Below are 72,089 nucleotides of genomic sequence, written 5' to 3' on the forward strand. Positions count from 1 at the left end.
ATGGCTGAGGAATTCAGGGACTTCTATCAGTCTCTGTACAATATCCCTCTGTCTCGACAAGGGGACCCCCCTTCTATCGACTTGGCAGACAAACTATCCTATGTCTCGGAAACTGCGCTCCCTCAATTGGACGGAGACACCGTTGCTGACCTAGAAACCCCTATTACTGAGGACGAGGTTGCCAAAGCCATAGCGGGAACGCCAAGTGGAAAGAGCCCAGGCCCCGACGGCTTCACTCCTAGATTTTACAAACTTTTCGCCACCCTTCTTACACCCTTTCTCACTAGGGTGTTCAACTCCTTGACGGAGGGCTCTAAGTTCCCTCCACAAACACTTGAGGCCCACATCTGCCTCATACCAAAACCAGACAAAGACACCACTCTCTGTGCAAACTATAGGCCAATATCCTTGATTGGTGTCGATCTGAAAGTCTTTGCCAAAATCCTGGCCAATAGATTGCAACCATTGTTGCCCAAGATAATACACTTAGACCAGGTTGGCTTCGTGAGCGGCCGGGAGGCTAGGGACAATACTCTTAAGACTCTCCTTCTGACTAATTATGCCCGGTCCCATGATATTCCACTATGCCTCTTAACGGTCGATGCGGAGAAGGCATTCGACCGGGTAGACTGGCAGTTCCTCCGTTTATCCCTGCAACAAATAGGCTTGGGAACTAATATGATGGCAAGGGTGATGTCCCTATACTCCTCTCCGTATGCTAGGATTAGACTGAATGGTTCCTTATCTCCAGCTTTTTCAATCTCCAACGGGACACGTCAGGGGTGCCCATTGTCCCCCCTCCTCTATGTTCTAACTATGGAACACTTGGCCGTTGCTATACGCAACAATCCCTCTATCCAGGGCGTGACAGTCGGGCCCACTCACACTAAACTTGCCCTATTCGCAGATGATCTGCTCTTGTACGTGACTCACCCACACACATCCCTACCCTCAGTATTGAGGGAATTCCAAAAATTCGGAGCGGTTAGCAATTTCAAAGTTAATTATAGTAAATCAGAAATCCTTAATGTATCCCTGCCTAAGTCGGACATACGAAGACTCTCGACTACTTTCTCCTTCAAAACTGGTTCCTCTTCCATTAAGTATCTCGGAATCCAAATACCGGCGGACGCGTCCCAGCTCTTTGCTCTGAATTTTGCCCCTCTACTTCTTAAGGCCCAGGCAGATCTAGCTACATATACGTCGAAACGGCTCTCATGGCTGGGTAGAGTGCATGCCTTGAAAATGGACGTTCTTCCGCGTTTCCTGTATCTGTTTCAAACCGTTCCTATCCACATACCCAATTCGTACTTCAAGAAATTACGCCGCCTGTTCTCCAAATTTATTTGGAATGCTGCCCGCCCCAGAATACGGTATGAAACGCTGTCTCGTCCAAGGGATCGGGGGGGGGCCGGAGCCCCGGACGCCTCCCTGTATCATAAAGCAGCAGTGCTCACACGTATACTGGATTGGTTCCATCATTCTTCCACCAAGCTTTGGATTCAATTAGAAAGTTACATGAACCCAATAGATCTATCTGCCCTCCCATGGACCTTGCCCATGGTCCGGGGGGGGTCGGGTCCTCTCAACGACCTTACTCGTCACACAATCCGGATTTGGGACCGTATGCTGACCAAAAGGGGCTTATCGAAATATATGGGGCCTATGACTCCCTTTTTTGGGACCCCGGCCTTTCCTCCAGCTATGGGTGTATCAAAATTTGGACCATGGCAAAGAGAAGACCATGGGAGACTTGCCCAAGTTCTTCGAGCAGATCCCACTCTAAGGACAGATACCCCTACCAGCACAACCTCCTGATATCCCATGCAGTGGATGCAGAGACAACAAACCACCTCCTACATCCGGACTTTCCCCTCCATTCCAGATATCCTTGCTGAACCGACGGGGTTTGAGAAACTGCTCTTGCAGGCAGAACCCCCAACGCATGTGGTGTCTCAACTCTACTCCCTCTTGCTCAATATCTCCTCCCCTGACCTCCTTCCGTTTACGGAGGCCTGGGAGACAGAACTACAACACCCTATCTCTCCTATTGACTGGCAGAAATGCTTTATCCTGACGCACAAAATATCCCTCGCCACTAAGACCCAGGAAAAGGGATTTAAACTGGTGACGAGATGGTACAGATGCCCATCGACGATAAACCATTTCAACCCGGGAGTACCAGATACCTGCTGGCGGTGTCTTAGCTCCCGGGGAACCATGCTACACATATGGTGGGAATGCCCTCCGGTACAAAAGTATTGGCAACAGATATTCAAACTTTACTGTAAGCTGATGGCGACCTCTATACACCCCACACCTGAAGTGGCTCTCTTATCTATACTCCCTGGTACATTCAAATCCATCAAAAAAGATATTTTACGACACTTCCTGGCGGCGGCCAGGGTAGTGATCCCCCGTCACTGGAGATCGATGATCATGCCTTCCCTTGGGGACTGGGCTATGGAGGTGGACCGCATAAGGGACCTGGAACGTCTGTTGGCAGAGGAATGTGGTAAAAATGAACAGTTTACTCTCACCTGGACATCTTGGTCCATGTTCCGATATTCCTCTGAGTTTATCTCCTGGGCTGAGCGTGGCCTGGACGACGTCGCACTGGGTCCATGATGGAGCGATTCTCGTCCCCTATCTCTGTGCCCCCTCTTCTATGTCCCTGATTCTCTTTCTTTTTTATATATTTCCATACACCCCTAGGAATACATCTAGCTAATGTACCATGGCTCCGACTTATCTAATGTTCCTGAACTGGTGTAAGAACCCTACGTAATATCTTCCCTGCAGATTTTTATATAACTTCGTCCGGAGTTCTGCGCGGGGGCCAGTTTTGAACCCCCCTGGCAGTACTGAAGACGAAAGGTTCTTTAGATTATACGATGTATTTATTTTACTCTTTCTGTATGTATTTGATTATGTGTATATATATGTATGTATATGTATATGTATATATATATATATATTTTTTTTTTTTTCTTCTCTATTTTCCTTTTCCCCTTCCCCCGCGAACATGGATTGGTCTCATTGACTGTTTCCTGGAAGGCCTTATTTACGTGCTGTCAATCCATTTATATGTAACATAGACATGTTTTTGTTCAGGCATATACGAAGCATACTGTTGGTGTATCTTGTTACTGCTTGTGTTCTTTACCTTCTCTTTCTCACCCTTTTTTTTCTGAATAAAATAAGATTGAATTAAAAAGTGAATAATTAATGTGGGCTACTGGCGCTACCTCAAACTTATTTCTATTCAAAATATTAAAATTAAACTTATTTAAATCACCATTTGCTGGCCCTAAGGCCTAAGATATATTCAGATAGTGTTTAGTGCTTTATACCAACTAAAGTGATTAGACTGGAAGATTCCTCACTATTTTAACCGAGGAAAATGTGGTTTCTCAATACTTTATACCAACTGACTTGAATGAGCTAAAATATTCCTCACTTTTTTAACCAAAAAAATTGAGTGATATCTAAACAATTATGTGATATTCTGAAACAAGAGAAGGAAAAAATTCCCATACATAGGGAGTATGGCAGCTTAAACCCCCAATTGATACAAATTAGACAAAAACAACTAAATAAACATCCCATGTGCTAAATACAAAAAATCCCGAAACCAATCCTACACCTTCCTTGAACACACACTACGTCACTTCCGGTGCGCCTGACCCATTGGAGCGCAGCTGGAACGCACGCCGCTCGCTCGAGGGGATCTGCTTTGTGCTGGCAAACCGGCGTGGTTTTTTCACGTTGTTTTTTTTGGCGCGAGGACGCCAAGGATCTATTAACTTACGGTTTTTAATTTAATATTTAAATTCAGACTATAATAGCCTAAATAGACTGGAAAGCGGTTCCCCTGGGGATGCAATATACATAGAGAGTGGCCCTCTGGATGATATGCTAGCCTAGCTCCCCATTTCATAAGGAGGGATACGACTTTGGGAAATAGGCTTTATATGACTGATTTAAAATACAGCTTTTTCATTTTTCATTTTTTATATTTATAATTTTTATTTTCATATTTTGTACAATTTTTATATATTTGTATTTTTGTGAAAAAAATCCATTTTTAAAAAAAAAAAAATTTCTGTATAATTGCTGTGAAAAAGTCTTTCTTTGCTTGGAAGATTTTTTTATTATAAAAAATTTTTTGGCAATAAAGCATACATTTTAAATAGTGGTCATAGGTCTCCCACTACATATATAAAAAAATATTTTACAGCTCTGTAAAGAGTGTAATAGAAGCATAGCACTAGCCTGTTCCCCTTCCCCCAACAACAAGTGTTCTGGACATCAGAAATACTATACCATGAGTGGGTTTTTTTTCCTTTGAGGAACTACCACCAGATACAAGAGTCTTTTTCCTCTCCAATAACGAATAAAATCTGTGGAGAACCTTTTGAAGATACAGCTGAGCGGTGGAATCCTCAACAAAGTGGAATACAGCTTATATGCCTATAACCCCTTAGGGGGTGCGTGGATTCGGTGAGTGGGGACCCTTGAGGGGGAATGAGCACGGAAGTCACCAATAAACAGTCATAACCACGAAAGTCACCTTCTTGTCTCCTGAAGCAGAAAATTTGCATATTTGATAGAAGAGTTACTGTGGACTATTTTTTCTATTTTTTATTTTTTCTATTTTCACTCTCTTCCTTTTTATATTTTAATTATTTAATAAAAAAAAATTATTTTTTGTTTTTTCACTTTTTTATATATATTTTTATATATATATTTTTTTTTCATTTCCTCACATCTATAATTTCACATTGTAATATTCCTTGCCTATGAGTGATTCAAGGAAGGTGTAGGATTGGTTTCAGGATTTTTTGTATTTAGCACATGGGATGTTTATTTAGTTGTTTTTGTCTAATTTGTATCAATTGGGGGTTTAAGCTGCCATACTCCCTATGTATGGGAATTTTTTCCTTCTCTTGTTTCAGAATATCACATAATTGTTTAGATATCACTCAATTTTTTTGGTTAAAAAAGTGAGGAATATTTTAGCTCATTCAAGTCAGTTGGTATAAAGTATTGAGAAACCACATTTTCCTCGGTTAAAATAGTGAGGAATCTTCCAGTCTAATCACTTTAGTTGGTATAAAGCACTAAACACTATCTGAATATATCTTAGGCCTTAGGACCAGCAAATGGTGATTTAAATAAGTTTAATTTTAATATTTTGAATAGAAATAAGTTTGAGGTAGCGCCAGTAGCCCACATTAATTATTCAATGATGGAGAACTATTCTTTCCACTGACACCAATTATGGAGCACTATTCCTTCCACTGACTCCAATGATGGGGCACTATTCCTTCCACTGACACCAATGATGGAGCACTTTTCCTTCCACTGACATCAATGATGGAGCGCTATTCCTCCCACTGGCACCAATGATGGGGCACTATTCCTCCCACTGACACCAGTGATGGGGCACCATTTCTCCCACTGACACCAATGATGGGGCACTATTCCACCCGCTGACACCAGTTATGGGGTACTATTCCTCCCACTGACACCAATGATGGGGCACTATTCTTCCCACTGACACCAATTATGGGGCACTATTTCTCCCACTTACACCTTCCCTTAAAACTGAAGAGAGTAAACTGTTTACTTCCAGTGACACCAGGATATTTTCTACTCCCACTGGCCCTTTGTTTAGAAAGTTTGGAGACCCTGGTCTAGGGGATTGGCAAGTGGAGATATACTTACCTATTCCTCCGATCCTCCCAGCACAAGAGCAGTCCCTGTGGCTTCTGACCACCCCCAGTTTTCCAGTCTTGTATGATGGACTGTTTATGACATTATCACACCCATTGACATGCTCTACATGTGAAGACATCAGGAACCGTTCCACCACTGGATTATGGGGAAGCACCGTTTGCCACTGGAGTAGAGGATCGGATGAGTATACAACTTTCTGGTTGCCCCTTGACAAAATGTGCAGTTAACTCATGCAGTGTTGGCACAGCCCCACTGCAGTAGAAGAAAAATTGCCTGGAGGTCAACTTTAACGTTTTCAATTTTATTTTTTAAAGTGTTTATAATATTAATGTGATTTTTTATTATTAAAGTTTTATTTTATTTTTTTATTTTATTATAAAACCTCATTCCCACAGGATTACCAACCTATACGCTTGTGAAAGGGCCTTCTTCATCATGTGGGATGCTCTGGTGTTGATTGCAGCCACACATAGAGTGTACATCTGTGTGGGTCAGATGCATGGATTAGAACACAGTCTGTCTACAGCAGCCATTCTCAACCAGGGTTCCATGGAAATCTAGGGTTCCTCCAGAGGTTGCTAGGGGTTCCATGAGCTGTGGCTGATTGACCTCCCATCTGATGGTGCCTGCAGAGTTCCTGGGTCAACACCACTTGACAAAGCCAATAGCATGACAACAATTTATCTTTTTAGCTGTCTGTAATGGTGGCATTCTGACCAGAACTGTAAGGGTTGCATTCTTCCTACTGACCACCAATGTTAGGGGCATTTTGCCCATAGACCCCCCCCCCCCCAAATAATTGGAGTTAGTAGCGGTTCCACTAGACCTGAAAATTATTTTAGGGGTTCCTCTTGGGAAATAAGGTTGAGAAAGGCTGGTCTACAGGGATACTCAGAGTTGATTTGGTTCCAGTAAAGCATGATACATTTGTAGATTTGCTATGTGATGTTGGTGGGTGAAAAGATGTCGCAAAGTCATTTTTATTCTTGAAAATGTGGTGGGTAAGCTGTGTAAGTTCTTTCATCTTGCAAAGCTGGGTGGCATAAAACCCGTAAGCATATCAGAAATGGCAAGGAGAAAGGGAAAACTCTGCCCAAAACTGAGACATCGCCCACCAGCGTCTGTTGTTTTGAATGAACCATGGTATTGAGTTCCCAGGTCTACCCACTTGACAGCCATTTTTAAATGTGGTCTGGTTTTCCTTTGAGTATTTTTTAATAAATAGGTTTTTTAATATTATTGTGAATGCAGCGGCAAAAACTAAGCCTTATGGCAAGGAAGGATGCATGGTCAAGAAGTGGAGTATGAAGATCTCTCCACCAAATGGGAAGATTGAATCAGCTCATCATCATCTACCCATAACTGAAGCACCACTTTTGTTTGGACTGATCCTTTCAAGTCACCCATGCCAAAGATGGATGTGCTTTTTATTTATCTACAGAAATGACAGGTAAAAGCTGATTGGTTGCTAAAGTGGGACACAATTTCCCTGCAGGCGCGTCTCAGTGGACAGTCGCTTCCTTTCCTGAACCGACCATTGCTAAGCTGGGGTTATTAAAGTGATAATCGTTGGGGTACCCATATGCTGACCATAGGCAGAATGATTTATTGTCTATGCCAAGAATGATTCAGCTAAATAAATGAAGTGTGAATTTTTGTAAAAACCGTGATTCTTGAAATGTAAACAGTCACTAGAAAAATATCAATTTCCCTGGAAATGATTCATTGTTTCAGTTTTATGTGCTCTGTGATATGGAAGATTTAGGCAGATGTCAAATCGATTCAACAGTCCACATTCTATGCAATTGTTCACACTAATAATATTTCTCCTCCATCTAGCAGATGGTTCTCTTCCAAGAGATTTATTGAAAAGAATTATCCGTGACGTTGAATAATCAGTTTGATGTCGGCCACTTAAAGCGTTCCTTCACCCATTACATGAACCTGTTCTCATTGCGTTCCTTACCTCTCTCTATTACAGAACTGAGACACCTTTTAATATTTTTGTTAAAGTATAGAGCAATTTTGTGCTGCAAAACAGCACTTCCTTTCTCACCTAGATGAGAATAACATATGTATCTCCTTCTGCCTCCTGGGATTGCCACATCCCACATTCTCAGGCGGTAGTTTTATTTAGGGCATGTGAATGCCATAAGAATGTGTGCATGCCCAGAGATCTGTCCAGGACCTGGCAGAGCTCAGTGGCACATCTTTCCATGCTCCAGGGGTTCCCAAGCATGCGCACAGATGTTTTACGGCTCCACCATGTCCCACATACTAGAAATTAGTGGTTTCTGTGCAAGATCTCCCTGGCATGTGTGCAGATGTGCCACTGGGCTCTGCCAGGTCCCAGATCCAGAGATCTGTGCGTGCTACAGATTTTTTTTTAAATGGCGAGGCCGGCTACATTCATAGTTGCCACTTCTAACCCAACCTAGAGGTGGCGGGTCCACAACTATTTTATTAATCCTGTATTTTTTTGGCTTGTTTATGTTCCTGAAAAATATAATGATATGCAGCGCTTTAAATGTAGTATTACAAATAAAAAGTCCATAGTGTTTGAAATGAAGTCCTTGTTTAGGAGAAAACGCTGGAATCACCCACAGTGTAGACAGAAATACAAATTAGGTGAATACGGACATATCCTCCACCGAACATCAACACACCAGGCCTCTTACCAAAAAGAATGGACCACTTAAAAAGGAAGTAAAGGCTATTTTTTTTTTTTTTAATGCAACCTGCAAGGCAAAGGCATAATGAGCTAGTATGCAAGTAAGCGGTCCTCCTTCTTCATCTTCGCCTCTGCCATGTATCCCGGAGTGACTTCTGGGTCTTGGTCCCCCCGGCACTATGATTCTGAGCCGCGATGAAGTCACTCCCGCGCAGGCGCACGGGAGCCGACACGAGCGGCATATCGCCGTGTTCTGCGGCCTGCTTAGTGCGCCTGCGTGCAGCTGTCTACGGTGCATGCATCGTAGACAGCGGTGCCTGTCTTTTTGTAAATATCTCCTAAACCGTATAGGTTTAGGAGATATTTCTTGGACCTACAGGTAAGCCTTAATCTAGGCTTACCTGTAGGTCAAAGTGGTTTGTAAGGGTTTACAACCACTTTAATCACAGGTGGTCAAACAGGCATGATAAATCCACAGAGCCACAAAACCATTAATAGAGATCACAGGCTGGGTCTTGTAGTTCCACCAAATAATCAGAGGTGCATGCATAAAATATAAAAGAAAGAACTCCTCATGGTGTAGTATTATGAACCAGGGTCATATTCAAAGAAAGATCCAGTGTACTCACATTTCATCAGATAAAAACTGGCATGTAAAAAACAGCAGTCTGTATAAGCAGCATTTGTTTCCAATTATAAAGATGGCCACAGTCGCCACGTTGCAGTGTCGTGACATCAGAACTCCTCCCAATACAGCGTTTTGCCCAACCGAACTTCGTCAGGGGCTGTACCCAATACAAGGTCCTTGCTTGTTGGTGTTAACTAACTAAACTTTTGGTACCCAATTCCACTTTATTAAAGGAGCCTTTGTACCTGAATATTATTATTATTATACAGAATTTTTATAGTGCCAACAGTTTGCTCAGCGCTTAACAAAATTAAGGCAGACATTATAATTTGATACAAGAGGAATCAGAGGGCACTGCTCGTTAGAGCTTACAATCTAAGAATATAAATAAACCCACAAGGGGAGAGGACTGGGGGAGACTTTAGGGACTATACAATACCAGACAAAAGAAAATAGTATGTCCAACCATATAATGCAAGCTAAAATTGCAATATTTTATTCAATTCAAGATTTAAAAAAAAACCTTATGTAGGGGCAACATAGTATCACATAGTAAAAATGTTGAGTGCCACAGAATGCCAGCTTTGAAGCACAAAATATGAAGTGTATAATGTGAACAGATAATACAGACACATAAAACCCCAACGTGTTTCAACAATATATGCCTTCTTCAGGGTGTTGCCATCTGTTACATAGTTATAGGGATCTCTGCAAAATATGCATGAATCGATACATCTGATATACACATATAATCAAAGTATCAGAGCAAACATGGTATAACGGTACACATATATGAACTCACATTCAAGTAATAGAGGGACGCATAAGCATATGCATGATTAAGATATACTGGATGTCTCTGGGTCAAGGTGGCAACCCAAACGGTCACTCCAAAGTTCCAATAAGAAGCACAGGTGATGGATGGAGCAACAAGTAGCAGCAGCTCCCGAGGGGTACATACAGCAAATGTATAGTAGGGCATGACAACCAAACCCTGCCCCAAAAAAAAAGGGGGGCACATGAAAGTATATAAATAATACCTTGGATTCCAAGTATCCCCAAATAGATGTATCTATAGATAAACCCAGCAGAGGGTATGGTCTTTCCCTGAACACATAAGCAAGGGACTCTGTCAGCTGATCATAATAAAGATTTTAAGATTGTACCTAAATAGATTTTTGTATTTTTATTAAAAATGTAAAAAAAACTATTTTGACACAAGTCAAAAAGGTGGCATTGGAGAACGCAGAGGAAGAGTAACAAAACCGTGGTGAAGTTCAGGTTTAATCCGTTTCCGTTGTAGATAAAATAAACTGGAAAGAAAGTTTATTAAATGTTCATCACTTTGGACAAAGGATTGTTTTATCTGTGACCAATCATAGATATGGAACCAGCTATGCAAAATATATTTTGACCCAATTGTTTGTCTATGGACGTGCTGTAAACTGTACAAACACACCCAGCCAAACAAGCTCAGGTGTAAAAAAGAAAATCTGAAATGGATTTTCCCAGACGATGACTATTGTTTCCCATCTGTGAGTAACCATAGGATTCCAAACACTGAAATATATGGAAGAGGAAATGAAGTAGACAGAAGTCAGAAGTAGACAGATCTTAGCTGGAAAATGGTGGTGATTATCATGTCTGTGGACAGCAGAAGACACACCTACCCCTGGCTGACCATTCCCAGAACAATGGGGATTAGCTTTGTCCTGTTTTATCTGACATAATGTCAATGTCAGGATTGTATGGCCACTCCTCTGTCCTTCTAAATTCATTAAAATGGTCCATCAATAGAACCGTGCATGTTATTTATTTAAGAAATTGTCATTAGATGGTCAGATTGTGTCTTCCCATCCGACTACCACCAAAACGAATAACAAAAAGGTGAACTTGCCATCCAGACAAAGCTCATAGATTGTACAGCTACTGGGAGGTGTGTGGTAGCACTGGACCAGTAGCAATGATAACTTGTTTTATTTTTTTAAAAAAGGAGGTGTTCTTGGAAGAGGTGAACCCATTATAGAAGTATATTGCAGGGCCGTGGATAAAGGGGTACCACTGGTCCCCCTGTACGCCAGCAGAAGGGCCCAAGCAGCAGGGTGAATTGGATGTGAGATGGGAGGTTAATCAGCCAGGCAGGGGGGCAATTACTGAAACCAATCCCCTGTATGGATCTCTCTGCAGCAACTGAAAGCAAGCTTCTTCTCCTCCCCCCCCCCCCCCCGTTGGCTTTCAGCTGCTGCAGATAGAGCCATACTAAGGATAGGTTCTAGTAATTTCCTCTCTGCCACACTGATCACCTTCCCTGTGCACCATACATTTCCCCCTTGCTGCCCAGGCCCCCCATGTGCCCCACCCTACCCCCACAGTGCTGCTGGCTTCCCTTCTCTGCTTCCCGTCAGCCGCTGCAAGTACACAATAGGATCCTTCAAGATGAAGAGTAGGGAAAGGGTCCGATAAATATGTCATATTTACCTTCTTTACCTGAATGAGCAGAATGAGTGATCCATAGTGATCACTCACTGTGTTCATTCACAACTGAAGCATTGGCTGTATGGGGCCCAGTGTCAGGTTGTCTTATAGGGCCCTGTGGTTTCTAACAGCAGCCCTGATATTGCATGTAGACCCAATTTAGAACCCAGACTGCTGCCAACCAGCTGTGTACAGAGCGCCTCCAGGTTGTCATATTGCATTGAATTTTACAGAAATAAAAGTACTACAGATTGAAAAGAAAAGGTAGTTTTTATTAACATTAAGTTACGTCATGGCAGAAGCAGTTCAGAAGTTTTGTTTTAGCCCTGTGTATGTGATAAGTAAGTGGAGTAAGTGGAGTTACCCTTTAAGCTGACATAAGGTAGCGGTTTTGAAGCAGCAATTTGTAAAAGATACATGATCCGAGTCCTTATCATTTTGTGAATTGCAGCATAGAAGATTTGCCAATGTATTCCTCCCCATAGACTTTTAAATGGGAATGTCTGAATAATCTATGGATCCAATAAGGCAGGATTCTGCCCCGAAAACCTAATGTTCTTTTTTGAGCTTTGGTAACAAACCACACAACGCTTAGGGGTAGATCAGATTCTTCATTTTAAGCATTAGAGTGAAGAAATGTCATCACCACACCAAGGATTCCTCAAAAGGGTCCAAAGTTTTATTTTCGTGGTCACACAGTAAACATATGGCAACATTTTCGGAGCAATGCAGGGCCCATTTGTCAGGTAAGTGGACTTGTTGTGTCTGGACTTGTCATTTTCAGCATTGTGAGGCTTCAGGAATTACATGATAAAACGCTCAGGTGGGAATGGGGCTTCAGACTGAGAGGTCAGCAATGACCAGCTTCCATATTAACTTCTGCAGTTTTACTGCGACAGGATGCCAGATCACATAGAGTATATATACTTGACCTGACATTTCTGGATAGGGGGTACGCATGTGCGCCACCGGCAGCTTGCTTCTGCTGTGAGTACACACAGTGGAAGATGATCGTCCATGGCACCCAATGTCCACTGGCACCCTCCTATTGTCAGGCAGAGTGGCAGAACAGCGATCCGTCAACAAGACCTGTTCCTTCCAACAACCTCTGAGTGTGTCCCGAAGAAGCAAAATAGCGAAAGGCGTTGATGCACAGGGGCTCACTGCTGCCTATTTGGTGTTTGTTCACGCCATTACGATTATTATGTGTTAATTGTATGTTTTTAATTCTTTTCTACTTGACTTGTTTGTAATGATTCGCTGCTAATAAAGTATAATTGTACTACTGAGGTGAACAAATGCCATTAAAAGAAAGCTCAATTTGTGGGAAAAAGGACAGAAATTGTATTTGGGTGCTGTGTCGCTCGGCTGTGCGATTGTCAGCTAAAGTAATGCAGTGCCGTATCGCAAAAAAAGGCCATGCCAGGAAGGGGGGGGGGGGAGGGGGTGGTAAACCTTCTGGAGGTCAAGTGGTTAACAGTAATATTGTTATTATACAGGATTTATATAGTGCCCAGCGTTTTCAGGATAAAAGGGAGATGATACAGTTACAATACAATAAAATACAAGATGATTACGAGGGCCCTGCTCAGAAGAGCTTACAACCTAATAGGGTGGGGCAGGTGGTACAAAAGGTTGTAACTATGGGGATTAAGCTAATGAAAGTGATAAAAGATTAGTTGGAGGTGTGTAGGCTTCTCTGAAGAGATGAGTTTTCAGGGATCACCTGAATTCAGCTAGAGTAGAAGATAGCTGGACAGGTTGAGGTAGAGAGTTCCAGAGGATGGGAGAGGCTCTAGAGAAGTCCTGGACATAAGCATGGAAGGAGGAGACAAGGGAACTAGAGAGTAGGAGGTCTTGAGAGGAGCGGAGAGGACGGTTTGGGCATACCTCCCAACTGTCCCTGATTTCTAGGGACTGTCCCTGATTTCGAGGGACTGTCCCTGATTTGGAGCAATGTCCCTCTGTCCCTCATTCCTCCTCAATTGTCCCTCATTTTGGTTTTGATCTATATAGTTGTATATAAAATGCACTTTTGTATCAAAAAGTGATTTCCAGCCCTAAACCTTTCACCTGATTTCTAAATTGCTGCATTTGTAAATTCCAAAAGCCAATATAAAGGAATAGTAGTGGTAAAAAAAAGCCCTTGTGGGTTTAACCACTTGCTTACTGGGCACTTAAACCCCCCTCAGTCCCAGACCAATTTTCAGCTTTCAGCGCTGATGCACTTTGAGTGACAATTACGCGGGCATACAACACTGTACCCAAATGAAATTTTTATCATTTTTTTCCCACAAATAGAGCTTTCTTTTGGTGGTATTTAGTTACAGCTCGGAGTTTTATTTTTTGCTAAACAAACAAAAAAAGATGCAAAAAAAAAAAAAAATCATGTTTTAATAGTTTGTTATAAAATTTTGCAAACGGGTCATTTTTCTCCTTCATTGAAGTGCGCTGATTAGGCGGCACTGATGGCTGCATTGGTGGGCACTGATGGGCTGCATTGGTGGGCACTGATGGGCTGCATTGGTGGGCACTGATGGGCTGCACTGGTGGGCACTGATAGGCATAGTTAAGGCGGCACTAATAGGCACAGATAAGGCGGCACCGATGGGCACAGATAAGGCGGCACTGATGGGCAAAGATGGGCACAGATAAGATGGCATGGATGGGTGGCACGGATAAGTGGCACGGATGGGTGGCACGGATGGGCACTGATAGGTACCACTGATAGATGGGACTGATGGGCACTGATAGGTGGCTCTGATAGGTGGCACTGCTGGGCACTGATGGGCGGCACTGCTGGGCACTGATGGGCGGCACTGCTGGGCACTGATGGGCGGCACTGGGTCGCAGCACCTTTGAGGCAGATTGTGGGCACTGTGGGTGGCACTGTTGGTGGCACTGCTGGATGGCACTGTGGGTGGCATTGTGGGTGGCACTGTAGGTGGCACTGTGGGCACTATGGGCACTGATGGGGGGCACTGATGGGGGGCACTTACTTTTATTCAGGATGGCACGGCGGTGGGCAGGTGGGCACTGGCAGGGGGCAGGTGGTCAGCTGTATTGCTGGCCGTGATCGGGACTGATGTCCCGATCACGGCCGCCGGTGATCGGCTTTTTTTTTTCTCTCCTCGCGCTGTCAGCGCGAGGAGGAATAATAGCCGATTACCGGCTCCGTTCTATCACATGATCAGCTGTCATTGGCTGACAGCTGATCACGTGATAAGGGGTCGGGATCGACCCCTTGCACGGATCGGTGATCAGGCGAGTCTCACGGACTCGCCGATCACAGAGCGCGCCGCGCGCGCCCCTCAGGGGGCGCGCAGGCCGCTCGTATCCGGGACGACGTCAATAGACGTAGTCCCGGAAATGTAGGTCCGCGCTGATGCCGTCATTTGGCAATAGCGCGGATCTGTAGTGGTTAAAGAGGAAGTAAACCCTGATGGGTTTACTTCTTCTTTGTCTCCCTGCAAAGGTAAAGCATAATGGACTACTATGCATTGCATAGTAGCCCATTATGTGTCACTTACCTGACACAGGAGCCAGCGATGTCACCGCTGTCCCCTGTAGTGCGGAGTGTCCATCTTCTTCCGGGTATCGCTGCTCCGACCACTCACAGCGCCGGAGCAGCGATGACGTCACTGCCACGCATGCGCATGGGAGCCGCCACTAACGGCATGCTGTTAACAGCGATAGTGCGCCTGTCTTTTAGTAAACACGGTTTAGGAGATATTTCTTTGACTTACAGGTAAGCCTTAATCTAGGCGTCAAAGTGGTTTGTAAGGGTTTACAACCACTTTAAAGCGGGAGTCCACCGGGACTCCGCGTTTTTTTTTTTTTTTTTTAAAAGCCAGCAGCTACAAATACTGCAGCTGCTGACTTTTAAATAGTGACACTTACCTGTCCAGCGCGCCCGCGATGTCGGCACCCGAAGCCGATCGCTCGCTCGGCTGCCGGGTCCCGCCGCCATCTTGGGTATGGGAATCAGGAAATGGAGCCTTTCGGCTTCATTTCCCGGTTCCCTACTGCGCATGCGCGAGCCGCGCGGCGCAATCCGGACGGTCCCCGCTGCCTCTGGGAGCTGTGTGTTTCCCAGCAGGCAGCGGGGCACTTGCTGAAGGGGGCGGGCGCTTGCGGAACGGGGCGTAACGTACGCCCCGTTCCGCAGAGAGCTAGCCCGGAAGTGGGTGCAGTTACCTGGATTATCCAGGTAACTGCACCCCCCTCCCCCCTGAAAGGTGCCGATTGTGGCGCCGGAGGGGGGGGGGGATTCCGATGAGCGGAGGTCCATTTTAGGGTGGACCTCCGCTTTAACTAATTTTGTTTTTTGTTTAATTCCCCCTTAAGGGGGCGTGGCAATGGGTGTGTCCTATGCATGCATACTTTTCCTGATGGGTGTCCCTCATTCCCATCTCAAAAAGTTGGGAGGTATGGGTTTGGGAAATATTTGGAGATAGTACACAACACTGGCACCATGTCTTTTGAGTTATCAGCTAATATCACAAAATCACATACACAGGACAAAACAAAAAAAACTTCTGAACTACTTCCACCATTATGGATTAACCTGCCGTGAGCAAAGAATCATGGGATTTGTAGTTTGTCTAGATAGATAACGCCCTTAACAAACATGGCGGACTTGCGCCCGCAATCTGCAATGAGCATGCGCGGTGCTTTGTTTTGGTTCGGAGGTGAAAGGTGAGAGGTCGGAGTAGTTATGAAAGATATTTTTTTTTTTTTGGTGGTTGTATAACGTGGAAGAAGAGACGAGCGGCCATAGAGAAGAATGGAGAGACCTGGGCTGCCTCCATTACCTGACATTAGCGGCATGAAGCGGCAGCTGCTGGAGGGGGAGATCGGGGCGGAGGAGTTCTTCTGTCTGGTGATGTCCACCCTGGGGGAGCACAGGACCTACCGCTACCTCCCCCACCTCATCCACAGCCTCACACACTCCCAGCCCGGTCTGTATGGACGGCTCATGGACATACACAGGGAATACTTTCTCCAGGTAATAGCAGCAGCAGCATGTATCCTCACCCCTCTCCTATGATGAATGTGTATGGATGGAGGAAAGGAGAAAACTTCCCCACCAGGCTCTTTATTTAGTAATTTTGCAGTTTTTCTACCATTGGGGACATTCTCCTTCACTTCCTGTTCCTGAGACACAACAGGAAGTCAGAGGAAATTTCACAAAGTTAGGGCAAGTCCAGTCTTAGATCACCCGCCTCCTCACCACCTGCTTCAGCCCCTTGATTGTCACATCACTACACCAAACCATGTGCACTGTGCATGCCTTTGGGGTGCTCGCAGAGGGGCACCACTCATTGGAATGGGTCACACTCAACGGGCACTACACCTGCTTAAAGCAACGAGGGGGGTACAATTCCTGTTTTGGTCACGTATTACGCATACTCCACGTGCAGAGCCCACCAGGAAGTCGGCACAGCGCTGCGCTAATCACAGGCAGTGAGACATTGTCGATCTCTGCAGCCACACATTGGGGAAATGTCTCAATGCCTGTGATTAGCACAGCGCCGTGCCGACTTCCTGGTGGGCTCTGCACGTGGAGTGTGCGAACACGCCGGAGCTCATCCTTAATTACAGCCATGGCATGTGTACATAAAAATATGTGGCTTACCTACCTGTTTTTCGGGATGGTATCTACCTGGAGTTTGCATGTTCTCCATGTGCTTGTGTGGGTTTGCTCTGGGTATTTAGGTTTCCTCCCACACTCCAAAGGCATGCTTGTAGGTTATATAAACTTACAAAAATGCTGAACTCCTCCAGTATGGCCCGTGAAGTGCCAGTTCAAAAGCTGGGCACCTGTCAGCCCTCCAAGTACATCAAACAAGAATAGATGCTGGAACTGCTTGCAATCCTAATATCATGTATTGGTAAAGATCAGCAAACATCTGACCATGGCATACAAGACTGCCAATGCATTTTGGCTATAAAGTCTCTGACTAAGGTGATAAAAACAAAATTCACTGGCAGTCTTGGATGCCACCGTTGGATGTTTGCTGATCTTTTTACCAATAGGGGATATTAACCACTTCCAGTCCATTTTATTTTATTTTTTTTCTACAAAACAACTTGGGACCCTCAAACATAATAACTAAAAAAATAAATATAAATTTTAACAGAGGCCCTAGAGAATAGAATGGTGGGCATTGCATATTTATATGGCACACAATATTTGCACATTGGGTTTTTAAACACTGTTTTTTGGAAAAATACACAAATGGATTTCGATACACAAAAACACAATATAATACCCGATTGTTCGGTAGAATATAACAGATGATGTTATGCCGGGTAAATGGATACCAAACATGTCATGCTTTAAAATTTAATTTGCCTGTGGAACGGTGCCAAATTACAGTACCAAAAAAATCTCTAAAGGCAACACTTTAACCCCTTGGCGCTGGAGCCTCCTGGGCTTTTAAGGGGTTTTAGATGCCAGGGGGCGGGGTTTACGATCATGTGACTGCTGTAATTGACTGTCATGGCAGTCACATGATCGGAAAGATCCCAATTACTGGTTGCTTTCCGTTAGCCACTGGTAACTGTGCCAGGTATTTTTTTGCAATGTTGTATGCAGCCACTTGGTGCCAAGGCCCACCCACCAAGAGGCTGCATATTTGCACGCTGCCAGCGCCAAGAGGTTGAAAGACTTTACAAGTTACCAGTTTAGAGTTACACAGGAGGACTGGTGCTAAAAGGATTGCTCTCACTCTGACGTTTGTGGCGATAGGGGGCTCCGTTTGATGGGCGCTGATGAGGCTGCATTTGACGGGCGCTGGTGAGGCTACTTTTGATAGGTGCTTCATTAAAAGGGTGGGGTTTACATGGAAAGGGGATGGAGTCGGGGGGGGGCGGCCAAATGAGCTTTCTTTTCAGTCACTCAGCTGATCAATGTCTGGGACCCGCTGATCAATGTCTGGGACCCGCTGATCAATGTCTGGGACCCGCTGATCAATGTCTGGGACCCGCTGATCAATGTCTGGGACCCGCTGATCAACGTCTGAGACCCGCTGATTGGCTTGTGCCGCAGCGAATGACAGCACAGTCTTCCGGGTCTGCAAGCACATGCATGCACTGACTCTGAAGAAAGCGGCGGCGTACAGGTACTTTATTGTGCCAGTATGAGCCAACCTGCTGCAGTAAATGTACTGCGGCGGGCCAGCAAGTGGTTAATCAGCATCTCAACCACCTGTTTTTACTGCCCCTGTAAAAAAACAAAAAAAAACACCATTCACAGAGCTCCTCAGGGAAAACACTGGATTAGTATATTCAGCACCTAATGAATAATGTAATCTGCTAATTATATCCAAGATCAATGTGGTGCATCATGACATACAATGCACAGTATTTATTCCTAGAGATTTCAAAGCTGAACTCCAGGCAGATGTAAACAAACAAAATGAATGCAGCTCTGTTAATCATGAATACATTATTGAATGTATTTTTTAAATGCAATCAAATGAAGTTGAGCTGATTTCAGCCTCTTGCAGCCCCTATACAGCAGAGCTGGAGTGTGAGAGGAAAAAGCAGTACAAAGAACCGGTCAGTTCATGTGCTGCCAAAGAAGAATGCTGATTGGAGAAGAGATCAGAGTGACAGAGATGAGCTCATCACTGTGGTGCTTTTCCTTTCACTGTCCAGTCACGAGCTTGGGCTCAGAGGAAGCGAGTCCAATGATGATGGCCACTAGACTGAGGACATCTATACAATTTATGAGGCGTTCAATATAGTCAAGGGAGTTTTGACACCGGGGGTACTTGTCCTAAAACAGATTGACTGAGGACATCTAGTGGCCGGAGAAATCTCCTGAATTGAAACAGATTATTACAGTAAAAAGCTGTTTTCTTTTGTTTTACATTTATTTGAATTAGCTATTCATTATTTTATGTTGGTTGGAGGTTCGCTTTAATGAATCTTTTCTTATTCCCCCGTAGAGGCCTTCTAACTTGCCCACCTATGAGGAGGAGCTGGAGCTTGCAATAGCATTATCTCTTGAGGAAGCCCAGTCTTCCGCTGGTCCTGGCTGCACAATTCGAGATCCTGTCTCCAATTCTAGTATCTCTTTTGCAGAAGCTGCTAAAAAATCCACTGTCCTAAACAGCAATGGGGACCAAAAACCCTCAACTGATGCTAAATGCAAGAAAGTCCATGATGACTTGACCACTGTAGAGCTTTCCAAAAACCTTTCAAAACTTCAGACTGCAGACCACTTGGGCAGCTTGTATAACGGCCAACCAGAACCGGAGGATTGTGTTCTGAACTGTGATGGGATGGCTGTTTTTAAAATCCAATCCCCGATCACCAAGGCAGACAAGATGAAAAGGAGCAGAAGGGCCCGAAGAAAGAAAAACTCATTGGTTCCGAAAAATCCGGTATTGGTGAAACCAGTGGTTGTTTGGTTTAGGAGAGACCTCCGAATCCATGATAATCCAGCTTTAATTGCTGCCTTGGAGCTGGGAGCTCCCATCATTCCTGTCTTCCTGTGGAGTTTGACTGAGGAGACGGGTCAGAACTTCACACTGGCCACTGGCGGTGCGAGCAAATATTGGCTTCACCATGCTTTGTTCAACCTCAATCTGTCTCTGCAACAGAGATATGGCAGCCACATAGTCTTCCGAGTGAACGATTCGTGTGTTGATGAACTTGTACGCCTTGTGCAGGAGACGGGGGCAGGCACAGTCCTAGTGAATGCAGTGTATGAGCCTTGGTTAAAAGACAGAGATGATCTTATATCGGAGACTTTGAAGAAAGACGGCGTGACCTTCACAAGATACCACTCCTACTGCCTATATGAACCGTATTCAGTCAGTACAGAGGGTGTTGGACTACGAGGTAAGAATAAAGCAAAATACTGTCTGAGAAGACTACGATGGAAGCAGACATTCCATGGGTAATGAGTTGCTCACTAGTTGGGGAAATTGACACAGCAATTATGGTAATTTCAAAGTGATTGTAAACATTTTGGGTTTAAATATATATATTTTTTTATACTTTCCTGTTCTGTGTAATGCTTTTGCACAGAGCTGCCTCGATCCTCCTCTTCTGGGGTCTCCCACCGGTTCTCCTGGCTCGTGCCCCCCATATCGTTTGCGACCCTCATACAGGCTTGCTTTCAAGCTGGCTTTGTGTGTCCATAAGACACACAGGGAGTGGCTTGGCCCCGCCCCCTGCTTCCTCATCACTGGCTGTGATTGACAGCAGCGAGAGCCAATTGCTTCTGCTGCTGTGTCTGAGCCATCAAAGAGAGGGAGAGCAATAATTCTAGCCCTAGACCTCCTTTGTAACGCAAAACATGCAACCTGTAGAATTTTTTTTTTTTAAACGTTGCCTATGGAGATTTTTAAGGGTAAGTTTGTCACCATTCCACGAGCGGGCGCAATTTTGATATGTTGAGTATCAATTTACTCAGCGTAACATTATCTTTCACAATGTCAAAAAAAAAATGGGCAAGAACAGAGGTTCTTGTGCACATCGCTGGATCGAAATTGGGCTCAGGTAAGTATAAAGGGGGCTGAGGGGGGAAGCTGCGTACTAAAGGTTTTTTACCTTGACCACTAACGGTCTGCCCACCGCAGTTTTAGGTCAGCTGTTTGAATGATGATATCGTTGTTTTGGCAGCAGCCTGGTATCCTCTTCTTCAGTGGGCGGTTTGCTACAAGATAAAAGTGGTCTCTGTGGCGGATTCACCGCAAGATCACTTTTATCAGTGGCAGGAGAGGCGCCCCCCCCCCCCTTCCACCACGATCCAGTGCCCTCTGCCGCTTACCGGAGCCGTCAGCAGCCACGGAGGTGATCGTGTCCTCTCTCCTGTCAGGTATGGAGATGAATGAGGGGAAGATGGCCCCTACTTGTCTCCATACAATTGCTGGGTGGAAGCGACGTTAAAACATTACTTCCACCCACAGCTCTTAAAGGGCTATTTTTTTTAAAACACATTTTTATTTTATTTTTTTAAATTGCATTTTAGTGTAAATATGAGATCTGAGGTCTTTTTGACCCCAGATCTCATATTTAAGAGGTCCTGTCATTCTTTTTTCTATTACAAGGGATGTTTACATTCCTTGTAATAGGAATAAAAGTGACAATTATTTTTTTTAAAAATAGTGTAAAAATAAAAAGGTAAAATAAATAAAGGGAATTTTTTTTTTTTTAAACGCGCCCGGTCCTGACGAGCTCACGTGCAGAAGCAAACACATACGTGAGTAGCTCCTGCATATGAAAACAGTGTTCAAACCACACGTGAGGTATCGCCGCGATCGGTAGAGCGAGAGCAATAATTCTAGCCATAGACCTCCTCTGTAACTCAAAACATGCAACCTGTAGAATTATTTTTTTAAACGTCCCCTATGGAGATTTTTAAGGGTAAACGTTTGTCGCCATTCCACGAACGGGCGCAATTTTGAAGTGTGACATGTTGGGTATCAATTTACTCACCGTAACATCATCTTTCACAATATAAAAAAAAAATGAGCTAACTTTACTGTTGTCTTATTTTTTTAATTCAAAAAAGCGTATTTTTTCCAGAAAAAGTGCACTTGTAAGACTGCTGCGCAAATACGGTGTGACAGAAAGTATTGCAACAACCACCATTTTATTCTCTAGGGTGTTAGATTTTTTTAAAATAATTTTTGGGGGTTCTAAGTAATTTTCTAGCAAAAAAAAAAAACAGTTTTTAAATTGTAAACAACAAATCTCAGAAAAGGCTCGGTCCTTAAGTGGTTATTTGCATTAAAGTGGTTGTAAAGGCTGAAGGTTTTTTTTTTTTTTTTTTTTACCTGCATGCATTCTATGCTTGATCACACAACTGGCCAAATTGAATTCCGAAAAGCAGGCCAGTGTTGTTTTGCAGCTGTGCATGTAGCAGTCTGCCTGGAGTTTAATGTCAATCCTATTTTGGGAAGTAATCTTGTTAATTGGGCATTGTGTATTTGTGTATTTTAATAACCAATGCAAACTTCTGTCGTCTTTGATATTTTTGAGCTAATGAAGCTTGAAATCTCCTTTTTATTTTATACTTCATTCTAAATAATATTCTACTATAATGAAACTTTGCAATGGGGTCCTTATAAGAATTATCTGAAGATGTTGCTGAATACTTTTTTTATTTATTTTTTATTTTTAATGATGTACATTCAGCTTCAGATGAACCTCTGCTCGGGTTGTGCACATTCGCTAGAAAAAACCCTGGATATAAAATGCTGATTATTGGATTTTTTTGTGCTAGCTTGTAGTAGTATTTTATTAGCTTTTAGGAGCATTAGCGTTTTTACAGTACATGAAAGAACAAAAAAAATTCAATCTTGAACCAAGCTGTTAGAAACATTTTAGTAGCATTTTGGAGTGTTCAGCATTTGTTTTCTGCTGGAAAAACGCTCCAAAAAAACTCCAAAAAATTGCAATGGGCTAAAGTAGTGTGTATGGGCACATAGGATAACACTATTTAACTTCTAGGAGCAGAAAACAAAATGCTAATAACCGCTTTTAGGAGCTTAAAAAAAAAACGCTTGTGTGCATGGAGCCAAAAATACCTCTGTAGCTGTAGACATTGTGGATAAATTACTTCTTAATGTTCACAACATAGTCATGTAAATCCTGGCTGTTTTTCCTTTGGCCCTCTGTTTGTTGGGAGCTGTGCATCTTATATAGAAGTAGTATTTCTACTGCTTCTGTAAATGAATCTTGCTTTCACTGGTTTCTAAGGAAGCCATGAGTGCTTACACCCACTGCATCCCTAGGAACCACTGATGTCACCAATCCGTGCCACATAAACAAAGGGGCTGTGATGACCGTGACATTACTGCCCAAATATGGTGACTGGCTGCATTTTGGCAATGTCATTTACCAACCATGGCCATGGCCACTACCATTCACGCCCCTTCAAGTGATATTAAAGCTTTGAATTTTTTTACATTAAAATAACATAACATGTAATACTTACCTGCTCTGTGGGGTGGTTTTGCACCGAGTAGCCCCAATTCACCTATTCTTGGGTCACCTGCTGACGCTCTTGACACCTTCCTCCTGCCAAGTGACCCCAGAGCAAGCAGCTTACTCTGGGGGCAATCAGGCAGGCTCGCTCCCGAGCTGCTGCACTGCGTCTCCATTCACACAAACAGCTGTGGCTTGGCCCTGCCCTGTTCTCTTCATTGGCTCACTGGGTGTGATTGACAGCAGCAGGAGCCAATGAGTGTCCCCGGAGAGCCGAGGCACTTGTGCACAGTGCTGGAGGAAGATTGGGCTCGGGTAAATATTTGGGGGGGGGGGGGCTGCTGGACAGAAAAGGCTTTTATATTCATACATAGAATGCATGATGGTAAAAAACCTTGACCCGTTAACACTTACACTTATATAGCGTATGTCAGGTTTTCTTTCTTTCTTTTCTTTTCTTTTCTTTCTTTCTTCTCCTTTCTCCTCCTCCCCCCCGTTTTAACCTTTAAAAGCCATTGCACGCAGTTGCAGGGTGGTTGTGGCACAGCCGCATTCTTCTGAATGGGTTGCGCTCCGTGGTGGTACTGCCCGAAGAATGTGGCAAGAGGTATCATTTTTGCCACATGTGTGCAACCCACTCCAGGGAGCTGTGTTGGGTTAAGGGGGACATACGATTAAAGCACGGCTCATCCGCCTATTTTTTATGGCTCTCCTGAGCAAGCGTCTCATCGCTGCCCATCAGTGAAGGAGAAAAATTACATGTTTGCAAAATTTTATAACAAAATATGAAATTTTTTTTGTTTTTGGTCTTTTTTTTGGTCTAGCCCAAAATAAAAAACACAGTGGTTATTAAAGCGGAACTTCACTCTCTTATTTTCATCTTTCCATCTATGAAATCTTCCGCCCTTTGTTGCTTTAACTTTGGATAGTTAAACATTTTTTTTCTGCCAGTAAACGCCTTATAGAGCCAACTTCCTATTTCTTGTCTGCTAAAAAGATGGCTTCTGACACAGCTCTGTGAAAGTTTGCCAGGAAGGGGGGGGGGGGGGGGGTCATAAGAGAGCCAATGAGAGCTGCAGAGCTGGAGGTGGACCTCTGTGTAAATCCAGGAAGTAAACAGGCAGTAGCTTCAGCTGCCCACAGTTAACATGGCTACAGCCAGACTCGATGGAGGGCGATTTCTGCAGCATCTGCAGTGCAAGTGCAGAATCCCAGTATATATAAAATAATATGCAAAGTGGTTGGAGGGAAGCTTCAGAATGGCGAACAGGTTTTTTTTCCTTACAAATTTTATGTGAGCAGACGGCAGTTTGGTTTAAATACCACTAAAAGAAAGCTCTATTTGTGTAAAATAAAAATTAATTTGGCTACAGTGTTGCATGGCAGTGCAATTGTCATTCAAATTGTGACAGCGCTGAAAGCTGAAAATTGGTCTGGTCAGGAAGGGGGTATAAATGCCCAGTAAGCAAGTGGTTAATGTCCATAATCTGGGCACAGGTACACTTTAAAGTGGAACTATGGTCACATATGAAATAACTGCACTCTTATATTTGGTGCTTCTGTAGCTGCTTAGATGTTGGCACTTTAATAACAGCCACATCTGTCTCCACACACAGGCCTTTCAGAAAAGTCAATTCTAATTCTTGCAGACATTTTAATATTGAAAATTTCTGTTTTTGACTCTGAGAGGAAAAATGTTTAGAGGTTTCCATTGAACTGGCCAATGCTACCTGACATTCGGCCTGTGCCAGCACTCGCTACACTCTTATTTATTTATTCTTTTTGATGTACCAACAAGTGTATAGCAGTGCTGCCAACCCCCTGAAGTGAAACTTACTGGCGGGATGCCAAAATTTACAAACGGCACGGAATGGAAATTACTGGCAGAGCCGCATTTTTTACTGACGCTGCAAAAAAGAACCTAAAATTACTGTTTTCAGTGCTAAACAGTGCAAGTATAAATATTTGAACTGTGAACACATAGCTAGTGCTATTAGCAATGTGTTCAAAGAGGAAGTAAACCCTCTCTAATTAAAACAAAAAAACATGCAGGACAAAGGCATAATGAGCTAGTATGCATAGCAAAATAGCTCATTATAAATTACTTACCTGAGATCGAAGCGACCCTCGTCCACGTCCTCCGTCGCCGGCATGATACCCAGAGTGACTTCCGGGTATTGCTGCTCCGGCGCTGTGACTGGCCGGAGCAGCGATGACATCACTCCGGCGCATGCTCGCAGGATCTGTCAGTGACGGCATGATCGCCTTCACTAACAGCACGCTCAGTGTACCTGCGCCGCTGTCTACGGTGTGCATGCGCCGTAGACATCGGTGCCCGCTTTTAGAGAAATATCTCCTTAACCATGTAGGTTAAGGAGATATTTCTTGCTATTTCTATTATTTCTAGATTAAGGCTTACCTGTAGGGTAAAGTGGTCTGTAAGGGTTTACAACCACTTTTTAAGTTAAACAAAATTCAAAAAAACATATTTCTCCATCGACATGAAGGTCAGATTACTATAACCCAACCATCACTGGGTTCCCCCCTTACATCAGAGTCTGCAGGATCCCCCTTACAGTGTAAGGGAACTCTTCTGTAAAGGGGAACGCTGCAGATCATGATCTAAGGGGGAACGCCTGATGCAAGGGGAGGCTCTGGTGACCGGAGACCACCTTTATATCAGAGTCCACTGCATTCCCTTTACATCAGAGTTCCCACTTACATTAGGGTCTGCAGCATTACCCTTTCATGTAAGGGGCAATCCTGCAGACTCTGATGTAAAGGGGAATGTCAGGAACTCTGATGTGGGGGGCACTCTGGTGACTAAAGACCACCTTCCGCAGAGTGAATACACTAAGGTAAGGGGAGTTACTAATATAGGGGGAACCTTTTAAGTCGGTACCCCTTACATCATTGTATTCACTCCCCTTACATCAGCAACCCCCCCCCCCCCCCAGACTGGCCTGGCAGCGCTGTCACTGACCTCCTCTCGGGTGCATCGTGCAGGGCTCAGTCCGATGGCTCCAGCTTGGCGGCTCTGGTTTTCCTATGGTCTCCTCTCCACAGGCCACACACATCTGACTTCTCCCGGGACCCCATGATCCCAGCGGCGCTCCCACTCATGACTCCTCTCCCAACTTCCCCTCAGAGACTGCAAACATGATGTAGGAAATGGTCAGAGGCTGCGGACAGGATACAGGAACAGGAGATGGTCAGAGGCTGCGGACAGGAGATGGTCAGAGGCATGCGGACAGGATACAGGAACAGGAGATGGTCAGAGGCTGTGAACATGGTAGTTTCCTCCACTGTCCCCCTTCATATTACTATACCTGTTTCCACATCAGTCAGTGACAGTGTAGTGTCCGCCTTCTTTCACTCATTGACTATGTCCCTTTCATCTCGTCAGTCAGGCACAGTGTCCTCCTCTACCGGGCCAGCTTCACCCTTCACCCCCCTGCTTCAATCTTTTCTTGGAGACTATATTTCCATCAACCTTGAGATCATTAATAAGATTCTCCCCTGTAGTTCTGGGCTGATTTCTCACCTTTCTCCTGATCATTGAAACTCCACGAGGTGAGATCTTGCATGGAGCCCCAGAGTGAGGGAGAATGACAGTTATTTTAGTTTCTTCCATTTGTGAATAATCGCACCAACTGTTGTCGCCCTCTCACCAAGCTGCTTGGCGATGGTTTTGTAGCCCATTCCAGCCTTGTGTAGGTCTACAATCTTGTCCTTGGCATCCTTGGACAGCTCTTTGGTCTTGGCCATAGTGGAGAGATTGGAATCTGATTACTTCTGTGGAAGGTGTCTTTTATACAGGTGATATTTATACAGGTAACAAACTGAGATTAGGAGCACTCCCTTTAAGAGAGTGCTCCTAATCTCAGCTCGTTACCTGTATAGAAGACTCCTTGGAGCCAGGAATCTTGCTGATTGATAGGGGAGCAAATACTTATTTCATTCATTAAAATGCAATTTATTTCATAACTTTTTTTTTAAATGCGTTTTTCTGTCTTTCTCTCTGTTAAAATAAACCTACCATTAAAATGATCATTTTCAGTGGGCAAACGTACAAAATCAGCAAGGGATCAAATACTTTTTTTTTTTTCCCTCAATGTATTTTATTTCCTTGGTTTTTATTGGGCAGAAATTATACAAAAAAAATTTGAATTTTTTTTTTCTGTAATAATTCCTAACGCATCATTTATGTAATCTGCGCAACCCCTTATATTTACCATAAAATGTAATCAACAGTCTACTGAATAAAATATCACATTAGCATGACTTTTGTTAAATAGAGGAATAAGAGAGAATAAAAAAACACCACGATAAATCCCAATGATCACATTTGTGCTCACTGCCCAAGCACCAAATGCACAAATATATGAATATGTCATTTACATTCTTTTCTTGATCCTAATCCAGTGAAACCACTGGTTTAGGATCAAGAAAAAAATGTAAATGACATATTCATATATTTGTGCATTTGGTGCTTGGGCAGTGAGCACAAATGTGATCATTGTGTGTGTGTGTGTGTATGTGTATATGTGTATATGTGTGTGTATTGTAAGGGATCTTCCCGGGGTAGGGTGTGTTTGGACACAGTTCACAGCAGACTTGGAATTTATAAAGCATATCTTGGCGTTTATTCGTGGTACAAACAGTTCAGCAAACAAAAATATACAGCAACACTGTGCTTTCTAAGTACAACAAAAATAAAAGACCTAGCCCGGCTGGGCGCTTACTAACAGGTTCTTCTCACCTATCTGACACTTACAAACACAGCGTCTTTCGCCTGGATATCGCAGGGTGGATTTTAGCTCCAGCAGTGGCTGTGCTTGCAGCTTCCTCAAACACACAGACTGTTCGTTTCCCTGGCTGAGAGCAATCACCTGCAGGCCCAGCAGAGCCTTTACCTTCCCAGGCTAATTAGGATCAAAGCTCACCTGATCCAAAACCCAGAACTGGATCGGGGGGTGTGGAATGACAGGTCCCTCTACCAAACCTACCTGCCATTCCATATAAACCCAGGCCCGGCAAAATTAAATAACAACTCAGCAGCATATCGCTGCTGAGAAACTGATCCATCCTGGATTTACCATCTCACACTGTGTAGCAACCTAGGTGAGATGTACACCCCCTCGATCACTTCTCCAGTGACATGTCTACATATCCCCCCCCTCTTTTTCAGACCGGAGGACTGAGCCTTTTGTCCCCACAGACAACTTACCCTTGACAATGCGTCAGCATTTGCCTGTAATTTCCCTGGCCTGTGTTCCACAGTGAAATTAAAGTTTTGTAGGGAGAGAAACCATCTAGTCACTCTTGCATTTCTCTCCTTGTTTAACTTCATCCATGTTAGGGGGGCATGGTCTGTCACCAACTTGAATTTCCTGCCTAGCAAGTAATATTTTAAAGATTCTAGGGCCCACTTCACTGCCAAACATTCTCGCTCCACAATGGCATAATTTTTCTCGGCCGGGGTTAGTTTTCTACTCAAGTACGTCACTGGATACTCCTCACCATTCACTACTTGTGAGAGTACTGCACCTAAGCCTGTGTTAGAGGCATCTGTCTGGACCAGAAATTCTCGCCTGAAATCGGGGGTAACTAAGACAGGTGGTTGGCACAAGGCAGACTTAAGGCTTTGGAAAGCCTTCTCGGCCTCTGGGGTCCACGTGACCATTGCTGTCTTTCCGCCCTTTGTCAAGTCAGTTAGTGGAGCAGCAACTGAGGCAAAGTTCGGCACAAATCTACGGTAATACCCCGTAATACCCAGGAAAGCTCTAACCTGTTTCCTTGTCAGGGGTCTAGGCCAACTCTGTATTGCCTCAATTTTATTTAGCTGTGGCTTAATCAACCCCCTCCCAATAATGTAGCCCAGATATTTGGCCTCTTCTAGGGCTAGAGCACACTTCTCGGCATTTATGGTCAACCCCGCATCACTTATGGCATCCAACACGGCCTGTACCTTACAGAGGTGACTTTCCCAATCAGGGCTAAAAATGACCACATCATCGAGGTAGGCAGCTGAGTAATCACGATGTGGTCGCAGAATCAAGTCCATCAACCTCTGGAAAGTTGCAGGCGCTCCATGTAACCCGAATGGCATCACTACATACTGGAATAGCCCATCAGGGGTGGAGAATGCAGTTTTCTCTTTAGCCTCACCAGAAAGTGGAATCTGCCAGTAGCCCTTTGTGAGATCGAGGGTGGTTATGTACCTGGCGTTACCCAACTTCTCAATCAACTCATCTACCCTGGGCATAGGATACGCATCGAACTTGGAGATCTCATTCAACTTTCTGAAATCGTTACAGAACCTCCAAGTTCCATTGGGCTTTGGGATTAGCACAATTGGGCTGGACCATTCACTCTGTGACACCTCAATTACCCCCAGAGCAAGCATACGTTTTACCTCGGCAGATACGGCTTTTCTACGTGCCTCCGGTATCCTATAGGGCTTAAGGTTTACTCTGCTTCTAGGCTCAGTTTCAATGTGATGATGGATGAGGTGTGTACGCCCTGGGAGGTCAGAGAACTTGTTTTTGTTTTTCTGTAAAAATTCCTGAGCCTCCTGTTTCTGTGACACTGATAGAGTATCACCTACCTTGACTGGAGGGATTGGTTGTGACAAATTATTAACAGTATTTGTCGCCACCAAGGATTCCCTGTCTTTCCAGGGCTTGATCAAGTTTATGTGATAAACTTGGAAAGGCTTCCTTCTGCCTGGTTGGTGCACCTTGTAGTTCACCTCACTGATCTTTTCAACAATTTCATAGGGACCTTGCCACTTCGCCAAGAATTTACTCTCAACAGTGGGGACTAGTATAAGGACCCTATCGCCTGGGTTGAATGTCCTGATTCTTGCGGACCGGTTGTAAATTCTACTTTGGGCCTCTTGAGCCCTCTGGAGGTGTTCCCTTACCAGGGGCATTACAGTGGCTATACGGTCCTGCATTTGTGCTACATGCTCAATAACACTCTTGTATGGGGTGGACTCATTCTCCCATGTCTCTTTTGCAATGTCCAGTAGACCCCTAGGGTGACGACCATAGACCAACTCGAATGGTGAGAACCCTGTGGACGCTTGGGGCACCTCCCTAATAGCAAACATGAGGTAGGGTAATAAATGATCCCAGTCACGACCATCTTTTGCCACCACTTTCTTCAACATATGTTTCAAAGTTTTATTAAATCTCTCCACCAATCCGTCCGTCTGGGGGTGGTATACAGAGGTACGGATGTGTGAGATTTTAAATAGTTTGCATAACTCCTTCATTACTTTCGACATAAATGGCGTACCTTGGTCAGTTAGGATTTCTTTGGGGATCCCAGTCCTAGAAAACATATAAAACAACTCACGTGCAATTGTTTTAGATGCAGTGTTTCTTAAGGGTACAGCCTCAGGATAGCGGGTCGCATAATCCATGACTACCAAAATATACTGGTGTCCTCTAGCTGACTTTACAATGGGACCCACTAAATCCATGGCAATACGCTCAAAAGGCACCTCTATAATAGGGAGTGAAACCAAAGGACTGCGAAAATGTGACACTGGGGCACTAACCTGACATGTGGGGCACGACTCACAGTATTTTTTAATGTCATCATATATGGCCGGCCAAAAAAACCTCTGGAGAACCCTCTCTCGCGTTTTGTCAGTCCCCAAGTGTCCCCCAAGAACATGGTTATGTGCCATGTCAAGCACCTGACGCCGGTACGGCTTAGGTACCAGAAGCTGTTCCACAATCTCATCTTTAACCTTATTGACTCTATAGAAAAGATCATTAGTCACCGAAAAATGTGGAAATCTTTTTTCAGCATCTGGTTCCTGAGGTACCCCATTCATAACAGCAACCTGCTCTCTCGCATTTTTGAGAGTGGGGTCCTGTAATTGTGCAGCCCCAAAATTATCGCTAGACACCTCTAAGTCTAGTATATTTTGCTCAGTGGGAGGAGCCTCCTCCTCCCCAGCCAGGACCTGCAAAGGAAAACAATCATTTTCATCCTGTACACTTTTATCATTTACAGTGGACAAGGCAACCACCTTAGAGGTATCCTCACTCCTTTTGGGGATTTTTCTTTTTTCCCAGAGAGCCCAGAATAATGGAAAATCGCGCCCCAATATTACATTATGCATGAGGTTTTTAACCACACCCACTTCATATTGTACGGTGCCTTGTTCAGTCCCGACTTTAGCCAGCACTATAGGGTACACTTTTGTATCACCATGTATGCACACAACACTCATATGCTTTTTAGACTCTAAGTCCCCAGTCACCAGGCTAGCATGCACCAAGGTTACGAGGCTTCCTGAGTCCATTAACGCTTTAACAGGAAAGTCATTGATTGTGATGTCGCAGATTTGCGGTTCAGTCTCTAGTCCAGGAACTGCAGCACAAGATGGTTCCGCAAATAGCGACTGACGCCGGCTAGCGTCACACTCCATGGGTTCAGTGGTAAGGGGGCAATGGGCAGACACGTGTCCCGCCTCATGGCATCTCCAACACTGGATAGGGCCTGGTCCCCTTGGCAAGGAGTCCTTTTTAGAGCCCCTTAGCCACCCGGGACCATCACCAGCCTTTTGTCCCTGAGACACCACTTGAGCCCTTTTCCCTCCATCAGCACCCCTCCACACTCCCCCAATAGATGGAAGTCTCTTACCAGCTGATGGCACAGATCTGGCGCTCCGGGGAGGTGAAGATGCTGCAGGAACATCACGGAGGTAGTCCTCAGTCGCCTGGAACCTCTCCACAAGGTTGACAAGTTCATTTGCATTCTTAGGATCACCTTGTCCCACCCAGCGTTGCAGGTCAGTAGGAAGCGCTCGGAGGTAGCGATCCATCACGACCTTCTCTAGGATTTGTGCAGGAGTAGAAGTGTCTGGCTCCAACCACTTTCTTGCCAAATGGATTAGGTCATACATCTGGGACCTCGCTGATTTGTCCAGACTGTAGCTCCAGTTGCGTACCCTCCGGGCACGGACTGCAGTAGTAACTCCTAGTCGGGCAAGTATCTCCTCTTTTAGCCGAGTATAGTCCTTAACCTCTTGCTCACTGAGGTCATAGTAGGCCTTTTGAGGTTCACCTGTTAAATAGGGCGCAATTACCTCTGCCCACTCAGCGGCTGGTAACTTCTCTCGCTCAGCCACGCGCTCAAATACTGTTAGATAGGCTTCAACATCGTCCTCAGCAGTCATCTTTTGCAGCGCTTTCTGCACAGTCCTTCTCCCAAAAAAAATCTCTGGAGCGGCTCCCATCACTGTGGGTGGATTAGCAACCACAGGCGCCTCTCGAATTGCTATCAGGTGCTCGATAAGTTGTTGTTGTGCAGCCATGGACTGTTCATGTCGTCTATTGGCCTCTGTTTGAGCCTGCTGTTGTTGCAAACTCACTTGCATAAACTGCTTCAGCATCTCCTCCATGTTGCTGGACTGTTCTTGGAGTGTAGTTGCAGCTTTCACCCAGGACATCAGCAGCTGTAGCCAAGTCTGTCCACACCGTTGCCCCTAGCAACCGTGTTGCCCGCTACCTCCACCAATTGTAAGGGATCTTCCCGGGGTAGGGTGTGTTTGGACACAGTTCACAGCAGACTTGGAATTTATAAAGCAGATCTTGGCGTTTATTCGTGGTACAAACAGTCCAGCAAACAAAAATATACAGCAACACTGTGCTTTCTAAGTACAACAAAAATAAAAGACCTAGCCCGGCTGGGCGCTTACTAACAGGTTCTTCTCACCTATCTGACACTTACAAACACAGCGTCTTTCGCCTGGATATCGCAGGGTGGATTTTAGCTCCAGCAGTGGCTGTGCTTGCAGCTTCCTCAAACACACAGACTGTTCGTTTCCCTGGCTGAGAGCAATCACCTGCAGGCCCAGCAGAGCCTTTACCTTCCCAGGCTAATTAGGATCAAAGCTCACCTGATCCAAAACCCAGAACTGGATCGGGGGGTGTGGAATGACAGGTCCCTCTACCAAACCTACCTGCCATTCCATATAAACCCAGGCCCGGCAAAATTAAATAACAACTCAGCAGCATATCGCTGCTGAGAAACTGATCCATCCTGGATTTACCATCTCACACTGTGTAGCAACCTAGGTGAGATGTACACCCCCTCGATCACTTCTCCAGTGACATGTCTACAGTATATATATATATATATATATATATATATATATATATATATATATATATATAATAATTTGTTATAAAATATAATTTTTCATTTTTTTTTTTTTTAAACTACTTCCCGACCGCTTCAAGCAGAAATACTGTGGCAGAAGGGAATGTACAGGCAGATTAAGAGGCTTCTTGTGGGCACATGTGACCGTGATTTTTGGGGATATTTAGTATAGTAAAAAATGTTTGTTTTTTTTTTTTCAAAATTGTCGCTATTTTTTTGTTTATAGCACAAAAAATAAAAACCGCAGAGGTGATAAAATACCACCAAAAGAAAGCTCTATTTGTGGGAAAAAAAAGGACATCAATTTTGTTTGGGAGCCACGTTGCACGACCGCGCAATTGTCAGTTAAAACTACGCAGTGCCGAATCGCAAGTGCTCTGATCAGGAAGGGGGTAAATTCTTATGGGGCTGAAGTGGTTAAGGTGTGTTGTGTGTTTTTTTTTTTTTTTTTTATATTTGGTTAGTGAATACCTGATTCATACCCCCCCTTGGAGCTATGCAGCAGTAAATTACCTCTAATAATTATCTATTGCATGGTTGGGGGGGGGGGGGGAGGGGGGCTGTAGGAGGCACTGAGTTCAGATGCTGTTTTAAACACCGCCAGGACTCGAATGGTTAAAAAAATCATAGTAAATATTCTGATTTCATGGTATGAAGTATGCCTTTACATTTCAAACATTGTGTTAAATATAGATCATTCATTGCTATGGTAATTGGTATTGGTGCCAGTCAGTTTATGATATAATAATAAAAAAAAAAAAAAAAAAAAAAAAACTCTTTACAAAAGTAAAAATTACACCGCTTGCTGGGATTCACAGAGCTCACTTTATTTTATTGTTCAAAGAACTGTGACTAACCCCTGTGTTCTTCTCCCCCATCGTACACACACCCACACAAGCATATGTGTCTTTTACATGGAATAGAAAGAAGTCGTACAGAAGAGAATTTTGCTGCACCTTTAGAAGGAAATTTTAAAATTTTGGAGCAATCCTAATCAATTGGGGTAAAGAATTACCCCAATTGATTAGGATAGCTCCATGCCATAAGGGTTAAAGTGGCTGTATACCCCCTTTTTTTTTTTTTTTTTTTTTTTTTTTATTTGTTTCATCTAAAGTCCCAACCCCCCTTCAATTTCTATTTTTTATTTGTATTTTTACCTACAGGTCCACCTATATTAAGGCTTACCTGTAGGTAAAATGAATATCTCCTAAACTTGTACAGTTTAGGAGATATTCACTTTATGTCAGCGGCGCATGCGCTGTGAAGATCCAGCAGACTAGCTCCTTAACCACTTAAGCCCCGGACCAATTTGCAGCCAAAGGACCAAGCCCCCCCTTTTTTTTATTTTTTATTATTATATCATAAACTGACTGGCACCAATACCAATTACCATAGCAATGAATGATCTATAGTTAACACAATGTTTGAAATGTAAAGGCATACTTCATACCATGAAATCAGAATATTTACTATGATTTTTTTAACCATTCGAGTCCTGTTTAAAACGGCATCTGAACTCAGTGCCTCCTACGGCCCCCCCCCCCCCCAACCATGCAATAGATAATTATTAGAGGTAATTTACTGCTGCATAGCTCCGGGGGGGGTATGAATCAGGTATTCACTGACCAAATATAAAAACAAAAAACAAAAAAAAAAAACACAACACACCTTAACCACTTCAGCCCCATAAGAATTTACCGCCTTCCTGACCAGAGCACTTTTTGCGATTCGGCACTGCGTCGTTTTAACTGGCAATTGCGCGGTCGTGCGACGTGGCTCCCAAACAAAATTGACGTCCTTTTTTTTTCCCAGAAATGGCTTTCTTTTGGTGGTATTTGATCACTTCTGCGGTTTTTATTTTTTGCGCTATAAACAAAAATAGAGCGACAATTTTGAAAAAAATTCTATATTTTTTACTTTTTGTTATAATAAATATCCCCCAAAAATATATAATTTTTTTTTTTTTTCCCTCAGTTTAGGCCAATACGTATTCTTCTACATATTTTTGGTAAAAAAAAATCACAATTAGCGATTATTGATTAGTTTGCACAAAAGTTATAGCGTTTACAAAATAGGGGATCGTTTTATAGCATTTTTATTAATATATATATATATTTTTTACTCGTAAAGGCGGCGATCGGCAATTTTTATTGTGACTGCGACATTATGGCAGACACATCGGACATTTTTGACACATTTTTGGGACCATTGTCATTTATACAGCAAACAGTGCTATTTAAATGCAGTAATTCCTGTGTAAATGACACTGGCAGTGAAGGAGTTAACCATTCGGGGGCAGTGTAGGTGTTATGTTTTTTTTTTTTTATTGTAGGGGGGTGTGGCCTGGCATGTGACTTCACTGATCGTCCTTCCCTCTAAAAGGGAACAGACAATCGGTGACAGCCACACTAGGAAGCACGGGGAGGGGGACACCAGCGGCGATTGAGTCTGCTGGTCCCGCGGCCACGGTCACGGAGCTCCCGACCCACGGCTGGGAACTTAAAAAGCAACGTACAGGTACGTGCTTGTGCCCAGCCGTGTCATTCTACCGACGTATACCGGCGTGAGGCGGTCCTTAAGTGGTTAAAAAGGCAAAAAAATAAAACATTTGTGCGGGTATACAACCGCTTTAATAATGAAAAATTGACAGAAAAGATCAGATTGTAAAGTGTCAAGCATTAAAAAAAATTATTAATGGAACACAACTGTGATGCCCTTTTAACCCCTTTGTAGCCAGAGCTGTTTTTTTGCTTTTTTTTTTTTTATTTTTTTTACAAAAAAATTATTTTAGGCCCTCAAAACACTGGAGGAGTTTTACTAAAACTGGAGCACTCGGAATCTAGTGCAGCTGGGCATTGTAGCCAATTACCTTCTAATTTGAGCCAGTTCACACCACATGCAGTCCAGTGCGTTTTTGTTTTGCGTTAAAACCACATGGAAAGTAGGTTAGGTTAGTAGGTTTCCAATGGAAAAAAAAAGTTCACACCAACACAAAAGTAGAACATGCTGCATTTTATTTTCTGCACTGGACTGTACTGGAACGCTGTAAAAAATGCATCAAAAAGGCACGGAAGCCTAGTATAGTGAACAAAAAAGAAGAAAAAAAGCTCCTGGAATGCATCCGGAAACACATCAAATACATGTTAAAAACGCACATCTGGAACAGATCTGCAGTCCGTTTTTGTGGTGTGAAACGGCCCTAAGGAGTTGTAAGCAATCAAGGTTTTTCACCTTAATGCATTCTATGCATTAAGGTGAAAAACCTCCTGTGCTGCAGCTGCGCCACAGACCCCCCCCCCCCCCACACACACACGCGACAGGGACAAGCACAGCAGCTCCAGCTGCTGTATTGGGTCCTCCTTGGATAGATTGATGGCAACAGGAGCCATTGGCTCCCACTGCTGTCAATCAAATCCAATGATGCGGGAATCGGGGGGGGCGCATCCTGCTGTGTGTATGTATATATATATATATGTGTGTGTGTGTGTGTGTGTGTGTGTGTGTGTGTGTGTGTATATATATATATATATATAATATAATTTGTTATTTAAAAAAACAAAAAACCTTTACAATAGAACCTGGAAGCTGATTGGTTTCTAAGGTGAACTATACCAGATTTTGCACACTCCAATTTTAGTAAATCCCCCTCTATATATTTACTGAAAGCAAAGACCCTGGAGAATATAGTTGTCATTTTTTTATGTTGTACTATAATTTGTGCAATAGTATATCAAGCACAAATTTTTAAATAAAAAATACGCTAAAGTTAATTTTCGGGATCACAAAAAAACAATATATTAGCCAATTTTTTTCGGTAAATTATAAAAAAAGAAAATAAGAGCGCTCCGAAAAAATACCCAATATGTCAAGCTTTAAAATTGTGCATGCCCATAAAACTATGACAAAATTTGGTACCCTATATTTTCCACAGGTGGCGCTTTAGAGTTCCCTGTGAATAATGACCCTAAGGTTATTGCGTCTGTGATATGTAGCAATGGTTTTATATGTAGGTGCTCTAGATGGCTGTGCTTATGTTTGTATGTATGGGGGTAGGACTGGCTGGAAAGTATTATTATCATTATTTTTTTTTCCGGGGGAGGGTTTAAGTTTTTAGGTGTTATATATATATATATATATATATATATATATATATATATATATATATATATATATATATATATATATATATATATATAAAATAAATAAATAAATAAATACCTTCTTTTTTTTTTATATGCATTTTTTCAAAACTTTATATCACATAGGGGAACAAAAGTCCCCTATCTGGTATAATGTTGTCCAGAGGTCAGTGGAAGCGATTGGGCAGCTGTACAACCGTCTGCTTTTATTAGAAAGCTGACAGTTGACTTGTGAAGTGTACACACACTTCCAGCTGCTAAGATCCAGGAATGTGTATAAATCCCCCTTTACTTACTAGTGGCAGTAAAAGGGTTTAAGTGTATATATAAAATCAAAACTTAGTTTAAAGTGTTTGAAACCCTAAAAAAAAAAAAAAAAAAATAAAATAAAAAGGACCCTGTTCCTTTTTAAAGCATGTTACACAACACAGCGCTTGGGCTGCGTCATTTGGCCCCACCAGAAATACGTAGTTAATCCTGCCTGGTTCTGCCCTCCCCCTGTAAACTAACCACGGTTTATCATGGCTGCTGAGCCCTGACACCTTGGTCAGTTTACGTGCCTCCGTCATCCGCTGTCTCTCCTCTCTCCCCCAATTATTTTTATTCCCTTCTCTGCCTGTCAGCTCAGATTTTCTCTATGATCCCCCCTCCTGCTGCTAAAATAAGTGTCATGTCCTATAATCCACTCTGTTAGATAACAACATGTGCCCCACTGTATGTCCTTTATTCAAAAAAAGCCGATTTCTACCTTCTTTTTAGAGCATCTCCTGGCGCTCACGTGACTCCTTGCCTCTTTCCTCCTCTCGGCTGACGTCAGCGGGAGTTCATATCCCGCCCACTGTAGCTGTCAGACTAGGAGAGGAGAGGGCAGAGGAGTCACGTGAGCGCCGAAAGAGGCTCTGATATGAGGTAGAAATCTGCTTCTTTATTTAAAAAAAAAAAAAGACATATAGTGGCCCACATGTTGTTATCTAGCAGAGGGGCTTGTATGGACATGACAAGTGGCTTTACAACCACTTTAAGTTAGACTAGGGAAGTGCTAAAACCCCCTTCAGATTAAGTTTTTCCATCTGTGTGTCATTGGGGAGATTTCTCTTCACTTCCTGTGAGACACAACAGGAAGGAAGAGGAAATCTCTCCAAAGTGAGGGAAATACATTCTTGGCTGTCAACCGATCAAGCAACTTGATTTCCCTCTACAGGCTCCAATAAAACCTTCTAAGCCCTTGTACACACGGTCGGAGATTCCGACAACCAAATCCGTCTGAGTAATTCCGACTGATTCATTCCGGAAGAGGTCCGGAAGTGATGTTGCATACACACGGTCGGACTAAGTTGTCGGAAAATCCGATTGTGTATAACGTGATGACGTTATTTTGTTACGACGGGACTACGTTCAGGCTAGTAGCCAATAGCTTTGGTCTAGGAATTTGATCTGAGCATGCGTGGCACTTTGTCCATCGGAGTAGGCTACACATGATCGGAGTATGTCCGATCGGAGCATTTTGTCCGAAAATTTTACCGGCAAGTTCGAAAACTTGGTCCGTCAGAAACAGTCCAATGCAGACCACACACAGTCGGAATATCTGACAAAACGGTCCGATAGGACACATTCCGTCGGAATCTCCGACCGTGTGTACAAGGGCTAACCCTTTCTTTCTCCATCCCAAACTAAAAAAATACAGACATATTTTAAAGCCCAACTGGACCTTTTAGTTTTACATAATCTAAATGCATTCCAGGTTCATCAAAACAGAAGAGTTTTTTTTCTTTAAAAAGTTATTGCATCCCAAGTAGATTAGTCTGTTCTCTGCCAGAGAAATGGAAGCAGAAGTATCTTTGCAGAGGTCTTACATGTCCCCTGCTGGGTCAGAACCAGAGTGCTCCAATCAGCATGTTTTGCCGATTGGAGAGTTCTACCTCTGACTCAGCAAGGGGCCCCTGGCCTCTGTAAGAGAGCCTACTGCTTCCACGTAGGGAGCAGCATGTTGGCAAGAGACAGACTTTTTTACTCGGGCTGTTGCTGGATATAAAATAAACTAAAGTGTAAAACTTTCAACACCTGTTTTCTTTTGATTCACCTGAATTGTATTTAGTGTATTTAAAGTGGAGGTTCCGCCCACCCTACGAAAAATTAAGTCAGCCGCTACAAATACTGAAGCTGCTGACTTTTAATACATGGACACTTACCCGTCCAGGGCGCCCGCGATGTCGGCAGTGCAGCCAATCTTCGGATCGGCTGTCGGGTGCAGCCGTCTCCATTGTCGGTAAGGGAACCCAGCAGTGCATCCTTTCGGCTTCACGCCCGGTTCCCCACTGCGCCAAGCGCGCTGCGCATTCCAATTGGTCCAGCGGTGGAGAAAGGAGGAGGGGGCCAGACTTCTGACGTATCTCGATGCAGCGAGGTTTGACGGAAGTGGGGGCGAGGACCTGTCATATGTGGGACCTAAGGGGGGGAAGGAGACGAATAAGCGGAAGTTCCACTTTTGGGTGTCTCCGCGTTAAACAAAAAGTTCAATTGGGCAATAAAGGAAAACCTGAAGCAAATGAACAACCCCACCTTCTGTTATCTTATGTATTCTTACAAAAGTTTTAATAGAAATAGTTTTCATTTCAGCAAAATTACTTATAACTTACAAATTTGTGAAGGTTGATATTAGAGAGAGCTTGGTGTCACCAGAATGGAAATCTTTTAATGTGAAGGCCAGGGTGGTGTGAGGGTGTGAAGAAAGGGCGTATAAGATAATATTCCATATAACGTCAAATCTTTGGACTTGCTTCACCAATATAGTGCCAGAATCCTACTTACCATAGTTGTGAATAGCTTGGAAAGTAGCAGCCCCCTGTGGTGCACAGAAGTTCTGTTATTCTTCAAATCAATCTGTGTTCTGCAGGCGCCTTGGATCCTAGAGCCAGGTTGTACATGGAGCATCAATTAAGCCCCGCCTCCTGCTATTTAACAGTCCAATGACTGTGCCTTAGATGGCAGTAGAGACCCTGGCACTTGACAGTTGAAATATAAGGGGGTGGTGCTTGGTGTCGGGGGGGGGGGGGGGGCCTTTATCTTGGGGACATTCTGCACTAATGTTACCTTTGGAGCCTTTTAGGTCTTGGTCATGTTCCTTCTTTTTATTAGTCAACTCGCATAAGATAAAAACTTTGTTTTCCTTATTCTCTAGGTATCGGCTCTGTGAGTCATTTCATGAGCTGCTGCGAAAGGAACTCCTCTTCTCCAATAGGAGACCCCCTGGAGGCTCCCACAAGCCTTCCTCTCCCATCATGCTGGCCGGACTCACTGGAGCTGGACAGACTGGATTTGGCAAAAATGCCTCGAAGGAAGGATGGCACTGTGGTAAGTTAGCAGATGTTTTATAGAATTTTATACACTAGAACAGTGATGGCAAACCTTGGCACCCCAGATGCATTGAAAAAACATTTCCCATGATGCTCAACCACACTGCAAAGTGCATGAGCGCCATGGGAAATGTAGTTCCAAAACATCTGGGGTGCCAAGGTTCACCATCACTGCACTAGAACCTTGATTTTTATACTTTTAAATGCATTTGTATTTTTAATTCCAAATGCTGTATGCAACTGCCTCTCAAAAAGTACAGCAAGAGCTGTACTTCTGGCTTTCTGATGCATCGGTAAGGTGTCTAATGGATACCAGATTTGGTGTAGTTCCAACTAGCTCCCGTGTTTTAAAGCGGTTGTATGGTCTTTTTTTTCACTTTTACTTACAGGTAAGCCTATAATAAGGTTTACCTGTAGGTAAAAAAAAATATCTCCTAAACCTTTATGGTTTAAGAGATATTCCCCTGGCAATGAGCCGCTGATTGCAGCAGCGCATGCGCACAGGGGTTTCTCGGCTGGAAGCCCGGCAGACGCCGGACCCTGCCAGAAAGAAATCTCCCACGTGCATGGGCGGGAGTGATGATATTGCTGCTCCGGACACTCACAGCGATACCCGGAAGACACGCCGAGGGAACATGTCAGCTCCCTTGGGCGAGATGTCGGGGCCTCGTTCTAAGGTAAGTATTTCATAATGAGCTAGTATGCGGTGCATACTAGCTCATTATGCCTTTTCCCTTGCAGGTATGAAAAAAATATTTTTTTTTCCAGCGGGTTTACTACCGCTTTAACAATCACAAAGCACAGGCTATGAAGAACTTGCAGCCAGCTAAATACAATCTGGGGAACTAACTAAGCTTCCAGCGTTAATATAATGGTGCAGAAAAGTGGCAGGTGTGGCGTGCACCAGATTATTTAGGAAGATAGACCTGTTTCAGGTGTGTCTGCGCCACTCGCTCCAGGTTCTGTTTCAGAGTGGAATAGAAACTAGAGCAGGTCTGCCCATAATTAACGGGGGAATGCAACAAATTTCTACATAGAAAACTGCCACAGATTCCTGCCAAGTGTGACCTTGTTGTACAGGATGTGAGCTGTCAATGGACAGTTCACATCCCTGTCTCTGCTTGTGCAGTGTTTACACTAAATGAGCAGAGCTTGCAGGGTTAAAGCTTGCGTGAAAAGAAAATGTTAGTATTTAAAGAGCAGAGGTAAAAAAAAAATATCAAGCCACATGAAATTATAAGAATGAAGGTACCTAAAGCTGGGCTTCCAGCTACATTATATGTGTTGTCCTTAATTTTTTTTTTCATTAAAATAAAAAATGTGTTTATACTTACTTGCTCTATGCAATCCTCCTCTTCTCTTCTGGGGTCCCATGCCAGCACTCCAGTCTCCTCCTCCTCTTCAGTGAGTGCCGCCATAGAAAGCCACTTTCTATGGTGGGTACTTGCACTCGTGCAGACTCGCTCCCGAGCCACCCTTTCTGCATCCGTTGACATAGACCAGGCGGCTTGGCCTCGCCCCTGTGTCACAGCACTTGATTGACAGCAACAAGTGCCAATGGTTCCAGCTGCTATTAATCTGCTCAGTGAGGAGGGAGACAGCCGCTGCTCTCATGCACATCGCAGAGTCGGGATCGGGCTCATGGGAGTATGGGGGGGGGGGTGTTAGCTGGGGGGAACCTGCAGTACAGACGTTTTTTTTTTCTTTAATGCATAGAATGCATTAAGGTGTAAAAAAACAAAACAAAGAAAAACCTTAAGGCTTTAGAACCACTTTAAGTACTGCTAGATCACTTCAGGCTGGCCCCTTTTCCAGGTATAGCTACATTAAACATGCCTATACAGTTTAAAATCCATGAATACACTGTCTCTACCCTGCTCTGCACATGCTCAGTTGTGCTCTATTTTTTGGCACTGCTGAAAATCTAGAGGCCAATCTGCTGACAGCCTAAAGATTTGCTGCTATTAAGGGGCTTTGGGCTTCAGCAAAATGGCAGCCTCCAGCAAGAAGAAAAAGGAGCAACGCTGGAAGCACTTTACAGCACACTAATTTTGGTAGCATAATTATTAATGTGAAATATAAGTTCCTTGCTAAAGAACATGTTTTTTTTTATCAAGTTCTTATCTGTAAATTTCTGCTTTAATAGTACAGAAAATGTGACACTGTCTCAAGCCACATAACAATTTGTACCGCTGTGAAACCTAAATTGTGTCTTATTTGTGTTTTTACAGATAGACTGGGCAGCAACTATCAAAAAATCCTGGGACTTCAGTGAGGATGGTGCTTATACTTGTTTAGGAAATTTCCTTGAAGATGGCAAGTACATTTTCTTGATATTCTTGTAAAGGGGTTGTAAAAAATGCATTAAGGTGTAAAAAAATAAATAAATAAATAAAAAAAAGGTAAAAAAAAAACCTTAAGGCTTTAGAACCACTTTAAGTACTGCTAGATCACTTCAGGCTGGCCCATTTTTAAGGTATAGCTACATAAAACATTAAACATGCCTATACAGTTTAAAAATCCATTAATACGCTGTCTCTACCCTGCTCTGCACATGCTCAGTTGCTCTCTATTTTTGGCACAGCTGAAAATCTAGAGGCCAATCTGCTGACAGCCTAAAGATTTACTGCTATTAAGGGGCATTGGGCTTCAGCAAAATGTCAGTCTCAAAGTGTTTTACCTTCATGCATTTTATGCATGAAGGTAAAAAAAAAACCTTCTGTGATGCAGCTGCCCCCCTTTTTTTCTTACCCGAACCTGTTCGTTCCAGCGACGAGCACGAGCCCAGCAGCTCCAGCCGCTGCCTCTGTCCTCACTGGATAGATTGATAGCAGCAGGAGCCAGGGGGAGGGGCCAAGTCATGCTGTCTGTGTCAATGGACGCAGCAGTGGGACTCATGAGCGCACCCACAGGGGTGCCCCGTGGAAAGTGGCTCTCTGTGGGGGCACCGATAAAGAGGAGGATCGGGGCTGCTCTGTGCAAAACCATTGCACAGAGCAGGTAAGTATAACAACATGTTTGTAAAGGTTTTTTGTTAAAATAACAATCACTTTAATATAAATACCAATCCTCACAAACACGCTTTAATCCTAGGTCTTACAATAACTATCTACTCCTAAATGATGGATTACCCCCCAAAAAAAATGATACTTGCCTTTTCAGCATCAGAACCTCAGCTCTACAATGTATGAGCAGCAAAACCTTGGGACAGAAAACTAAAAATCTAAGCGAGTTTTTATTTTACTCCCCTTCCCTCCAGAGAGGCTGGTAAAGATCATAGGTCAAACTTAAGGGGTGCATTTTTATGAGTATACCTTACCCCAAATAACCAACAACAAATTATGTCAGTAGATTACCTGTGTTGAGTACCTTACTTCCTATCCAATAAAATAATAACCTGTCTCTTATTTCTAGGTATAAAACACTACGATAAGGAGTCTGGGCGAGCGGATAAACCATACACCAGCCACATTTCCCCATATCTCCACTTTGGTCAAATTAGCCCGAGGACAGTGCTGCATGAAGCATACTTTACCAAAAAAAGCGTGCCAAAGTTCTTAAGGAAGCTGGCCTGGCGGGACCTGTCTTACTGGTTGCTTGTCCTCTTTCCAGACATGCATGTGGAACCTGTCAGGCCTGCATACAAGGTACATGATTGATGGAGCCCTTGTGTTATCAGAATGTGTAGCTAACCTCTCTCAATGCATGTGTGTCTACAGCAAATATGATGAAGATACAGTGCCTTTAAAAAGTATTCATACCCCTTGAAATTTTCCATATTTTGTCATGTTAATAACAATTTTTTTTATTTTTTATTGGGATTTTATGTGATAAACCAACACAGTGGCACATAATTTTGAAGTAGAAGGAAAATGATAAATGTTTTTCAAAACTTTTACAAATAAATATCTGAAAAGTGTGGCGTGCATTTGTATTCAGCCCCCTTTACTCTGATACACCTAACTAAAATCTAGTGGAACCAACTGCCCTCAGAAGTCCTCTAATTAGTAAATAGAGTCCACCTGTGTGTAATTTAAACTCTGTATAAATACAGCAGTTCTGTGAAGCCCTCAGAGGTTTGTTAGAGAACCTTAGTGAAGAAATGGCATCATGAAGGCCAAGGAACACACCAGACAGGTCAGTAATAAAGTTGTGAAGAAGTTTAACCACTTCGCATCCAGGCCAATTCTGACATTTCTCTCCTACATGTAAAATTCATAATTTTTTTTGCTAGAAAATTACATAGAACCCCCAAACATTATATATATTTTTTTAGCAAAGACCCTAGAGCAGTGATGGCGAACCTTGGCACCCCAGATGTTTTGGAACTACATTTCCCATGATGCCCAACTACACTGCAGAGTGCATGAGCATCATGGGAAATGTAGTTCCAAAACATCTGGGGTGCCAAGGTTCGCCATCACTGCCCTAGAGAATACAATGGCGGTTGTTGCAACTTTTTATCTCGCACGGTATTTGCGCAGCAATTTTTCGAAATCGTTTTTTTCTGAAAAAAAACAGTTTCATGCTTAAAAAAAAAAAAAAAAAAAAACAGTAAAGTTAGCCCAATTTTTTTGTATAATGTGATAGATGAAAATACGCCAAATAAATAGATACCCAACATGTCACGCTTCAAAATTGCACGCGCTCGTGGAATGGCGCCAAACTTTGGTATTTAAAAATCCCCATAGGCGACGCTTTAATATTTTTTACTGGTTACGTTTTGCGTTTACGGAGGAGGATTATTGCTCTCGCTCTAACGTTCGCGGCGATGCCTCACATGTGTGGTTTGCACACCGTTTTCATGTGTGGGCGGGACTTGTGCATGCGTTCGCTTCTGCGTACGAGCTCACGGGGACAGGGGCGCTTTAATTTATTTTTTTTATTGTTAATTTTACTTTTATTTTTTTAGTTTGACACTTAAAAAAACAAAACAAAAAAAATTGATTACTTTTATTCCTATTACAAGGAATGTAAACATCCCTTGTAATAGAAATATGGCGCGATCGGACCTATTTACAGTGAGATATGGGGTCAATAAGACCCCACATCCCACCTCTAGGCTGGGAAGCCTAAAATAAAAAAAGATCCTGGCTTCCCAGCCAAATCGGCGCCGTTATTTTGAATGCAGAGGCCGGGCGTGACGTCATAACATCATAACATCGCTCCCGGCCTCCCGAACGATCATAGAGACTCCGGGGACGATCTGGTCCGCCGGAAATCTCTATGGTATTATTCGGGGGCCGGTGGATCCGCTTCCATCGGTGAGTCGGTAGAAGCACCGGAGGGCGGCGGGAGGGGGGGGCGTCCCCTCCCACCTCCCGTAAGAACGATCAAGCGGCGGAACAGCCGCTATGATCATTCTTATGGTGCAGGGAATCGCCGGCTGAAAACGCTGATATCTGAATGATGTCTGTGGCCTCAGGCATCATTCAGATATACCCCCGGAAAGTAAAGGACGTCCCTGGACGTACCCTGGGCGGGAAGTGGTTAAAGCAGGTTAGGTTATAAAAAAAAAAAAAAAAAAAAATCCCAGTCTTTGAACATGTCATGGAGCACTGTTCAATCCATCATCCAAAAATGGAAAGCGTATGGCACAACTGCAAACCTACCAAGACATGGCCGTCCACCTAAACTGACAGGCTGGGCAAGGAGAGCATTAATCAGAGAAGCAGCCAAGAGGCCCATGGTAACTCTGGAGGAACTGCAGAGATCCACAGCTCAGGTGTGAGAATCTGTCCACAGGACATGCAAGTCGTGCACTCCCCAAATCTGGCCTTTATTGAAGAGTGGCAAGAAGAAAGCCATAAGAAGTTCCGTTTGCAGTTTGCGAGAAGCCATGTGGGGGACACAGCAAACATGTGGAAGAAGGTGCTCTGGTCAGATGAGACCAAATTTAACTTTTTGGCCTAAAAGCAAAACGCTATTTGTGATGGAAAACTAACACTGCACATTACCCTGAACCCACCATCCCCAATGTGAATCATGGTGGTGGCATCATCATGATGTGGGGATGCTTTTCTTCAGCAGGGACAGGGAAGCTGGTCAGAGTTGAGGGGAAGATGGATGGAGCCAAATACAGGGCAATTGTAGAAGAAAACCTGTTATGCCGTGTACACACTATCAGATTTTCTGCTGATTTTTTTCCTTCAGGTTTACCAAAACCATGTAGTAGAAGGGCCTGCCTGATTGCATACAAATTGAAACTCCTAAGGTTTGACCTCATATTATATGGTTTTGGTAAATCCAGAAGGAAAAACTCAGCAGAAAAATTGATAGTGTGTATGGGGCTTTAGAGTCTGCAAAAGATTTGAGACTGGGGCAAAGGCTCACCTTTCAGGAGGACAACCATCCTAAACCATACAGCCAGAGCTACAATGGAATGGTTTAGATCAAAGCATATTCCTGTGTTAGAATGACCCAGTCAAACTGCAGACCTAAATCCAGTTGAGAATCTGTGGCAAGACCTGAAAATTGCTGTTCACAAACTCTCTCCATCCAATCTGACAGAGCTTGCGCTATTTTTATTTTATTTTTTATTTTTGCAAAGAAGAATGGGCAAAAATGTCACTTTCTAGATTTGCAAAGCTGATAGAGACATCCCCAAAAGACTTGCAGCCAAAGGTAGTTCTACAAAGTATTGACTCAGGGAGGACTGAATACAAATGGGCGCCACACTTTTCACATATTTATCTGTAAAAAAAAAAAAAAAAAAAATGAAAACCATTCATCATTTTCCTGCCACTTTGTGTTGGTCTATCACAAAAAAAAACAATAAAATACATTTATGTTTTTGGTTGTAACATGACATGTAAAATTACAAAGGATATGAATATTTTTTCAAGGCACTGTGTGTGTGTGTGTGTGTGTGTGTGTGTGTGTGTACCTTTTGGTCAAAAATAGGTGCTTGCACAGAATGGTTCACGTTGGTACAATCTGACAGGTCAAATTGCCGGCATTTCGGGCTGCGATTTACATTGACATCTGTGCAGAAACCTGCAAAGATGTCTCTGGAATTGCGGTCGAAATCGGGACTGACAGGCGGGAGTGAAATTGTGCGAGTTCAGCTGAACTCCCGCAGCTCAGTGTGAACCTGGGCTTAAAGTAGAAATGAAGACGAAAAAAATCAGAGGAAGAAACTTTTAAAACAATGGCATAAACCAGACAAACTCAGAGATAAGTGCAGAGTGCTAGTGCTCCTGCCACATCCAACACTCCTTGCAACCATGCACCCCCCACTTCTCCCTCTCGGTCGAGTCATTCTGCACACTCTCCCCCTGGGGGTCTTGCCGTCGGTCATCTAGCACTTACCCCATCTAGGATGCCGTTGGGCATATCCTCCTCCGCATCTCGGTGGCTTACACTGTGCATCTCCTCTCCCCTCCTCCTAGGTGTCCAACAGAAACGCCCGTCCTTTCAGCCAATCTGCTGACGGGTCTCACGACCCGCTTCCTGATTGGCCGGGAGGATCAGTGTGAGAATAGCAACCATTCATTCGCTATTGTCACACAACTGGGCGGGCTTGGAGCGCAGTGCTCTTCGCCCTGAGCCCATCCTTTTTTTGAAGCCTATTAGAGCCTCAGGCTCTAATCATGTGCTTAACCCCCCCCCCCCCCCCCACATTGGAATCCATGTATCCAGCTCCCCAAATGTAGATTAGGGGGCCAGACACATGGATAGGAGGGGCCGCCACTGCTGGAATAGTTGTTAGTTTAATATTAAAATGAGTTTAGTCATCCCAGAACCTCTGGATAATCGGACAAGTCCAGAAAGTATGAATGAAAGAATCAGGATCAGCCATGCATCTCCAGCATCTCGAGGGGGTAAATTCTGGGCAATCGATGAGGCATGAAATATATTCTATGTAGAAGTTTAAATTGAATTGTTCGGTCCTTAGTGGAGACATGGGAGCTACAACATGGAATAATCCCAGATGTCCTCCTAGTCCTCACTACCAAGCATTGGATCATCCTCATGCCATCTAGCTAGCATCCCATCCAAACCATTGTAGATAGAGGGCAGAAGGGCATGCCAGAACCTTTTCGATCTGTTTTTATTCCCTCATATAGTTCTTTTAATTCACAGACTTTGCTGTATAGCTGTATTATTGATTTACATTTCTCAGTGGTAAAATAATTTTTATTATTCCAGAATCAGCGTTGGAGCAGTGATCGGAGCCATCTACGAGCCTGGCAGAAAGGGATGACTGGATACCCTCTGGTAGATGCTGCCATGAGAGAACTCTGGCTTACCGGTTGGATGTGCAATTACTCCAGACATGTAGTGGCCTCTTTCCTTGTGGCTTATCTTCACTTACATTGGATCCATGGCTACAGATGGTTTCAGGTAAATAGGGGTAACACACACATTGAACAATTGGTGCCTTTGATAAATGCATATTCTAACCACTTCTCCTCTGCCGTACGTTTATAAATATCCTCAAGCGGCAAAGGGTGATAATTTGGCCATAGTTGCAGCTGTATCAATGATTGAGATATATTTTTTTTATGGCCAGCGATCCTGCACAAAATAAAAGTAGTCAAAGTGGCTAAACAAATTCACACCGCTCCAGGCATGCGATCCCATAACAACCTACCCCATAATCTAAGTGGCTAACGAACTTCTGGATTATGTTTATAGGCAGCAGAAGGGGGTACCGCCACCCCCACCACCCTTGCGTGTGACCAGAGCTGGATGCCACCGGTCGCATCCTTACCAAGCTCTCCGATCACACAGGAGAGCCCGGTAAAGATGCAAGCAGTGGCATCCAGCTCTGGACACACAGTGAGAGGAACGAATGTTGTTCCTCCCAATGTGTGACATCAGAAATGGGAAGTGACACGGATTTAGTCGCTTCCTGTTTCGGTTCTTTGTTTACCTGGCCGATAACGGCCAGTAAAGCAGCTGATCAGACCGATATGTGTCTGATCAGCTGCACTGGAGGCCAGAGGAGAGATTTGAGGTCTAATAAACCCCAGATCTCTCCATAAAAAGGACCTGTCACGGCTCATGCTATTACAAGGGATGTTGTTCATCCCTTGTAATAGCCATAAAGATGATTAAATGAAAAAACAAAGTTAAAGGTACAGTGTTAAAAAAAAAACAGACGTTGCCTCGCAGCCATCTTGATACACTCGCAATCGTCCATAGTGAGCCTAGAATTAGAAGTCTGCAAGCGGACATCCTTCTACACCCACCAGAGTCTGGCTTTTCACAGTAAACTGAGCTTATATAGTGAAATACAGCATTTAGAAGTCCGTAACACAGTTTAGAGTTTACTGTAAATAATGGCCCTAGAAATATTGTTCTCACTCCAGCCTGCGCAGTAATACCTAATATGTATAATGCATTTTCCTCCATCGTGTGTGACATACTGTATGTGAGTACGTGGGGGAATAATTGGCTTTAAAAATATTTTGAATGTTTTTAAGCACTTAATGTAACTTTCATTTTTTAAAGTAGGTTTTTTTTTTTTTTTTACCTAACTTTTTTGCTATGCTGTGACATGTTCAACTTTTTTGCTGTGGCAGACTCCCTTTAGTGAGCTAACAGGGTTGTATTAAACCCCTTATGTCTCCCCTGCCCCCCACTGAAGCTAATGGAGCACAGATGGCCAGGGAAAGTGACAGCTGAAACCGGAAGTGCCAAAATCCTTGTTTCTGGGTTTTTACTAACTGAGGGAGATCAGCAAAAAGATGTTTGCTGGTGACACTTGCCATACTAGTCCCAGGCCTGCATGTTGGACAGCGGGGACCACCTCCTGTTCCAGGGGTCTGTGAAAGCGCTTGGATGTACAGCCGCTGCATGTGAAGTTTACATTCCCAACATGTGAAGCCTCTGGGGGTTTGTTTTGCACCCCCATGGTTATGCCGATGAAGGCTTTATGCCACTGGCAGTTAAAGAGTCAAAGCACAACTAATCTAGTAGTTTTAAAAAGTTAAATGCTGTACATTCCATATTCGTCAAAACAAAATGACATGGAATGTTGAGCTTTCACAAGGCCATACAAAAGATAATAAAAACCAGTAAATATCAGGATTTAAATAGCATCCAAGCCAAGTACAAGAGATGAATACCAGGAAGTTCAGCTGGGCTTTAAGATAACGTGTAATGAATATTTGTGATTGTGTTGCCAGGACACTCTTGTGGATGCGGATGTTGCTATCAATGCCATGATGTGGCAGAATGGGGGAATGTCCGGACTGGACCACTGGAATTTTGTCATGCATCCTGTAGATGCTGCCATGACTTGTGACCCCTACGGCTCCTATGTTAGGAAGTGGTGTCCAGAGCTGGCTGGGTTGCCTGATGAATACATTCACAAGCCTTGGAAATGTCCTCCATCTCAACTCAGACGAGCCGGTGGGTATATAGGTTTAATCTGTCAGGTGCAGCACTTTTAATAATCTATAAATGGCTATCACATTTATTTATTTATTTTCTCCTCTCTTATGTTTTCAATGGTTTTTATTTCCCTCTATTCCCTGCACCATCCAGTACCAAACTACTCTGTGTATACTAGTGTATTGAGCTGATTAGAATCTTACAGTGGATCTAAAAGCACCAATGCCTGACTATCTGATGCCTGCGAGGGTACATCGCGAGCATCTCCTTCTTTTTGGATGCCGGTCTTCAGTCATTTTGATTGGCACATGTAGAATGATGTCACTTCTGCACATGCACAGGAGTGCAGCCATCCTGGCACACAGGCACTGTGCCAGAATGTAATCTTAGCTGCGCATGCACAGCTCAGTGTACGTTCTACAGAGGCTTGCGAACAGGCTGGTAAGTGTGTTTTCATGCAGAAAAGACATTACAAAAGATAACCCGCTTGTTTCCTTTTTAATTTTTTTGGGCTTTTAGTTTTGCTTTAAAGGATAAATAAACCCAAAAGCAACAATGCAATATATTGCAGCTTACAGTCCTTACACTTTCTGTTTTTTTTTGTTTTGTTTTTTGTAAAAAAGGAAACTTGTCATAATTACCTGCTCCTCCTCTTCAGCCAGTGCCCTTAACAGCAAGCTGCTTGCTCTGGGGCATGCTCGTTCCTGAATCCCCTCTATGCGTCCATAAGAAACTGAGCTGTGGCTCGGCCCCCGCCCCCCACTCTCTCCTCACTGGCTGTGATTGACAGAAGCAGGGGACAATGGCTTCCGCTGCTGTCTCAGCCAATTGGGAATGAGAGACTTGGGAGAAGCTCAACTCTCTTGCACATTGCTGAATCTAGAGGGAGTTCAGGTGCGTATTAGGGGAGGCTGTTGCACACAGAAGGTTTTTTTCTTTCTACTTTCATGCATAGAATACACAAGGGTAAAAAAAAACCTGAGCCTTTAAAACCACTTTAAATGTGGTGGCTGCGTTTTTTTGTTTGTTTTTATTTTATTTATTTATTTATTTATTTTTTTTGTTTTTTGTTTTCAAGACCATTTTCATCAAGTACAGAAAATACTTGTAGACCTTGGCCGAAGAGCAGTGTTCTTGTTAATTCCTATGAGCTGCACCAAGAATATCTTCCGTCTTAGCTATATTCTGTAACCTACTAATTGAACCCTTTTATTTATTAAAGGGATGAAAAGCTATGGGCACGTTTGTAGTCCCTATCAAGAGAGCAGCCTAGGGTGACAACCATGGAGGACTGGCGTAGCCACCCAGGGACAGAAAAAGTGTTTATTTGCAGGATTACAACGTGAAAATAATGCAAAAGAAGCTTGAAAAATTAAAATAAATGCAGCCACTACACCAAGGACTTGTAAGCTGCAATATATTACATTTTTGGTTTTAGGTTTACATACACTTTTTTTAAGGCAAACACGCTAGACTTTTCTACATTCCTTTTTAGCATATTGGAAAAAAAGTGTCCATAAAGGTGTAAACGTTAAATCCATGCATTCCAAAAAAAGGTATTCGGCTGCATCACCTAGCAGCTCAAACATCATGTATGTGTATATACTAGGCTGTGGCTCCCTCTGCTGGTAGCAATAATATGTTTAAGTTGCTTAGTATTAAGGTACCGGTAAGTATATTTTAATACAGTAAAAATAAATACAATGCTAAATGTAAGAACAAAATCAAAGTAGATGACCTATAATAGTGATACTAAACATATATAAACATAGTGTCAAAAAAATTCATGTAAAACAAAAGTTCATAAGTGAAAACGAAACCCTAAAGAAGTGTCCATGAAGACCGTGTATTGCAGAATAATAAGTGATATGATCCACCACCGCATAAAGTTGGACTGTTACCAGAATGCTAGGATTCTATTACAAACGCCCAATGTGTATAAGAGGTAACAGGGTAGCAGATGTCATCCAATCACAGGATCGAAGATACAACAAATTCAAATGGCAACTCTGTGGATAAGCAAAAAACGCATTCCCATCATGGTTATGTAATGAAAATGAGCATCCACATAGGGTAAATCCATTTAAAACTTTATTTTTAAAACATGGGGATTGAGGGTACTCACAATGTCATTGACTAAAACAGGCATATCAAAATCCAAAGGCAGCAAACAGCATGGAAGCAAAATTGGCTTGTGTACACAGCAGGATAGGCGTGGCGACGGCACATACGTAGACTCCGCTCTACATGTGTCATCGGGGCATGTACATGCCGTTAGTAGCCAAGCAGTATTTGTATGAATCCAGCAGGGGAAGACTGTGCTAAATGGCTAATCAGTCCTCTAAGCGTGACGCGCAGCAGAGCCAAGCCTCATTCTCATAAATGACAATAATGCAGATCTGAACTTCACCTTTACTTGCTTAAAAGTAACAGGTTTGCAGCAGATGCATTCTGTAGTTTCCTTCTTCACGCTCCCCTGCCACCAAAGAGAACTAAACTTCCTGTACGCTTTTCTGAAAGTCAGTGCTCTTACAGGGCTAGTCCTGCTTCCCCTCTCCCACATGACAACACCTAGACCTGAATCCGGCCATACACCGTTCGAATCTCAGCTGGTTCAGCAGGAACCGGCTTGGGTTCAAAACGTTAACAGGCAGGCTGAATGTACAAAGTTGATCGATCAACTTGAGTACAACCAGCCTGCTGGATTCTCTTGTGATTACCGTTATCGATAATCACAGGCTTCCCCTGCTGGGAGAAGACAATTGTTGATTTCCCTGTCAGCACTGTGTGTGTTGATGCAGGGGGGGGGGACATGCAAATTTCTTTTCTGCATCCCATGGTTGCAGAAAAGTTGTTTGCACCGTGTACGGCCTGCCTTACAGGCAGATAGGAATGTCACATGATTACTGATCTTCTTGAAATAATATTTATTTCTATGGACCCTGGTGGCACATTGGCCCGTACACTGAACAGTGCACTCCTTATGTGGCTGATATCTGATCTCAGCAGCTGATTAGAACCTCAAAGCATTAAAACAATTGGAATAGGTTGACAGGTAGGCAAGTAGCATTTTCAAAAAGATCAGCAATAGCAGCTTACATAGTTTTCTTTTAAAAAAACAAAATGCAATTCGGACTTGTGCATACGCATTGGGTAGTGTTTACTTTTTCTCTTTGTTCCAAATTCGCTTTATAGTCTTACACATTTTATGGTTTCTGCACAGGTATAGTATTGGGTCAGAACTATCCTCATCGCATAGTGGAGGACTTGGAGGAGAGGCGGGAGCAGTCCCTCAGGGATGTGGTTGAAGTACGTCAGAAACACTCTGAATATGTAGACAAGGTGTCCGGTTCTGACATGGTGTCTGTTCCTGATCAGCTCCTGGCTCTCACCTTGGGATGTGCAGATGGAGATGATGATAATGATGATATTATCAAAAGCAACACATGCCAGTTCCTGTTACCGGTCATCACCAGGAAGGAATTTAAATACAAGACACTCCAACCCGATACAAAAGACAATCCCTACAACACTGTGCTAAAAGGGTATGTGAGCCGCAAGCGGGATGAAACCATTGCTTATATGAATGAGCGGCATTTCACAGCCAGCACTATCAATGAAGGGGCACAGATGTACGAGAGGAGGGAGAGAACTGCCAGGATCATGGAGGGTCTTCCACAAATAAGAGATCCCAAGAACAAAAGCCGCAGAACTCCCACAAGGGACCCCTTCTCTATAGTTCCTCCAGCCTATTTTCATCTAGCTAACTAGTTCCTTCCAAACACTGCACTGCCTGCAATGGTTGGTGAACCTAGCTAGGCCTTATACTGTATTTATTAAAAATATATATTTATAAATGTGTTGTTTTTGTTTGTGTCAGACCTTCTCTGTCCCCCCCAGTCTTTAGCTTCATTTAGGAGTGCGGTAATGTGCGGTTGAGCTCCTAATCTGCATAATTGTTCTTGAGCAATCATTTCACTACCAAAGCCTTTGGATGCACAAGCATTTTTAAATGAAGAGCTTAGAAATCACCACTTTTATATTTTTTCTCTTATTGTTTTCCTGGCAAATGGCCCATTATGCTTCTGTGAGCCACTATAAAAGGCTGAGGGGTTATTTACTAAAGAAAAATCCACATGATAAAAACAGCAGAGCCTCCCCTCATTTCAGATCTCCCCCTCAGATCTACAGCGAATGCACTTGTAGTGCAAAGTGGATTTGTTTTTAGTAAATCAACGCCTCTGTCTAAAACATGAGGTGGCCCAGTGCAGACTCAAGATATACATAGAAGCCTAGAGATGCAACGGGAACCCATTTACCACTTAAGGAATAGTTCTTTAATTGTCTATTGAGCGACACAAAAATGTAGATGCCATCAGGTTGTACTGTTGTCTACAGGAGGCATCTACCAAGTATGCTCCTTTTTTTTTTTTTGGTTGCGTCCAAGGAGGGTGGATATCCTTCTTTTTTTTTTTTTTTTTTTTTTTTTTTTCAGCTTTGCAGAGAAAGGTCTAACCAATATTAGTCTAGTCTTCTTTCTTTAGCCCACTACCTGCAGTTGTAGGTTGCAATCCTGTCTGCAGATCACATAACACCGGTGACCAGAGTGCCTCCATTCCCTGGACTACCTCCTGATCCCTCTGAACAAATAGTTCCCTATATTTGGAAACCCTGCCTTGTCTACTTCAGGCTCTTTTTCATTGCCAGAGAGAATTGTCTCAACCCTGCATTGGATGAGACAGCCTATCCTAGCCTTGCTCGATTGGTCTTTCTGAAGGGTGTTACCTTGGAAACAGAATGTCCCCAACCATTAGTGGCTGCACTAATGGAGAGGTTTGCACACCTGGGCATATTCATGTTCTATGCAAATAGTATTATCCCTAGTGGGCCTTCCCTCTTTGGGTTGTTGCCTGGTGGAACGCCCTAATATCTCACCGAAAGGACTGTCTGCCTTCTAATGAAGATCCTCTAGATTCCTTTCCTTGTCCTACACCCTTCATCAAATACTTTTAGCGTTTTGGTTTAACTTCCTGGCCCTTGCTCCACTGCTGTTGATGCTTTGTTAGACTTAAGGTAGACATTTCCTCGAGTAATGGCTGTGGAGTGGGATAGATGGGCTCTGCAGCATTCTTCTGCTGGCCTGTGTTTTCTGGGGGTATTTGGGAAGCTGTTTTAGCTTTAATCCCCAGTGCCTTATAGGTCTTCATCTCACCAGTCTGGGACCAAAGCCTAATTCTCCTTGCTTTGTGGCAATGTCTTTTTTGCATCTTTACCTTCTGTCACATGGACTTAGTGGGATTGGGCCTCTTCACGTCTTTGCAGGCTATTGGGTTGAGCTAATACTGAACATTTTCTGCTGATGTTTTGTTGGAGGTAGGCTGGATGGCATTGCACTGTCTATTCCTTCTTTTCTTCACAAATGTAATTTATGTGCATGTTGAAATGCTGTACTGTTCATTTCTAATAAAATTCTCTTTGATTTCTGCTATCACATCAGGAGCGTATAAATATATTTTTAGTATTATGCAGGGAAGGGTTAGTCCCTATGCTTGTATTGCCTGGGAGAATAGAAAGGTAGCACTGACATGATTGGCAAAGGCAGTTGGCTGGCTAGGCAACCTCATTTGGTAACAGTTTTTCCCTAGACATTGGGGGGATGTTGGGTTTCTGGCCCAAATAATGCTTGCTCTGTTGACCATGTCAGGTTGTTGGTCATTTCTTCCCTGTTGGGAAATCGCTATTGTTATTGATGGTTTCTGGTTGATCAGTTACTGCCGACTCGGGTTTGGTTTTCCTTGCTCTTGGCGACCTACTTGATCACAGTAAGGGCCTCACGTCACTCATATTCATGTGTTGGTTCTTCCCCATGAAGCCTGATGAGTGTTTTTTCGAGGTGTTACTCACCCCTCAGTTGAACTGCTTCTGGACATCCCAGCTGTATCCGAATTCCAGTGTCCCTTGATGGACAAAGAAATTTTTTATTTTTTTTGGTTGCTGTAAAATAATTTTTCTGGGGATTCAACAATATTGGGCCAAAAAAACCCAACATAGGTCACCTCATAGTAGCAGGAATAGCCTTAAACACACAGGGGAAGAAACCCACAAGGCAGCGAACAGAACTGCTTCTCTAACTGTAATGATAGCAGGATATTTACCTATAAAATGGTGATATGTTCATTTACTTTTACCCACGGACTAAGCCATCACCATATACACTCTTTTTTTTTTTTTTATTGTTAATCTTTATTAAATTTTCGCATTATACAGACCACATTTTAAAATAACATTGCAAGGATTCAAATACATCTTCCTTCCATTCCGAAGTCTGAGTTTTAAAGTTCTAGGAAGGGACGGGGGACATGAAAATACATCCATACATCACATATATTAACAGGCAAAAGAAAACAATATCTAAACAATACCATAACCCCCCTTATCCTTCCTCAACTATTTTTGCAATTCCTACATTTTTCCTACTAATATAGCCCCTCCCCTCCCTCCCACCCTTTCTATCGACACCACCCCCCCTCCCCTCCCCTCCTATATATATATTTGTGCTTTTATCCTACAGTGTGTCATAAATGTGTTATGATGATTCCTGTACCTTTAATGTACACTACCCTACTCCTTCCCATTACCCGTCCCCCCTCCCCCTCCCCTCTTCCCTTTCCTATCATGGTTTAAACTGGGGTATGCATCTCCTCTATCCACTCTCGCCAGTTCCTATTAAACTCTTTTAGGTTATTTCGTTTTGCATATACTGCCCTCTCCTTACATAGATATTCATTTACCGCCCTTATCCAATCCTCTACTGTAGGGGCTAGCTTTGATTGCCATCTCCTAGCTATCATCCTTCTGGCTTGGAATAAACATCTTAGGATTACCGTTGTTACTCCCTTTCTCTCTACTTCCTCCTTTCTATAACCTAAGATACACACTATGGGATTTAATTCTATTGCCGTCCCAAAGGCCCTATTTATTATCTTTACCACTCCTTCCCAGTATCTAAATAATTTGGGACATTTCCAGAGCATGTGCATTAAATTCCCTGACCCCCCACACCTGGGGCAACAGTCATCTGTTCTCTTACCAAATTTAAATAATTTCTGGGGAGTATAGTATGCTCTATTAATTACCATCAAATGGGAAATCCTCTGGGGAGGAGAGACCGAGACCTTTGGGCATGCCGCTAGGATATTTTTCCACTGTACTCGTGTTATATTACCTAAGTCTTGCTCCCATTTCTCCTTCTCAACCCTCCCTTTCCTCTCACTATTAATCTGTTCACCCAACTGGGCATAGAATTTAGATATTAATCCTTTAGTGGGTCCTGCTTGTGCTACTGGGTATAGCAAGGGCAGTTCTTCCCATGTTAGTAACAGGTTTCCAAACTGGGTCTTTAAAGCGTGCCTCATTTGTATATAGGCATAAAATGAGTTTTGTGATATCTTAAATTCTTTTTGCAGTTGGTCGAAAGATTTAATACCCCTGCCGCCATATAAATGGCTAAGCCTTACAATGCCACATTTTTCCCAATCTACAATTTTTCCAACCCGCCATATTTCCTGTAGCTTCTTATTGTTCCAGAGAGGCGTATACTTTGTTATTTTACTATATCCCATTTTTTTTTTAACTATATCCCATAGCTTTAACATCATTTTTACTGTAGGGCATCTACACTGGAATGAGTCCGCCTCCAAGGTCTCAATCAGGGTGCTATGTGGGGAGCCTGTTAATACTAATCTCCCATTTGGGGTTCCTCCGTTCATCTCATCAATCCCCCCTAGCTGTTGTAATTGGGACGCCCAAAAATAGCACTCCGGATAAGGGACCGCGAATCCTCCTTCCTCTCCCGGTAGCTGAAGCATCCGCAATCTCAATCTGGCCTGTCCTCCCCTCCATATTAACTCCCTAAACAACATCTCGATTTTATTAAACCAACTTCTGTTAATCCATATTGGGGCATTATGTAATATGTATAAAAGTTGGGGCATCCATATCATTTTTATCAGATTGCATCTGCCAGCCACCGAGAGAGGCATTCGTTTCCATATAGTAATTTTTTGTTTAAACTTAGCCAATAATGGGACTAAGTTATAACTTATATATTGCTTAGGATCCCTTGACAAGGTTACTCCCAGATATTTCAACTTATCCACTATTGGTATTTGGGGGGTTCCCAGGGCCGTTTGCTGACCAATTGGGTCCAAAGGAAAACATTCCGATTTTTCCCAATTTATCTCCAGCCCTGTGAAGCCTCCAAACCCTTGCACCAGTCCCATTGCCCTTGGCAGTGAGTACCTCATATCCCCCAGAAACAATAGGATATCGTCTGCATAAAGTGAGATTTTTTCCTCTCCAGTTTTTCTTACAAAACCGACTATCTCCCGGTTTGCTCTAATTGCACATGCCAAGGGCTCTATAGCCAATGCAAAGAGCAGGGGTGATAATGGGCACCCCTGCCTCGTCCCTCTCCCCAGCTCTATTTTCCCGGATAACTCATTATTAATTTTTAGTCTCGCACTAGGTTTGTCATATAGCATCCTATCCCATCCTATGAAGGAAGGACCCAGACCAAATTTCTCCAGAATTTTCCATATATATCCCCATTCTACGCTATCAAATGCTTTCCTTACATCCAATGCCACTACTGCACCCGGAGTATCATTATCCATTGGGACCTGCAAATTCAAAAAGGCTCTTCTAATATTTATACTCGTTGACCTGTTGGCTATAAACCCTGTTTGGTCCATATGGACCAATCTTGCTATAACTCGATTAAGCCTAATCGCTAATACCTTGGCCAGTATCTTTGTATCGGTACACAGGAGAGAAATTGGCCTATACGCTGCAACATCTAGGGCGTCTTTCCCTTCTTTGTACAACAGGGTTATAACCGCCTCCATCATCAATTTACCCTCTCTATATGCTCCTCTTAACATCTCCAGGAGTTCAGGAAGCAGTATCTCGCCAAAATTTTTATAGACTTCAATCGGTAGTCCATCCGGCCCAGGCGATTTCTGATTTGGCATACTCGCAACTGCTTCCTGAAGTTCTTTCAAAGTTATTGGGGCTTCCAGTTCCTCTCTTTCTTCTTGTTTCAAACATGGTACCTCTAGTTGACCTAAAAATGTTTCCATTTGCTCATCCATCCCCACTTTCTGTGCAGTATATAGATTTTTATAATATCCTTCAAATGCTTGGCATATACTCCCAGTTTCTGTTGTAACCTTTCCCTCAGGTATCCTAATCGCCGAAATTGAGGAGGGACCCGAGTTATTCTTCACCAGTTGTGCCAACATTTTTCCCACGCTTTCCCCTTCAGCAAAGGAGGCTTGGCGTTGGAACATATGTTGAATCTCTGCTTTCTTCAGAGTTAATAGCCTAAGTTCTTCTTGTTTATCTAACCAGATTTTTTCTTTGCCCTGAGTGGGATCGCTAATAAAATCTCTTTCAGCCTCTAACACTTCTCTCCCTATTTGTACCTCCTGTTCCCTAGACTTTCTGTTTATTTTTGCTATTGATTGGATCATAAGACCCCTCAAGAAAGCTTTCAAAGTATCCCACAGGATCCCTGATGTTATTGTACCCCGGTTATTTTTTAGAAATTCTTTTAATTCCCACTGAATTCTCTCAGGGCGTTCTTCTGTGTCTTTTTTTATCAGTTCTAACCAGAGCGGGTTCACTTTCCACAACCTCTGTACCTTATGTTCTCTCATTTTTAATACTGCTGTCACTGGGGAATGATCTGAAATCCCCCTGGGCTGATATTCAATCTTTTCCACCATTTGTAAGGCCAGGTCATTCCCCAGTATCATATCAATCCTGGATAACGTAGTATGTGTGGCCGAGTAACAACTATACTGCCGGGCTCCCGGGTTCCCAGTTCTCCATAAATCCCGTAGTCCTACTTCTTCCAGGTACTGTCCCAACCTCCCCTGCCAAGCTGGTTCCGCCAGTGTTTTTTCTGGGAATCTATCAATTTTAATATCCAATACCGTGTTGAAATCCCCTACTATTATTATAGGAACACCATCTATCCCCACTAAAAATTCCTGTAGTTTAAAAAGCACTTCCATTTTAAATGGTGGAGGGATGTAGATATTTGCCAACATACATTCTCTATTTTCAATTAGGCAATGTAAGAAAATGTATCTGCCCTTTTCATCCAGGCTGACCCGCTTACATACAAAATTCACCCCCGTTTTTACCAAGACACTCACCCCTCTACTATATGTCGAATAAACAGAGTGATATTGAAATTGATATTTTCTACTCTGCAACCGGTATATTGTATCTCTATTTAAATGGGTCTCCTGTAGGCAGAGCAGCTCTACTCCACATCCCTCCAACAAGGATAGCACAGCTTTTTGTTTCACCTGCATCCCCAGGCCCCTCACATTCCAGGAGCCTATCTTAATTTTACCGTCCTGCATAGCCATAAACAAATAAAGAGGAGAGAGAGAAGAAAGAAAAAAAACAAAAAAACAAAAACTAGGGCAGGAAAGAGAGAGAGCGAAATAACCAGTCTATTGAGGACACTATTGAGAACCATTTGTCTCCCAGTACCCACCAACTCCCCCCTAACTTCTTTTATTACCTTATACCGCGCTCCCCAAATATTACTCCCTTGTGTAAAAACAAATTTATTAAGAGTCCCTATTAATTCATATATTATGTGTCTTTTGATATAATTTATACCATATAATTGTTTATTACCATTTTCCCTCTTGTGACCAATATATTTTCCTTGTTTTTTACCACCCCAAGTTTTACCACCCCCCAGTTTGTGTCCTTTCTTGATTTGAGTTATTTCCTGTACTCCATTTATTAGTGCATACATATTTTTTTTCCCCTTCCGCCTCCCCCCTATTTTCCCTACTACACCCACCCCCTCTCCCCCCCTTCTACCTCCCTCCCACCCCTCCCCCACCTTCCTAGGTGTTACCCTAGGGGCTATTAGTGACCTTATACCACTCTCTTCACTACCTATTTGCCACCCACACCTAGTACGCTCGCCGTGTGTTACCTCCCTCCCGGCCCCCCTCCCATTCAGACACAACAAACCAAAAAAAAAAAAAAAAACACATACTTCATCCCCCCATCTCTTTCTATCTTCCTATCCCACTCAGTACTAGGAACCCCAACGACTACAACTTTTCTTTATTTTCTTCTATCCATTTTTCCACTTCCATTGGGGAACAGAAAACCTGAGTATGCCCTAGTGCATTAATCCGTAGCTTTGCAGGATAAAGAAGAGCATACGGCACCCTGAGCTTCTGTAACCTGCGTTTCACCTGGATGAACTCTACCCTTTTTCTCTGAAGTTCTGGGGAAAAATCAGAATATAAAGAAATTCTAACACCCTTATACAGTACATTCCCCATTTCCCTTGCCTTCCGTAATAACACCACTTTATCCTTATAATTGAGTAATTTCATTAATAATGGCCTGGGACGGCCCCCCTCCAATGGTGCTCTAAAGGGTACCCTATGCGCCCTTTCTATTGAGAACGCTGTTGAAAAAGCATCCCTCCCAAACAGTTCAACCAGAAGATGCTCCATAAATTCAGCAGGGTTTACACCCTCACTTTTTTCCGGAAGCCCCACTACTCGCACATTGTCCCTCCTGAGCCTATTTTCCATTTCGTCCATTCTTGTTCTATATCCACTGAACTGCTCCTTCAGGCTTTCTATTTCTTTAATTAGGAATGTTGTATCGTCTTCTAATCTGCTAGTCCTTATCTCAAGTTCTGTCGTCCTTTCCACCACTTTCTGTAGGTCTTGCCTTACCACCATTAGATCTTCCTTCACTCCCTTCATTTGATTACAGAGTTCTTTCAGTGAGATGTTACATGCGTTTACGGCCAATAACACGTCCTTAATAGTTGGCTCTTTTTCTAACGGAGGAGAGTCACCCGTTGTGATCTCTATATTCTGTTCCCCTGCACCCGCATTTTTATTAACTGAACATTTTGCCACTGCTCCAGCCTGCGTATTAATATTAATGTTTGACTGTCCCGTGCTTTTCCTTTCAGACATTACTCCATGCTGCCCCTTTGTCTGCCCTTTTTTTGGAGGGGTCTGAGATGACTGTACAGGGTTATGAGCAAATTGTTCTAATTTAGCTGCTGTGGCAGACTGTTGCGAACTTTTTTCCCCTCTTTCCTTTGCAGAACGCAGGTGCTGCATCTTACTTTCCTTTTCTCGCCCCTTTCTTCAGAACAGTCCTGGGTATATCGTATTTTAATATATTTTTAACTTTTTAACCCAGCCGCCCATCACTCAGTTAATCGCTTAGTGCAATATTAGCCGTATCTTATAACCAGTTCTCCAGTATTCACTTCATGTATCACCAAAACTTCCTGTTTTAATGCTTCACAAGAGACATTTGTTTGCACGCACTAGTTCAAGTACCGTTCAACCAGTTGATTTTTGGAACAGCCACCATCCCTCAATTGATCAATTAATGCGATACTGATCTTGTCTTATAGCCAGTCCACAAGCACTCAATTCAAATATCACATACTTCCTGGTTCGTTGCTTACAGACGTTCGTTTTTACAGCAGGTACTTCTTTGCATATTCTACCCAGGTTTATCATTCATTCGTCTTAGAGCACAAAACGAAGCGATGAGATCCAGGAAAAGAAAAGAGCTATAAGTCCTTCTCACCCCCTGCCAGCGCCCTCTTGTTTACTTGTTACCAGTTCTCAGGCATCGCTATGTCCACAACTTGCTCTGCCAAACCTCCGCCTGCTATGCCCCTCACACCTCTGACTTCTTCCCTCCCCCGCAATCCTGCCGCTTACCTCCTTCCTCCTATCGCGGCTTACTGGAGAGCGGGAGAGCCTCTTGATGTCCACTGTGTGCGGCGTCTCTCGGCAGGACTCAAAAGCGTTCGGCGTTGGTCGGGGGGACTCGTGTTTCTTCGGCCATATTCGCTGGGGTTCGGAACCCGGAAGAAAACGTGAATCTCCGAGGGCTCGGCACAATAGTACAGTGATACGCTGTCACTCCTCCTCCCGTCCAGCTTCGATGATCAGCTCCAGCCCACCTCACGCTGCGTCCGGCCGAAGCACTAAGCGCTCTACGCTCTCGTCATGGGGGTCTGGGAGAGAGTCACACACGGCGTCTCACATCTCTCACTCACTCCACCTTGCACATCCGGTCACACCCCTTGCTTCAATTATTGAGATGTTTCTCCCATATACACTCTTTAAACCGTTTCATGCAGGTGGATGGAATTTGGGAGGTGATGTGAGATAGCAAAGCTGAAGATTTGGAACCCAAAGCTGCTAGGTAAGTCATTATATACAGTGCCTTGCAAAAGTATTCGGCCCCCTTGAACTTTTCAACCTTTTGCCACATTTCAGGCTTCAAACAAAGATATAAAATTTTAATTTTTTTGTGAAGAATCACCAACAAGTGGGACACAATTGTGAAGTGGAATGAAATCTATTGGATAATTTAAACTTTTTTAGCAAATAAAAAACTGAAAAGTGGTGCATGCAAAATTATTCGGCCCCTTTACTTTCAGTGCAGCAAACTCACTCCAGAAGTTCAGCGAGGATCTCTGAATGATCCAATGTTGTCCTAAATGACTGATGGTGATAAATAGAATCCACCTGTGTGTAATCAAGTCTCTGTATAAATGCACCTGCTCTGTGATAGTCTCAGGGTTCTGTTGAAAGCGCAGAGAGCATCATGAAGCCCAAGGAACACACCAGGCAGGTCCGTAATACTGTTGTGGAGAAGTTTAAAGCCGGATTTGGATACAAAAAGATTTCCCAAGCTTTAAAAAAAAACAAGGAGCACTGTGCAAGTGATCATTTTGAAATGGAAGGAGTATCAGACCACTTTACATCTACCAAGACCTGGCCGTCCCTCTAAACTTTCAGCTCAGACAAGGAGAAGACTGATCAGAGATGCAGCCAAGAGGCCCATGATCACTCTGGATGAACTGCAGAGAACTACAGCTGAGGTGGGAGAGTCTGTCCATAGGACAACAATCAGTCGTACACTGCACAAATCTGGCCTTTATGGAAGAGTGGCAAGAAGAAAGACATTTCTCAAAGATATCCATAAAAAGTCTTGTCTAAAGTTTGCCACAAGCCACCTGGGAGACACACCAAACATGTGGAAGAAGGTGCTCTGGTCAGATGAAACCAAAATCCAACTTTTTGCCCACAATGCAAAATGATATGTTTGGCGTAAAAGCAACACAGCTCATCACCCTCAGCACACCATCCCCACTGTCAAACATGGTGGTGGCAGCATCATGGTTTGGGCCTGCTTTTCTTCAGCAGGGACAGGGAAGATGGTTAAAATTGAGGGGAAGATGGATGCAGCCAAATACAGGACCATTCTGGATGAAAACCTGTTGGAGTCTGCAAAAGACCTGAAAGTGGGACGGAGATTTATCTTCCAACAAGACAATGATCCCAAACATACAGCAAAATCTACAAAGGAATGGTTCACAAATAAACATATCCAGGTGTTAGAATGGCCAAGTCAAAGTCCAGACCTGAATCCAATCGAGAATCTGTGGAAAGAGCTGAAAACTGCTGTTCACAAACGCTCTCCATCCAACCTCACTGAGCTCGAGCTGTTTTGCAAGGAAGAATGGGCAAGAATTTCAGTCTCTCGATGTGCAAAACTGATAGAGACATACCCCAAGCGACTTGCAGCTGTAATCGCAGCAAAAGGTGGCTCTACAAAGTATTAACGCAAGGGGGCCGAATAATTTTGCATGCCCCACTTTTCATTTTTTTATTAGTTAAAAAAGTTTCAAAAATCCAATAGATTTCGTTCCACTTCACAATTGTGTCCCACTTGTTGGTGATTCTTCACAAAAAATAAAAATGTTATATCTTTATGTTTGAAGCCTGAAATGTGGCAAAAGGTTGAAAAGTTCAAGGGGGGCCGAATACTTTCGCAAGGCACTGTATCTTCACTGAGTATTATTATAGTAGGATAGAATTCTGTGAATGTTGTTTTCAGAATATTGTATAGCTCTTAAACACATTTGAACAGTTTATTCACTTGCCTACTTGGCACTTTCACCCCCTTCCTGCCCTGGACAATTTTCAGTGCTGTCACACTTTGAATGACAATGACTCAGTCATGCAACACTGTACTCATAGGAAATTTGTATAATTTATTTTTCACACAAATAGAGCTTTTTTTGGTGGTATTTAATCACCACTGGGTTTTTTATTTTTTCTAAATTAAAAAAAGACCAATAAATAAAAATAAATGTTTGTAGCAAATAAGTGATTTTTCTCCTTCACTGATGATCAATGCTCCGATTATCTGTGTACACGTCCTGTGATAATGGCCGGTTACCAGCTCTTCTTTCCTCATGCTGTAACAGCATCTGAGGACAGGAAAGCCGATAACCGTCAAGTCTGTTTACATTGTGATTGGACACAACTGATCACATGGTTAAAAAGGCAGCTGTGATTGGCTCTTTACCCTGGATCTGTGATCAGCTGTGTCCTAAGGACACAGTGATCACAGAGAGCATCGGATGTGCACCCAGGGGGCATAGTTCCCAGAGGACGTCCATGGATACCCTCCTGGAACAGCAGAGGCATGCTGTAGTCGTCTTTTGGCTATAGCATGGTAATAAATGTTAAAAACAAGGTAAGAGGCGATTATAGCCCTATTAGTGCACTTGTAACAGAAAATTGTATACTGTCTGCACTTTTTTTTTTTATTTGCACCAATATCCACATTTTCAGGACAAGCTTACGGGGTATATCCCCTTCAAGGTCTAATCATTACTAATACACCAAAAAAAAAAAAAAAAACACAAGCAAACTCACACATCAATAGTAATTAAAGTGTTACTAAACCCACAACAGTAAAATCAGTCTGTATATGCAGTAAAGCATGCTTGTTATACTCACTGTGGAACCTAAGGGGATAATCCTCTGTATTGTGTAAAAAGGATGTGCATGTGATTAGCACAGGGCCAAACAGCACTGTCCAGGCAGAGGGGTCAGAGATCCCGATAGGACAGTCACTGCAGAATGAAAAGTTCTCCTACAAGCTTTAACCAGCCACTCATAGAAGTCATAAGACTGTCATATACTGCTGATGAGAAAAGGCATTTAGCCCGTTTATATTTACTAAAATAATTGCAGTTCCATGTTCTGTGGGAGACCAGATATCGTGAATGCAGAGCTCTGGGTTTAGTAACACTTTAAGCTTGTATAGTTAAGCGAGATAAGGCAGGCAGAGATTGAGTGGGAGGGTGGGGGAAATCGGAGGTTAAACTATTAGATAATGATTTAGAAAACTGAGGTCCACATCTGGTCCATTTTATTTTGTGTCAAATAGAATTGTCATTCTTAGTTCAAAAGTTTTCCTTTCCTGAATAGTTTTGAAGTTCCCTATAAGAAATAAAACATTTGTCTTCCATAGTGTGGTCTGGTTGTGAGAATTGATGTCCCAGGTGTGCAGAAATCCTATTCCTTATGCTCTTTAATGGTGTGTCTGCGTAAATTCATCCATGTTTGTAATTTCTGTCCCGTTTCCCCAACATAAGATTATTTGGTGCATATTTTGCATTAGATGAGGTAAACAACATTGCTGTAGTCTTATTAACATTCACACTATGACTGTGTATTAGTACTGCTTAGACCTTGGACATTGAAGAAGGGGGTATATAGCATGAAAGCTTGTCCTGAAAATTTGGATGTTAGTGCAAATAAAAATGAAAGACACAGACAGCACTCAATTGTTTCTAAAATAATAATATGTAAAACAAAACATCAGAAACTCATCTCAGTGGATTACTACAAGGAAACAACGCCAGCAAACAAGGTGTCAATGTTTTTATTACACGGTATTATTGGTAAACCTGCAGTGGGGCTTTTACGGTCATTCAGCATGATTACCAAAAAAATATGATCTTCATTAAATACATTGTTTTCATTTACAATGATTCTGGTAGAGGAAAATATGTCAGTCTTTGGAAAGTATCAAATCTAGTCTTCGAAATTGGAGGGAAGCACACAAAGGGAACCAATATATTGACTATCCTATCCGGATAATTATAGTTGTATTACCTTAAAATTTCAGAGTAATTTCTCCTTTAAAATACAAAAACAGAAAAATTAGGAGGATCCTGAAGTTGCTTCTGTGTCGGCCAGTCCAACTTAGGTTACATGGCAGGAAGCTTAGTTAACAGTTACCTCTGTAGTAGGCACATAGCGCCAACATGGGCGTAAACCACTACTCTGACTCTAAACATGACTAAGATGTCTAGCTGGACATGTTCCTTCATGGGATCAGTGTTCCTCAATGGACTTCACATATTTCTCATATGCATCTTCACTCATCAGATCATCCAGTTCAGAGGGAACATCTACAGTCATCTTTATTAACCATCCTGTAGGCAAGAAACAGTACATGAGCAAAGGTCAGTCAGCAATGGCAAATCTCATCTCCACCCACACAACAGCGCTTTAGAAAGAAACAGAAAAAAAAAAATCTGAACAAAAAAATTGTTCTGAACAATCTTTTAAACCACTTGACTACTGGGTACTTAAACCCCCTTCCTAACCTAATTTTCAGCTTTCGGTGCTTTCACATTTTGAATGACAATTACTCAGTCATGCAACACTGTACCCATATGAGATTTTTGTAATTTTTTCATACAAATAGAGCTTTCTTTTGGTGGTATTTAATCACTGCTGTGTTTTTTTATTAAATAAATAAAAACTAAAAATTCAGTAAAAAAAACTAAAATAAAATCTTTGTTTCTGTTAAAATTTATTGCAGAGTATTGCACATTACTGCAGAGTATTGCACAGTACGGGCACAGAGCAGCGCTGTGGGCACTACAGATCCCCCTCTCCCTTCGAACTGTACTGAGAGGGGAGGGAGGAACGTGGTAAGGAGCGCGCCCCCTGGATGCCCATGGACGCCCTCCCAGAATAAGCTGACCACGCTGTAGCAGTCTTTCGGCTATGGCCCGGTTGGCATGTGGTTACAAAAGAATCCCACACATTTGCTTTCTATAATGCAGTGACACATTTCCTATGCTCTATGAATATGCACTGCTGTGTTACACATTTCACAGAGCCTGCCTTCTAAACTACAGAGGTGATGAGCAGAGGAGTTTCAGTGACGGCATCAGTAAAACGAATCACTGCTTGCAGGCAGCAAGGTACTAATGCAGTGGTAGGCATTCTTCTAGAGGTGGAGACCTACCTGAACAACTTGGGAGAAGTCAAAGATCACAGGGTCGCCTCCTCACACCTGATTTAAATCCCCAACTGCTGTACTACTGTGTCACAATCGTGTGCATCGCACGCCAATCAGGTTGGGGGAGGGGGTGATAGAAACACATCTTAAATTGTACCACCCCCCAAGCTGCAAATGTAAATGAAACCCTTACTGTTCTGAGCCCCCTATAAGGCTGCTTTCACACTGATGTGCTGCAGCTTTGCCATAGACTTCCGTTCTATCCTCCAGGTGTGGTGCACTTTCTGAAGCGTACCAAAACTCCTGCATTCAGAAAGTGCACCAAACCCGCAGGATATAATAGAAGTCTATGGCTAAACCTAGAAAATCCTCAGGAAAGCTACAGGTACACGGTAATGCACCCGTGGTGTGGTTAAACTGCAGCACATCAGTGTGAAAGCAGCCCTATACTTTTATGCCCAATGTAGTGCCTCTTTCCTGCTGCTGGCAACACTGTGGAGACCAGTAGCCGAGATAAGAGGTGGCGTGCAGTTGGTATCACTCCGCATGGGACAGGAGCCAGCACTACAAAGGAGGCATCGGCTTATGCAGGTCTTACTTCCTACTACAGCTCGAACTTTACAAGTAATCCCTCTACATTGCACTCTGATGCTCTGGAATGGCGGGTCAACAAGCCCAGGCTGCAATCTACCAGTCACCTGTCTACTAGTAGATCACAATCTAAAGAATGCTGACTCTGTACTAAAGGAATGAACAGAGGAAAGCTGCAAAACGTGCAGGGAATACAGGAAGTTGTGGAAAGAGATGGGCAGAACACAGGCAGCATTCACAACATGAAAGGAGATATTTAATTAAGCTTATATTGGATTGTCAAAAATAAATATTGTTTGTATTCGTCTATTGATCAAAGCACAGGCTGCACACATTCCACCATACATTTCTCCACGTGAGGGGTGGGTTTCTGCGAAAACACTAACAATTCTGATGGTACCCACTACAATTCCTTCAAAAAAGGTTCATATGGTGGTCTATGCAGAATGGAAGGCATCAAAGCCAGAAGCTTTCTACTGAAGTAGCTACTGAACACAGCACTCAAGCACTGAAAGTCAGGCACCTCCAGGAAAAGGGATTTTCAGGAGAAACTTTCCGATTCTTGATGACACAAAAAGATTTTAATCTACTGCAGCTCTCAGTAGTTTTTCTTTTCTTTTTTTATGCCGTGGCTGGGAGCACTACATAGAAGGAGTCAACCAGGTACAGGTTTCTGGCTTTCTTGAAAGGCCACTCTAACAACTAAAAGTTATCAGAATTACTGTAACCTTTCCACAGATAGTGAAATATGAAGTAGACCATGCTCTATAGTAATGACATGACCGCAGCAAGGCCCAATCTAAATACAACTCTACTTTGCATGTGATTAGATTTACCGTCATCATAGCAGGATTTGTTCACCAGGCCGGGGTTGTCAGCTAGGGCTCCATTTGTGTCCGTTACTTCTCCCGTCAGTGGAGAAAATAGTTCACTAGCTGCCTTTACACTTTCTAAGGTTCCAAACTCCTCTATGAGAAATGAGAGATAGGTTATAAGATGCCCAAACGTAAAAGTGACTCATACAGATCAAGTACACTGTGTAGAGGCATAGCACTACTTCAAAACAAGCACATAAACAATGTAATGTAAGATTATTTGTTCTGAAAGGGCCTGTACTACAAAAAGTATACAGATTGATAACACCAAAGCTGAACTTTCTGCAACAATAGCTATTTAAAGAGTAACTTCACTTTTGTTGAGAAAAAAAACATCTCCTCTGGGTGATCTATGTGCATTAGACCCCTTTCACATTGAGGCGCTTTACAGGTGCTATAGTGCTAAAAATAGCGCCTTTTCTTTCACTACAATGTGAAGGCCCAAAGTCTTTCACACTGGAGCGGTACGCTGGCAGGACGAAAAAAAAAAAAAAAGGCCAGCAGCATTTTTTAGGCGCTGTAGGAGCAGTGTATACAACGCTCCTACAGCGCCCCTGTCCATTGAAATCAATTGGCAGCGCCGATTTTAACCCTTTTTAACCGTGGCAAAAAAAAGACAGTAAAGCACTGCTAAAAAGAGCATAGCTTTACCGCCGATGCCCCTGAGAGTGTGAAAGTGCCCTTAGAGACAAGGCATATAATGTGGCGCAAGTTCTTAAAATTCCTGCTGCACTGATGAGTCTATGATAAAAAGTCTTCACTACAAGCAAAGGGAAAGGAAAAGTCCACTGTTTCAGCCTTATGTAGGGGAGCGGAAGCCGTCTCCAAGATATGTAAAAGTAGATAAAGATACAGGCACCTCGGAGTGTAGGCTGTTAGATTGGATTCAAATGTCACAATATGTAAACCTGCATG

The 72,089-nt window shown here is 43.2% G+C and overlaps 2 protein-coding genes across 2 annotated transcripts in view; one reads left to right on the plus strand and one right to left on the minus strand.

The window, feature by feature from the left end:
- The first annotated feature begins 16,223 nt into the window (after positions 1-16,223).
- LOC143930556 (deoxyribodipyrimidine photo-lyase-like) lies at positions 16,224-55,354 on the plus strand. Its single transcript, XM_077454978.1, has 8 exons — positions 16,224-16,524; positions 19,475-20,372; positions 40,974-41,146; positions 43,380-43,464; positions 44,563-44,795; positions 49,300-49,494; positions 51,285-51,510; positions 54,716-55,354. Exons 1-8 carry the CDS (start codon positions 16,303-16,305, stop codon positions 55,261-55,263), a joined length of 2,580 nt encoding a protein of 859 aa, XP_077311104.1. The 5' UTR covers positions 16,224-16,302; the 3' UTR covers positions 55,264-55,354.
- Positions 55,355-68,318: 12,964 nt separating this feature from the next.
- GCSH (glycine cleavage system protein H) overlaps positions 68,319-72,089 on the minus strand; it is a 20,568-nt gene continuing 16,797 nt past the window's right edge. The window contains exons 4-5 of the mRNA XM_077454991.1: positions 71,136-71,267; positions 68,319-68,890 (exon numbers count right to left, since the gene is read on the minus strand). Of these exons, the coding sequence (XP_077311117.1) occupies positions 68,790-68,890; positions 71,136-71,267 (233 nt within the window). The 3' untranslated portion in view covers positions 68,319-68,789. The remainder of the gene's footprint in view (positions 68,891-71,135; positions 71,268-72,089) is intronic.

This window comes from Lithobates pipiens, unplaced genomic scaffold, assembly GCF_037356315.1.
Source record: "Lithobates pipiens isolate NorthernLeopardFrog02 unplaced genomic scaffold, aLitPip1_a1.2 Scaffold_10, whole genome shotgun sequence".
NCBI lineage: Eukaryota > Metazoa > Chordata > Amphibia > Anura > Ranidae > Lithobates > Lithobates pipiens.

Coding starts and splice junctions, on each gene's coding strand:
- LOC143930556 (XM_077454978.1), top strand. CDS start 16,303: ATGGAGAGACCTGGGCTGCCTCCATTACCTGACATTAGCGGCATGAAG. Junction 16,525..19,474: donor ACAGGGAATACTTTCTCCAG/GTAATAGCAGCA, acceptor ATTCCCCCGTAG/AGGCCTTCTAACTTGCCCAC. Junction 51,511..54,715: donor ATCTCAACTCAGACGAGCCG/GTGGGTATATAG, acceptor GTTTCTGCACAG/GTATAGTATTGGGTCAGAAC.